This window comes from Chenopodium quinoa, unplaced genomic scaffold, assembly GCF_001683475.1.
Source record: "Chenopodium quinoa cultivar QQ74 unplaced genomic scaffold, ASM168347v1, whole genome shotgun sequence".
Taxonomy (NCBI): domain Eukaryota; kingdom Viridiplantae; phylum Streptophyta; class Magnoliopsida; order Caryophyllales; family Amaranthaceae; genus Chenopodium; species Chenopodium quinoa.
Window position 1 is genome coordinate 2,114,308 of NW_018744066.1, and position 55,518 is coordinate 2,169,825.

The 55,518-nt window shown below is 36.6% G+C and overlaps 3 protein-coding genes across 3 annotated transcripts; 2 read left to right on the forward strand and 1 right to left on the reverse strand.

Annotated features, from left to right (window-relative positions):
* The first annotated feature begins 6,046 nt into the window (after positions 1-6,046).
* On the forward strand, positions 6,047-7,461 carry LOC110691112 (putative RING-H2 finger protein ATL12). The gene has a single exon (XM_021868043.1). The coding sequence runs from the start codon at positions 6,084-6,086 to the stop codon at positions 7,437-7,439; it is 1,356 nt and encodes a 451-aa protein (XP_021723735.1). The 5' UTR covers positions 6,047-6,083; the 3' UTR covers positions 7,440-7,461.
* A 15,383-nt stretch (positions 7,462-22,844) lies between these two features.
* Positions 22,845-32,431, reverse strand: LOC110690976 (protein phosphatase 2C and cyclic nucleotide-binding/kinase domain-containing protein-like). The gene is made up of 15 exons (XM_021867899.1): positions 31,799-32,431; positions 30,222-31,507; positions 28,592-28,723; positions 28,271-28,498; positions 28,037-28,162; positions 27,347-27,492; positions 26,448-26,679; positions 26,048-26,364; positions 25,855-25,942; positions 25,673-25,739; positions 24,844-25,121; positions 24,636-24,701; positions 24,399-24,520; positions 23,732-23,888; positions 22,845-23,639 (listed from the first exon to the last, which is right to left on the reverse strand). The coding sequence occupies exons 2-15, from the start codon at positions 31,248-31,250 to the stop codon at positions 23,394-23,396; spliced, it is 3,234 nt and encodes a 1,077-aa protein (XP_021723591.1). The 5' UTR covers positions 31,251-31,507; positions 31,799-32,431; the 3' UTR covers positions 22,845-23,393.
* Positions 32,432-41,050: 8,619 nt separating this feature from the next.
* On the forward strand, positions 41,051-49,497 carry LOC110690977 (probable lactoylglutathione lyase, chloroplastic). The gene is made up of 9 exons (XM_021867900.1): positions 41,051-41,503; positions 42,308-42,509; positions 42,591-42,715; positions 42,846-42,910; positions 45,437-45,649; positions 45,730-45,777; positions 47,016-47,123; positions 48,114-48,254; positions 49,139-49,497. Exons 1-9 carry the CDS (start codon positions 41,374-41,376, stop codon positions 49,178-49,180), a joined length of 1,074 nt encoding a protein of 357 aa, XP_021723592.1. The 5' UTR covers positions 41,051-41,373; the 3' UTR covers positions 49,181-49,497.
* Positions 49,498-55,518: the final 6,021 nt, after the last annotated feature.

The following is a 55,518-nucleotide window of genomic DNA, read 5'->3' on the forward strand; positions in this document are numbered from 1 at the left end:
AAAAGAGTAGAGGATCAAAAGTCCAAGTGGGTAGAGGAACTTCCGGGAACCCTCTGGTCACTCCGGACAACCGAGAAGGAGGCAACGGGGCATTCACCTTTTCAGCTGGTGTATGGATCCGAAGCAGTGCTTCCAGTGGAAGTGGGCTCAGAAAGCCTACGAGTGAATCTCTTCTCAGCCGAGGAAAATGAGCAGCTCATGAAAGAGTCCCTCGACTTCCTTGACGAGATTAGAGATCTAGCCCGAGAAAGGATGGCTGCACACAAGCTCAGAATGAGCAAGTCCTACAACCGAAGAGTCTATCAACGACCTCTCAGAGTTGGGGATTTAGTTTTGAGGAATGCTGCAGCTGTTCAAAAAAGTCGCATTCATGGCAAACTCTCAGCATCTTGGGAGGGACCTTATGAAATTTATCAAGAGCTTCAGCCCGGTACCTTCAGACTCAAACAAATGGATGGCACCGAGCTGAAAAAACCATTGGAATGCCGATGTGCTCAAAAAAATACTATGTGTAAATCCTTCGGATAGTACAATCTATGTAAGTACACTGATTTTGTTTACAAAAAGGCCATCGAGCCAGTATTCATTCAGATTGCGTGTATTCTTTAAGTCTTTATGCTTTCTACGGTTTTTTCAAAAATTCAAGGTTTCATTCGGCGCTGTCCGGGGTATTGCATAATGATGCCTTGTACCTCGGCAAGCCGTAAAACCTGCCAAAAAAGGATACAAGCCCGAAGTATTGCATAGTGATGCCTTGTACTTCGGAGAAGCTGTTCCTTTGGGCAAAAAGGCCATAGACTTATCCGAAACATAGCCTAAAAAATAGGAACTGATAAAGCCCCGAAGTATTGCATAGTGATGCCTTGTACTTCGGATGAATCAGTTCCGGGTGGTAGTTGCAACTCTGAAGTATTGCATGATGATGCCTCGTACTTCAGATAAACTGCTGCCCCGGCATGGTGTTTCGGATAGTTGTTCCCTTGGATGAATTGAAGAAAGTGTCACAAGAGTACCATCTCTAGAGTGAAAACTCTCAGGTGGGAAATCAGTACTTTAAAAACAGATGTAGAAAATAAAGCAAAGTGTTCAAAGATCCTCGGCTTAGCCGAGAAAAATTATCAGCCATTCCAGAATTCAGAAGACCTCATCTTCAGATTTCTGGGGGGGCAGAGGGAAATAGAGAAATGGCACAACTGATCTAATACCCTTCAGCTCAGGGAAATAGAGAAATGGCACAACTGATCTAATACCCTTCAGCTCAGCCGAAGTTTGATACTTATGTCAGTTTTTTCACAAGTTGAAAACATCCGAGTACAAACGGCAAAAAGAAGTCTCAGCAGAAATGATTCTCGCTAGCCGAAGTTCTGCACTTAGCAAATATTTGAAAGATCATTCAAAGAAAGCAGTAAAGTGCGAAGACTGGTAAAGCGAAGAGAAAAAAATACACGAGAAAGCTGAGAAAGTGAACTTCTTTGAAATAAAAATGTTGAATTACAAAAATAGTCGGCAGCCGCCCACAAGCGGAAAGTAACAGCTGCCGAAATACGTACAGGCAAAATAAAAATATAATAAGCTGTTGTACGATAAGGCAAGCTGAAGCAAAAAAAAAACAAAAGGCAAAAACTCAGAAAGCGGCAAGTCTAAAGTTAAGCACATGATGAACCGCAAGATTCTGAAGACGACTGCCCGAGTTCCTATGCTTCAGCCGGAGGATCAGACTGATCAGCGTTGAGTCCCATGGTGGCCTCAGCCCAGCAGCAGAAGAGGCGGGCTTTGCACTTTGCCGAGCCTCCCTTTCCCTCTGCTCAGCTTCCAACTCCAGTCTTTCAGCTTCCTCTTCGGCTTCCTCAGCCTTAAGAATTTCAGCTTCAGCTGGAGTTGCATACTTCATGTGAGGGTCTTCGGGATTCTGGACCCACTCAGCACATTTAGACCAGTCCAGCTTCGGCTCAGCATGAAGGCAGAGTCTTCGGCATACTCGGAATCCGTTTCTGAAACCCATCTCATATTCCTCTTGGGTGTAAACACGGACTTTGAGTAAAGCCTCAGCATCAGCCAGCTTCTTCTGGGTCTCCTCCAAGTCCTCCTTGGATTTCTTCAGCTGTTCAGCGACTTTGGAGGAGGACCCCTTCAGCTCATTCAGCTCTTGCTGAATTTGGAAAGCCTTTGTCTGAGCTTGGGCCACTTCAACTTTCTGGATCAGCAGTTGATCCTCAGCCTCTTGGAATTTAGCTCTTTGAGCTTCAGCAGCAGCAGCAGCCTCTGAGAGTTGGACGTCTTTGGCCAAGAGCAACTCTTCAGCAGCCATTCGGCTGGCTTCAAGAGCCTCTAGACGCTGCTGCACTTCAGCTTGTGCAGCAGTTCCTTCTTGAATTCGGCTCTCAATAGCAGCCTTGAATTTGGAGACGTCCACTCCCATATGCTCCTGGAGGAATTTTTCCCCTTCCATCAGTGGGGGAAAAACCTCCATCTCCATAGCATCGCAGAAGGTTTTCAGAGCTTCGGCAGCTTTTTTACCGTACTCCTCAACCTCCTGCTGCTTCTCTTCAGCTGCTGCTTGCTTCAGCTTAGCAAGCTTAACTTCCTCTTCAGCCACCTTCCTTTCGTGCACAGCAGCGTCTACCCTATCTTGTAGGGTATCAATCAGCTCTACAGTGAGAGTCTGATTGTGCACGAACTGAAAACAGGGGCACAAGTTAAAAAAGTAAAAAATAATAGCTGAAAGGTTGAGTTCAGAAAGAAATCAAGGCAAGGAGAATTACCTGCATCATCAGCAGTTGGTTGGACCTGGCAGGGTCAGGAACTGATCTGCTGGATTCGCCCATCCCAGCAGTGGCCTTCAGCGACCAAATCCTTGCCCTATCTACTTCGGACAGGCCAGCAAAATCGCCGAAGTAGGCTGCAGCACCTTCTCGGTTCTGACCCCATATGAGGTCCCAGATGTGGTCTGGGACTGGAATTCGGGGGGCCGAGAAACCCATTTCTCCAGACTGCAGCGTCTGGAAGGAAGGGAAGGATGACGATGGAGCCTCTTTAGCTTTGGGTGGCTCAACGTCCTCCTCCTTCTCAGAAGAGTCAATTATTGTGACCTCTTCTTCTTCAGGTGTGAGGACGAAGGCCCCAACCTCTCTGGCAATGTCCGCCGTGAAACCCTCAGCACTGGGCATCACGGCGTCTCCATCCTTGTCCTCGGCGGCACTCTCTCGAGCTTCTTCCAGAACCTCTCCCTTAGGTTTGGGAGTTCTCTGATCCACCTCCATCTCGGGGGGTGGCGGAGAGGCCCTTGGGGGTGATTGAGGCGGTGGCCGGGGAACCCTCGGCGATCCATTGCCTTCCTCGGGTTCCCTTATTTCAACGCCGATGGTCATCGGCCTCCGCTGAAAGTCATGCGGGCCGATGATGGCCATTCTTCGGCGCCTCTTCTGAAGCGGCTGCTCGTCCATATCTGAGTCTGAAGACTCTTGTATTTGATCTTCGGGACGAACAGGAGCTTTGCCTTCTCTGTGTCTGTTACTCTCTTCAGACTGTAACAGACAGGGGGGAAGAAGAGTGTGAGTAAAAAAAAAAAAAAAAAAAGAAGAAAGACAAAGTTAAGTCTAAAGGCTCACCGAGGTCTTCAGCAAAGCCACGTCTTCTTCAGCTGCCCTAGCCGCAGCTTCTTCAGCAACTCTGGAGGACCCTTCTCCACCTTCACAAGCTTCAATAACCCGTGCAACCTCTTCGGCTGTACGGGCAGCTTCAGCTTCTTCTTCCAGCAGCTGAAACAAGGGATCCCTCTTCTTCCACCAAGGCTTCTGCCTCTGATACAGAGCAACAGCCTCAATTTGGAAGTGGGAAGAGTCTAGGTGAACCTCTCGGCGCCTTGGTTCAGTGATAGGGGGAGCCCGATCAGTTACGACTCGTTCTCGGTTGACGCCAAGGCGAGCGTAATCAATGCCGACGTTGGTCTCGTCCCGTTCTGAAAAAGAAAAGGGGAGAAGTCAATTCAGTTAGCTCGGCACATCACAAGAAAGCAAAATGAAAGAAGAAAAGAGATAATTAAAAGGCCTCGGCCCCAGCCGAAGAAGATTACCATCCCTAAACTTTCGGCTGAGGCCGACAGCTGCCAGCATATTCTCTTGGAAAACATAGTGCGTATCGGGGAGCCAAGTCTCCGGGATATGCTGCATTCGGCCGCTGCCTCCCCGGTTCGGCAGCTTGCCGAAGATGTTCTGCTGATTAAGGTTCGGGTCTGGCCCGCTATCTTCGGGAGGACCTAAACTTCCCATATCAGGATCCGGCTCGGCAAGATACCGGGGAGCGCTGAAAACGTAAGGGTGGCTCGGCTCCGTGGGTGCCCTAACCCAAATCCATTGACCTCTCCAGTCCTTGTCTGAAGAGTCGTTCGGCCACATGGTTAGGAACGGGGGCCGAGACTCAATCCGATACCACCCAGAGCCATGGCATCCGTGCCCACTTTGAATGTTTGGCACTAGCCGATGGAGCCTTTTGAAGCAATGCAGGTTCGGCACGTACCTGAAGAATTTGCAGACCCATAAGTACGTCATTACCCTTCGGATGCTGGTGGGGGTCAGCTGGCACAGGGAAATGTTGTAATGTATCAGCAAGTCTCGGACGAAAACGTCCAAAGGGAACCTCAGCCCATACTGAAGCTGTCTCGTGTACACCCCCACATACCCCGGGGGTGGACGATGGATTCTATCGGATGCTGAGGGCATTCGGCACCAATATCCATCAGCTTCAAAAATGCCGTAGTGCAACTCAATTTGCTCGGCAAATCGATATTGATCGGCGTTCTCTACCCACCATGAGTAGGGGCGGTTCTTTATCATGGCCGAAGCGACTTCGGCATTCTCCCACTCTGAAAACCCAGGGAGGATATCCCAAAGGACAGCGGGAATTTCATCGTCCCGTCCAGAAGCACTCGGCTCATCCGTTCTCTGAGGAGGAGCCGAAGAAATGGGAGTCGCCCTAACCCCTTCAGCAGGGTCAGACTCTGTCCTTCGTCCATTCCAGGTCCCAATCCTGTCCCTGGGATCGGGGATTAGCCTTGCTCTTCTTGGAGCACGGGCTCCACCTCTAACTCCCCTCACCATTGACGAATTTCGAAGGAAAAAGTCGAAAAAGGGGAAAGAGTGCAAAGTCGAAGAAAGATGAAATAAAATCAAAGGAATTTACCTTGATCTGAAGCAAAAGCCGCCGATTTACGAATTGGTAGTGACAAGTCTCAGCTTCTAAGCTTAATGCTCGGGGAATTTGCGAAGTTTTGATGCGGGCTCTTGAGCGTTCTTGAGAATTCTGGGTTTGTGTTGATGAATGAGTGGGGAGAGAAGACGCGCCTCTATTTATATCTCCAGAAATGGGAATTCAAGGAGTCTGCGTTTCAATTTCTCTCAAGCACCCCACTAAGTAACCGTTAAACACACGACCTTGCAGTTAAATCGCCCACTACCCATCCAACTTCCGCAATTATCCACATTAACTGTTGTTATCTCATTAATCATGGGTTAATTACGGTTTAAATTCACATTTTTGGATTAACAAATCATTCACTTCCCTCCTTTTCTGATTAAATCAAACCCGACCCGTCATCCTTCCAAATCGGGTCTGGGGGGCAAGTTGTTTGGGTCCAATTTAGTCCAATTGGGCCTGATCACTGAATGATCCAATTAAAAGCCCAAGGTTAAGGTTCAACTCTCCAAATGTGCTAAAGTCAAAAATCAACATCCTCAAAGCCATGTCAAGGTCAGTCAACGGCCCAATCAGCTTGGCCCAGCCCAACTGACTTCCGGGCCCAATCCGCCTCCTTCATTAGCCAAGGTATAAAAGCCAACAATTTGGTCAATTCTTGGTAAGACAATAAAGCCTCAAGCAACTAAACTCTTGCACAGCTTTCTCTCTCTAATATACTGACTTAAGCATCGGAGGGGCCTTCCTCGGCGTCCCCCCCGAGGCTAGTTTACGTGTATTTGTTGTGCAGGAAACCCTCGGCTCCTGCGTCGTTCGGACCGAGACCAAGTTCCCTCAAGATAAAAGGATCTTCCGAGATTCGATTGTTTTCATCCGAAACATAAACTATAACCATGATTTTCCCTCTTATGATCGCGTTAATTAGCACGCGATTAGTTAATGCTCAAGACAATGATCAACACACCTCTACCTCTTCAAATTTCCAACCAAGCCTATTTGTGGTAATAGGAGTACTTTCCTTCATGTTTGCCTTAACACTAATCTTACTGATTTACGCGAAATTCTTCCATAGTCCACCCTCCGCAATCCATAGTATAAGTCACAACGGAAACACTCAACAAGGCGGTATGTTTGGTACCAATACAAGGTTCTCAGGGATTGATAGAGCAGTGGTGAATTCCCTTCCTTTCTTTAGGTTCGCGTCTCTTAAAGGATCGAAACAAGGCCTACAATGCGCTGTCTGCCTAGCAGAATTCGAAGAGGTTGAGATCTTGAGACTATTACCTAAATGTAAACATGGGTTTCACATAGAGTGCGTAGACTTATGGCTTGAACATCACTCAACATGCCCTTTATGTAGGCAAAGAGTAACAGTTGATGATCTTACGACGTTTACACACTCGTCTAGGATGATGAGCATGAGGTTCATTATTGCAGGGCAGAACAAGCCTGCAGAGGTTGATGAAGGGGAGGCTTCATCAAGTTTCGAGCTTTTTTTAGAGCGCGAAACTGATGGGCAAAGCTCGGGTTCAATGTTTAGTATAGGAGGAAGTTTTAGGAGAATTCATAGTGCAAGAAAAGAAGAAGAAGAAGAAATGAGTTTAAAATTAGAACAAGAAAGTAATAAAGAAAATATTTGTCTAGGAAAAGTTTTGCATAGACTAAATCATCAGATTGTTGTATCAGATGTTGTGTTCAAGAATCGTTGGAGTGATGTTAGCTCTTCAGATTTGATGTTCTTAAACTCAGAAATGCTCGGCGTAATGACAAGCAATAGGTTTTCTGAATCCAACTTGTTGAGCTATCATAGTGGTGAACATGATCAAGAAATGGACAAGAAATGGAAATCTGATCATAAACTTAGTCAACTTCAAAGGTCTAATTCGAATCCTGGATCGAAAAACGACATGGGTTTCGAGCATTTAAGTGACACGAACATGAATTTGAATCCTCCTCGACGAAGTAGTCTGATCCCAGCTGATAAGAGGGCAATGTCAGAGATAACTGCATTTTCGAGGTTTAAAGATTTGATGAGCATGAAGAATAAGCTAAGACAATGCTTAGCAAATTCAGAGATTAACAATAATTATAATAGTGATAATGATGATGATTATGTTAGGGAAGATGTAATTAATAGGAGAAAAAAATGGTTTCCAATTGCTAAAAGAACAGTTCAATGGTTTGCAAATAGAGAAAAAAACAGGTCTCAGCTACAGCACTTTCAGGATAGTCAGACATTGGATGTATAGTTTTTTTTTTTTTTTTTTTGGATTTTTTTTTAAATCCAAATTATAAATAGAGATAGTTTTTTTTTTTTTTTTTTTTTTTTTTTATTATTATTATTATTAAAAGAAATACGTACACTTTTTGACCTTTTGTCATATCAGAATACTCTTCTCTTTACATTAAGTTTCCTTTAGTTCCTTTATTTATAATAATATCTATTAGACTACTACATATTTATTAAGTAAAAGCCATACAACATATACAAATTAGATTAAGTTAGTTGATGTTAGATTAAATAATGCATAATATGTATTTCAAAAAAAAAATAAAAAAAAAATAATGCATAATATGAGTACTTACAAAGTTCTAAATTAAACGGTTTTTCTAACAACTAATGGGGCAAATGCTTGAAAACTTGAGTATTGTATTTTTAAGGAAATAAGGTGACAATTAAGTAAGGAATCTTTTCAAGACTTAAATAGTGTAAAACTCAAAAATAAAATACAATCCCTTTTTGAGTTCATTATTCCTCTTTTTTGACAACAAAACTATGAGAAAAGAATCTCATTAAAAAAATCGACTTTATATTTTATAACTTTTCCGATATCTTATTTTTGACGGGAGCTTTATCGGAAATAAATTCTGGTAGATGAATAATAAATAACCTCCATTATTTCCATTCATGGAAACCTTATATATACATTATACAAGCACACCATACAAATATTAATATGTATTTAATATTACTAATATGATAATTAAGGGGGACAAGAAGCTGCAGCAGCCAGAGCCACCCTGGTTTCAAGAGTCAAGTAACTAAACAATCAAGTCATACATGACATTGTTGTCTTTTAGACGGCCAAAAAATTGATTAATTAAAAGATTCTCTTTATTAACAACAGAACTATTTTTAATTAAGATAATGACATCTACAACAAGGTGCTTAATTAAACTGAGATTATATTACAAAGTTCGTGAATAGGACAAGCTATTAGTTAATGCACTTGACCTATTTAAAACCAACCCTACCAATACTCACATTTCTTTTTGGCATCTATAGGGATCCTCTAAGGACAGTGATATAGATAAGATTTGATCTCAGATCAAACAATCGTCAATCTAGCAAGTAGCCGGTACCACTTGTTCACTTTTAATCTTTGATGACTCAAGAACCAATTAAACAACGAACTAGTAACTACGGAGTATGTATCTTTAATATAACTACTATTTGCAATAGTTAGATTTATATACCGTGCATAAATTGTGCAAAGTTTAATTGTATCAATTGTTCTACATCTGAGATATGACGTAATTGGTACATGGCCCAACCTACCAATATGAATATATGACCAAGTATATGAAAGCAAGTTGTATTTCCATAAAATATTTATCTAGAAAAAGAAGATAAGAAGAATCATAAAATTAGCACCTAATTTAATGCATGGTTCGTCAATTATTCATTAACCCCAACTTCTCCATCGATTTGTGTTGTTTAAACATCAACCAACTTTTCCATCTAAGGAATTGAATAATCAGCTGAGTTTAGATTTTGGCCTATTTGATTAGCAACTTGTTTAAAACAGCCACAAGTTTATAGTTATAGAGAACAAACCAACAAGTGGAAATTGAGGTGGTTTGAATGTCTTTAATATAAGAATTGAAAGTAAAGGATTTGAGGTTCTTTGGTGTATGATAGTTATTGTCTTTTTCCTCTTAATTGGTGTTCATACTCCTCATAATTAAGGAAAGACTTTTTGATAGGAAAAAAAAAATGAAAACCTTTCAAATAGTTGGACTTCTTGCAATCTTTACATGAGTCAAATAAGAATATTTGACAGCTTTATTTGGACGCATTTAGAGAAATACAAGCGGTTATGAAAAATATATCAATTTTAGGTTTTAGATGCCACCCTAAAACTTTAACCAACTAAGCTAGTTAGCATCAACTTGGTAACCAAGCCGATTAATGCCCTAATTACTTCATGGACTATAATCATGAGCTTTTAAACGGAATTCATAATCAAAAGTTCTATTAATGTTTCTTTTTTTTATAATTAATTAACCAAATCTTCTTCTATTAATTTTGTAAAATTTAAAAACATGGAATAAGATTCTTTTATTTGAGGGTGTCATCCTGTCATGTAGCAATGTGGAATGAAACTTTATTTTTTTATAGTGTTAAATTATTTGAAACAAGAAGTTAGAGCACACCAGAAGGTACAATATAAATCCTCTTTGGGAATGAACATCCAATGGAGGCCCCTTAACCAGTGGCTTGACAAATGCCCAGTTATAAACGGCCCAACAAACCTGGGCTCTGATACCATGTTAAATTATTTGAAACAATGTGAAATGGGCCTGGGCAACCCGAACAAGGAGGAGGAGAGTTTAGTCCACAAACAAGGCTTTGGAGCTTCCATACTAAAACCAATTGGCAATAATAGGAGTAACTCCTCTACTTTATAAAGTGGAACTACTTCTCCTCTTTCTCTAATGTGGGACACTCACAAGTGAGTTACAATGAGTTTCAACAGATAGATTTGTATAAACGAATTAATGTTATGATATGATGTTTGGTGTAGATAGTTGGATCATCCATGAGGTCAACGGTTGAATATTCCATTACTCATGCTCATGCATGAAGTGATGAAATTAAAGCATACAAAATTTGAGACAACTAACGTTACTCATTTGTCTTGTTATTAGATCTTATGTCATGTGCTTTGTCTCAACCACAATTTGGGTGATCCCTTTAAACCTACATACACTTGTTTCTCTTAATTTTCTTAAATAAGAGGGCTATAGAATAATACGTATGTATATATAAAACAAATTATAATTATTTTAATGTCATGTTGTTAAACAATAAACATTGTTATCCAAGATTATATAGCTCATAGTGTCACAATCCACATTGTTAATGTCAATTGGAATTACTTTTTACGAGCACTTGCTCAATCGGCTTTGGATTTTAAAATAGGGCTTATGCCAAGATAAAATTTTGATTATATTATATATTGATCGCCAATATTAAGATAACAACAATATTTACGTAATAGTAGTTTGAGTTGAAATATAGACGTTCAATTAATAAATATATACACTCTAAAGTCCCTCGTTAGGGTTTTAAAGTGCGAATTTTTGTTCCCAAATTTTATAGAATTTCCCTGCAATCTCAATCCAATTATTCTGTAGCGAGGAGTGCTCTATTTATCATCAATGGAGGACGATTTATTGGAGGTATGGAAAAAACTTCAATTGACGGAGGATGAAGGGGTTGTGTTGGGTGGAGATTATGTTGAAACGGTGGCAGATGATACAAAATCGCAATTAAATCTTACGCTAGTTGGGAAATTGTGGACTGTAAAACCATATAATCTTGAGGCGATGAAACGTACCTTGACGAATGTATGGAAACTAAAGGAGAAGTTTGCAGTTAGGGTTGTGGAAACGAATTTATTCGTTTTTCAATTCTTTTGTGGGGAAGATAAAGAAAGAGTGCTAGAAGGAAGGCCTTGGTTCTTTGATGAGAAGTTGCTTCTTTTACAGGAAGTGAAGGGAGATGAACAACCATCAGAAATAACTTTCAAACAAACACCAATGTGGGTGAGGCTGCTAGATGTGCCCCTCAATAAAAGGTCTGTTGCAGTAATGTATGACGTAGGGGAGTTTCTTGGAGGTTTTGTGGAGATGGATGAATCCGATCCTTTGGGATGGGGGGAGAGCATGAGAATTAAGGTGCTGGTAGATATCAAAAAACCTTTGCGAAGAGGATTATTTCTCGCTATGGGAAACAATCAATCTCGGTGGATTGACATAAATATGAAAGGCTAGCAGATTTTTGTTTTTTCTGTGGACGACTCGATCATACAGAGAAGGAGTGTCAGCAGAAGGAGCAAGCTAAGGATGATGAGAAAAAGATGGTTTACCAGTATGGTCCCTGGCTCCGGGCTTCCCCAAAGAATAAGCTCAGGTTCGATCCGAGTGAAAGAGAGTTTGAGAAAGCGTGGGTGGAGAGCTTGAGGGCCTCGACTTTAAGGAAAAAGACCCCTACTTATAATGATCCTGATGTGATTAAGTTAGGATCGGTGCGTGCCGCGCGAAAGCTGAGTTTTGCCTCTCCAATCAAGCAAGACAATGTGACAAGGGTTGGTGGGAGTCAAAGTAGGGAGGCAGCTTTGAAGGTAGTTAAGAAGGGGATGGGGGGTGAGTTGGTGTTGCGTACTGCTGGAAAAATCTAGAGAAGAAAAATATGCTTCAGATGAAGTTAGCTTTTAAGGCTGTTGAAGGACATGAAAAATATTTAGGCCTTCCAACTTATATTGGGGGGTCTAAAAAAATTGTTTTCCAAAGTATTCAGGATCGGGTCTGGAAGAAACTTAAAGGTTGGAAAGAAATTTTTTTATCTCAAGTCGGACGGGAAATTCTCATAAAGGCTGTCGCCCAGTGTAGACACCTAAAAATGTCTCCTCAAAACCAAACTCGATGATGAAAAACCTTTCACCGCCATTATTGGTCGGGTTGAGTATTTAATTTTTGGAGTGCTTAAATCCATATTTCCATTTCATAAACCAACCCAACTTCTAGCCCATTTCCCTAAACTATAACTTATTTTCCACTTTTCGTGCCTTTAAACTCAAAATAATTCATTTCGTCTCCTTTAAAATCATTCATTTCGTGTCCTTTTTATAAAACGTTTAATCCAGTTTATTTTGGTCCATTATCTGGGTTCAATGATTGAATAGTTGGATGGGGATTTAAAAAATCTTTCCAACGATATATTATAAGCCCAAATCCGAGTTATAACGAATAAGTTATGGCCAAAATATTAAACTGAGCCCAAACCGAACCTAAACCCACCTTACCTACGACCCAATGATCATGTGGAGGGTCCAAATTATTTAATCCCATTCATAAACCAATTAGGATTGATTGGAAGCTTCTACAAGTTTCTAAAATATCTTAATTATCCGTTTTGAAAAGATAAAATTAAAGAGTTTGAAATTGAATAAAACTCCTTTTTTTAAAATCCTATTTCTATCCGAATTGAAAGACGTTCAAAGATAGACAGATATTATTTTCGTGAATCATATTTTTCATCCAAATTTTATACGGTTGGATAGCCATTGAAATTATCTTTCCAATGATATATTATAATATCAATTTCGAGCTATAACGAAAAAGATATGAATTAAATAAAAAAACTCTATTCAAAACTGACACCGTCCCACTATTTTGGCCATATATTTACTTCTACATAATATTTTAATCTGATTCTAATTGGTTTAGAAAGTATACTTCAAGATCTTTCCAACGATATCTTATTCATCTTATTCCGATTTCTAGATCAAAAGATATGATAAAAACAAAAACCGCAAAAACTGTTGTCTATCGAGTTTTATTCCGATTTAATTCGGATCTTATCTTAATTCTTCGACCCTTCTTTTTTCTCTATAAATAGAGGTCATATCACCCCTTTTCCAATGATCAACAAGCTTGATCATCAAATAATTCTCTTCTCCCTCTTTAGCCTAAACACTAGCCTCCCTATTCTTCCATAATAGTACTTCCCCTAACACCCAAAGTTCTATACTTAAACCAAGGCGTGAAAGGTATAATTGACTGATGGTTTGGACCAAATCAACTCTACTTTAATTTAATTTCTATTTGATTTATATTTTTATTGAAGTTACTAACAGTTTATTCATGATGTAGCAATTTAAAGGAATGCGCAGAATGTGAGTAATTAATTAATTTAATTACTCTTATTTTATTTTTAATATTTCTAGTATCATGATTAGGGTTGTTATTATTATTATTTGATTTGGCTAACATTATTATTGTTTAATTGCTTCCAATATTAATGTTTATTCTATTATATTTCTTTATTGATCACCATATTGCATGTTTAAAGGGAATATGTAATTAAAAATCACGCCTAATAAGATAATTTGGACAACCGGTTTAGGTTCCTTTTAATCTTGTTATTTAATTCAAGTGATCACGATATTTTAGAATTATGTGTTGCATTAATATTAAACCAATTTAGCTTAATAACAGTTTGGAGCAAATTGAATATTTAGTTTGTATGCCTTTGAGATCGCAGGAATCACTTTTCACTATAAGAATCGAGTAGAGGCCAATACGGGCGAATGTGTCTCCATGACTCACTTCGTACCATCATCCCCGATCCTCCTTTCGTGGTTCCGAACCATATGGAGTTAGTAATCTCATGGATTATGAATGGGGTGTAACCTTCACGGGTCAATCGTTGTTTCCTATCGTTGTCCCTTAATCGTGGTTGCCTTTTATGATCCATGAACGGTTTACAAGTTCCTTAAAAACTTGTTGGCGGCTCCCTACTTTCCTTGTCCCTAATCGTATATGTCAATTCCCACTCCCTAAAAGTGCCAAGCATATTCACACATGCTTTAACGTAGGCGCACTTCGAGCAACGCCTACACCAGGCTATTCCTACTTATGCAATGCAATGTTTTTCAATTCCGATTAGCATTCTTAAAGAGGTGGAAAGAATGTGTAGGAACTTTTTCTGGGGTCAGAAAGGGGAAGAGAGGAAGATTTATTGGGTAGCGTGGAACAAGATGTACCGTGCAAAAATTAATGGTGGCATGGGCTTCCGGAATATGCAGATTTTCAACAAAGCAATGTTAGCAAAACAAGCTTGGCGAATTCTGACTAATGAGACTTCTCTTATGTCTCGTGTGCTGAAGGGAAAGTATTTCCTTCATTCGTCTTTTCTGGAAGCAAGTGTTGCCTCAGCCTCTAGTTTCACGTGGAGATCAATAATGAGTCTAAGGGATGTGATTGTAAAAGGGGCTAGGAAGAGTGTTGGCTCGGGGAGCAGCATTCGGATTTGGAACGATCCATGGATACCTAAACTCCCTGATTTTCATACTATGACGCAGAGGGGAGATGATGAAAGCATTCCAAATTATGTCAATGAACTGTGGATCGACAAAAAGTGGAATATGGATGTGCTTAATGAGCTCTTTAATCAGAGGGAAGCATTGAATATTAGTAGTATCCCAATTCCAATTTTTGATGAAAGGGATGGATGGATTTGGCACTACTCGAAAGATGGAAATTATAGTGTTAAAAGTGCTTATAACCTGTTGATTGAGGAGATTGAGCTGGGCAGGGCCTCTACATCAATAAGTAGGAATGAGTTTAAGTGGAAAAATATATGGCATTCTCATATTCCTCCTAAGGTGAAATTCTTTGCGTGGCGTAGTGTCAAAAATAGCCTTCCTAAGAAATGTGGACTTGCGGCAAGGGGGTTAGATGTGGACAAGCTTTGTCCAATGTGTGGGGAAGAGGAGGAATCAGTCGAACATATGTTGCTCTAATGCCCGAGCGTTGAACCGATCTGGAAATTTTCAGCTCTGAGGATGGATACTAAGGCAGGTGGGGAAGGTCGTTTCAATGAGTGGTGTGCTGCAATGAGAATGAAAATTACAGAGACTAGATGGTGGGATATGTTCTGGTGTATAGCTTGGGGGGTCTGGCTAAGGCGTAATGGGTGGGTCTTCGAAGGAAAGCGAAAACCAGAGATCGATGTGATTCATAAGGCTGCTAGCCTTGTTGGGGAATACGCTGATAAGCTTGAAAAGGCTATGGTGAAGCAGCCAGCCACGCTGTTGGAGTCGGTGTGGAAGGCCCCTAGTAATGGAGTGTATAAACTTAACACGGATGCTGCCTTTTTTGGACAGCAGAAGCTTGGGTATGGGGGTGTTCTGCGTGACTCTATTGGCGATGTCGTGATGGCCTGTTGTGAGTGCTTCCAGGGGGATTTTGTGGTTGATGTGGGCGAAGCTATGGCAATGAGACAATGCTTGGTGTTGGCTATTGAGGCTGGCTTTCGAGATTTTGTGCTAGAAACCGACAACCTCAAGCTCTTCCAACATATGAAGAAAGGATTTACTCCCCCAAATGAGTTTGGCAAGGTGGTCAAGGATATCTTGAAGCTAGTGAATGAGTGTCGAAGGGCATCCTTCTCTTTTGTGAGGAGAACGGGTAATGAAGTAGCACATTGTTTAGCTAAGTTAAGTTGCAATTATAGTGAGTTTCGGGTGTGGCTCGAAGAGTACCCTTGTGAATTACAAGGGGTCATTTGTAACGATATTGCAAACTTGACGCCTTAATAATATTGCGATTCCGGTTTGTGTAAAAAAAAAAGAGTTGAAATATAGACGTTAAAGGTTCTAACTAAAGGAATTCAATTCCGTGATATTTTCCCATTCATCATACTGAATATATACAAATACAAGGCTTAACGTAAGCCATTAATTAAGGCTATAAATTAGTTAAATAGGGAAAGCTATCTACTTAGCACTATTCTAGGCTAACAGAATATATACATTTGCCTAAGATAATATATTTACATAATTATCTTAACACTAACCTTGTGAGTAATCATCATACCCATTCTCCTTTTTCCATTCTATTTCTTTTTTCATTCTGTATAATCGTAATAAAATTAAAGAGTTATTCATATATATTCCTAGTTAGTATTAATCTTCAAATTATTTAGGGTTAAAACTAGAGGTGTCTAAAGTTGACCCGACTCAAAATACCGACTCAAATCCGAATACTAACCGACCCATCTAAACCCGAAAAAATGGTGACCCGAACCCGACCTGACCTGACCTTAAACTAACCCTAGATCCGAGTTGACCCAAGTATGTGAGACCCTAACCCAGACATGAATAGACCTAAAGATGACCCGACCCGAATATAACCCGTAAATTATTGACCTGAACCGAACCCGACTTGAACCGCAATCTACCCAAACCCGTCAAAACCCGACTTGTTACTAACCTGACCTAAATTCAATCCGACTCGCTCCTACCCCGACCCGAATTTAACCCAACTTGTTACAAACCCGACCCGAATCAACCCGACTTGTTATTGACCTGACCCAAATTTAACCCGACTTGTTATTGACCAGACCCGAATTTTACCAGACCTATTACTAACCCGACCCAAAAATTGAACCCGATTTGTTACTGACCTGACTCGAAATCAACACGACTTGTTATTAACCCGACCTAAGCTAAATTCAACCCAAATTGATCTTGACCCGTTTTCAAATCACCTTAAATATAATTTAGACCACCTTATTATTGTTGATCAAAGCATTTTGTCTAGGGAGACCAAGTCGGTCCAGGCCAGCAAAAGAAAGGAGAATCATCCTCAAATTTAAGAGTTAAATATAGTATATATTTGTTGTATGGTCAAAGGAGATAATTATCTTCCTAAATTATAAACTATAGTTCCTGAGTATATTGTCATATATATTATAGTCAAAAGAAATAATTAGCTTAATAAAAATGATAATTACCTATTAAATGTTAGTTGAACCCAAATATGACCTAACTTAGAAATAACCCGACCTGATTGTAACCAGCAAATTATTCCTAACTTGACTCCGAGAATGACCCGAATTGGAAATGACCCAACCCGATTATAACCCGCAAATTATTGACTTGAACAAAACCCGACTTGAACCCGAGAATGACCCGACTTGAAAATGACCCAACCTGATAATAACCCGCAAATTATTGACTTGAACCGAACCCAACTCAAACCCGAGAATGACCTGATCCGACCTGATTCTAACTAGCAAATTATTGACGTAAACCGAACCCGACTCGAACCCAAGAATTACCCTAACCCGTGAAAACCCGACCTATTGTTCACCCGACCCGAATGTAATTCGACCTTTTATTAACCTGACCCAAACCCGATAAGAAGTATGACCCGACGTGACCCGACTAAAGCAAGACCCAACCCAAACCCCACCCGCATAGGTTATGGAATTAATCCGAATTGACCAGACCCAAGTTTACCTGAATTGAAATCTCTACCCGAAACCTCAAAAATTACTCAAAAAGGCGTGGATATTATTTTTGAATTTTTTGACTTTTTTTCACCCGAAAATAAAAATTGGAGAAATGTTTACCATGATCCTTAATATCCTCCGGGAGTCCAATTAGTTGGGTGGAACCATCCAATTTGCCTTTAAACGGCCAATTTACCGTTTCACAACTTGCACCGATTTCATTAACTCAAGCCTATCACGAACATTTATGACAACATATATTGATTATATATGATTCCAAACGCCATTATATGTCCCCGAGATATATCCCTTAAATTTTCGATGCTTTTCGACACCGAGCCTCGAAACCTCCAAAATTTCTCAAAAAGCATGGATCTTAGCCTTCAATTTTGGAATTTTTGACTTTTTTCTCTCAAAAATAAAAATTGCCGAAATGTTTACCATGGTCCCTAATAACCTCCGGGAGTCCAATTGGCTGGGTGAAACCATCTAATTTACCTTTAAATGGTCAATTTACCGATTTACAACTTGCATCGATTTCATTAACTTAAGCCTACCGCTAACATCTATGACAACATATAATGATCATATATGGTTCCAAACGGCATTATATGACACCCAAATTTATTCCCTAAATTCTTAAGACTTTGCGACATCGTGCACCGAAACCTTCAACATTACTCAAAAAACGTGGACATGCATTCAATTTTGGAAATTTTAGACTTTTTTTCGCCAGAAAATAAAAATTGTCGAAATGTTTACTATGTTCCCTAATACCCTCCGATAGTCCAATTGGGTAGGTGGAACCATCCAATTTGCTTTTAAAAGGCCAATTTATCAGTTTACAACTTACACCGATTTCATTAACTCAAGCCTACCACGAACATTTATGACAACAAATTGTGATCATATATGGTTCCAAACGACATTATATGACCCCGAGATGTAGTGTCTAGAATCTCAAGGCTTTTCGATACCGGGCCCCGAAACCTCCAAAATTTCTCAAAAAGTGTGGATATTAGCCTTTAATTTTAGAATTTTTAGACTTTTTTTCACCCGAAAATAATAATTTCCGAAATGTTTACCATGGTCCCTAATATCCTTCGGGAGTCCAATTAGATAGGTGGAACCATCCAATTAAAATTTAAATGGCCTATTTACCGGTTTATAACTTGCACCAATTTCATTAACTCAAGCTTACCACGAACATTTATGACAACAAATAATGATCATATATAGTTCCAATCGGCATTATATGACCCCGAGATGTATCCCCTAGAATTCCAAGACTTTTCGACATCAGGCCCGAATCCTCTAAAATTTCTCAAAAGGCGTGGATATTAGCCTTTAATTTTAAATTTTTGACCTTTTTTCGCCCGAAAATTAAAATGGCCGAAATGTTTACCATGGTCCCTAATACCGTCCGGGAGTCCCATTGGGTGAGTGAAACCATCCAATTTGCCTTTAAACGACCAATTTACCAGTTTACAACTTGCACCCATCTCATTAACTCAAGGCTACCACGAATATTTATGACATCAAATTAAATAATGGTCATATATGGTTCCAAACATCATTATATGACCCCGAGGTGTATCACCTAAAATTTCAAGACTTATTGACACTGGGCCCCGAAACCTCCAAAGTTTTTCAGAAAGCGCGGATATTAGTCTTCAATTTTGGAATTTTTTTACTTTCTTGCCGTGAATAAAAATTTTCAAAATGTTTATCATGGTCCCTAATATCCTTCGGGAGTCCTATTGGGTTGGTGGAACCATCCAATTTGCCTTTAAACAGCCAATTTAATTACCGGTTTACAACTTGCATGGATTTCATTAACTCAAGCCTACTACAAACATTTACGACAACATATAATGATCATATATGGTCCCAAACGGCATTATATGACCCAGAGATGTATCCCTTAAAATATTAATACTTTTCTACAACGGGCTTCGAAACCTCCAAAATTTCTCAAAAAGCTTGGATATTAGCCTTCAATTTTGAAATTTCTTGATTTTTTTCGCTCGTAAATAAAAATTGCCGAAATGTTTACCATGGGTCCATGGTCCCTAATACCCTCCGGGAGTCTAATAGGGTGGTTAGAACCATCCAATTTGCCTTTAAACGACCAATTTACCGGTTTACAACTTGCACCGATTTCATTAATATAATTCAAGCCTACCACGAACATTTATGACAAAAAATAATGATCATATCTGGTTTCAAACGACATTATATGACCCCGATATGTAACCCATTGAATTTCAAGACTTTTCGACTCTGGCCCCGAAACCTCCAAAATTTCTCAAAAAGTGTGGATATTAGCCTTCAATTTTGGAATTTTTTGACTTTTTTTCGCCCGGAAATAAAAATTGCCGAAATGTCTACCATGGTCCCTAATACCCTCCATGAGTCTAATTGGGTGGGTGGAACCATCCAATTTGCCTTTAAACGACCAATTTACCGGTTTACAACTTGCACCGATTTCATTAATATAATTCAAGCCTACCACAAACATTTATAACAACAAATAATGATCATATATGGTTTCAAACGACATTATATGACCCCGAGATGTATCCCATAGAATTTCAAGACTTTTCGACTCTGGCCCCGAAACCTCCAAAATTTCTTAAAAAACGTGGATATTAGCCTTTAATTTTGGAATTTTTTGACTTCATTTCGCCCGAAAATAAAAATTGCCGAAATTTACCATGGTCCCTAATACTCTCCGGGAATCCAATTGGGTGTGTAGAACCATTCAATTTGCTTTTAAACTGCCAATTTACCGATTTATAACTTGCACCGATTTACCGGTTTACAACGGGCTATTTAATTAACTTGCACCGAACCCGACTTGAAACGTAATTTACCCAAATCCGTTTTAACCGTCAAAACCCGAATTTAACCTAACTTGATACTAACCTGACCTTAATTCAACCCGACTCATTCCTAACCCAACCCGAATTTAACCCAACCTGTAACAAACCAGACTTGTTATTGACTTGACCCAAATTCAACCCGACTTGTTATTGATCCGACCGAATTTTACCAGACCTATTACTAACCGACCCAAATATTCGACTGATCTGTTACTAACCCGACTCGAAATCAACACGACTTGTTATTGATGCGACCTAAATTCAACCCAAATTGTTCCTAACCCGATTTCAAACACGTTAAATGCAATTTAGACCACCTTATGATTGTTGATCAAAGCATTTTGTCTAAGGAGACCAAGTCGGTCCAGGCCAGCAAAAGAAAGGAGCATCATCCTCAAATTTAAGAGTTAAATATAGTATATATTTGTTGTATGGTCAAAAGAAATTAATTATCTTCCTAAATTATAAACTATAGTTCCCTTGTATATTTCCATATATATTGTAGTCAAAGGAAATAATTAGCTTGATAAAAATGATAATTATCTATTAGTTAGTTGAACCCGAATATGACCTGACTTGGAAATGACCCGGCCTGATTGTAACCGTCAAATTATTGATTTGAACATAACCCGACTTGAATCCGAGAATGATCCGACTTGGAAATGACCAACCTGATTATAGTCCGCAAATTATTGACTTGAACCGAACCCGATTTGAAAATGACCCGACCTGATTATAATCTGCAAATTATTGACTTGAACCGAACCCAACTCAAACCCGAGAATGACCTGACCAGACCTGATTCTAACCCGCAAATTATTGACTTGAACCGAACCCATCTCGAACCCGATAATTACCCTAACCCGTTTTAACCCGTGAAAACCCGAATTAAACCCGACCTACAAATCACCCGACCCGAATGTAACCCGACCTATCATTAACTCGACCTAAACCTGACCCAAACCCGAATTGAAGTATGACTCGACGTGACCCGACTCAAGCATGATCCAACCCAAACCCGACCTACATAGGTCTTGGAATTAATCTGAATTGACCTGACCCACTCTTACCGACCCAAACCCAATCCGTTTACCCGAATTAACAGCTCTAGTTACAACTAGTTACAAGTCTTACAACCTTTTAACTATCTTAGATCCAATGTCTCTTTAGTCCATTATATATTTTGTTTTTTTGTTTTTTTTTTGAAGAACATTATATATTTTGGTTAGGCATAACACAACATGAGCAATTATTTTTCCACAAACATGTAGGCCTATCATGAGATCAAAGCCTCCATACTTAAAATTCTAGCCAAAAGAAACATTAAGTTAAAAAAAAAATAATAAAATAAATAAATAAATAAATAAATAAAAAGAAGAAAGAATCAAACTCCTCAAAATTTAGAATACCTTAATTAGTTATAGTAATTGAAGTGTTAATGGAATCAATTTCAGGGGCCTCATTTTGTGACTTTACCTCTTTTGGAAAACGACTCTTCCTACCTTTTTTTTTCCCTAAATAATAGAGAGTATCAATTTCCCAATTTGTCTTCTCTCATAGTTTGATACTCCCAAAAAAGCATAGGGTGGCCATGAGGTCTTGCAAAATGAGAACAACAATAAATTTTTAAAACATAAATCCTAAAAAACAGCATCAATGTGTTCCTCAACATATGCTGTATACAGTATTTCATTACGAAGTCATGAAAATAAATATTACTTGTATTTTATTTATCCATTCATACTACTTACAACCATAAAACTTGAGAGTGAGTAATATTTCAAGTGGTTAAAGTTCCCCTTCTGATTTCAGGTGATTCTGAGTATGTTAATTTTGACCATTTTTTTATTGAACAGTAACACACAAAAATCAAATGTACAGTGAAATACTTGTATTTTCCTCGTATTAGATTAGTATTGTCGATTTATTTTCAAATATTAATTATTTTTTTTGTAGTATATATTCTCATTAATATAGAATTACATGTATATATAGTCACATTTATGCGTTGACACTTGACAAGTGTTTCCGGCCGTAACAAGTATTTTAAAACGAAGTGAATAGAACAAAAGTATTTTAACAGGAAGTGAACAGAACAAAAAAATGGGAACATGGACCATGCAATTGGACCACAAAAAAAGGATCATCTCCTGCTGAATTTTCGTCACATATATCAACTGCTTCAATAGTTGTTCAGTCATCATTTTTCTTAGTTTTTGCAAACTATCTGCAACTGCTTCTCACACTTGTCTTACGGCACATCACCATGAATTATGTTGTATAAACAATTCATTCTATACATTTTTTAATTACAAGACAACAAGGTAGATTTCATAATGCTTATTAGAGTATATTAGACTGCTAATTTTGAATATATCTATGTTTATGGCTATTATTTTAGGCTTTGGTAAGCATAAAGGTAAGCGCCATAAATTATATTTTATCAAAATATTCAAAGACGGTGGCCTGTGCATCAATCTCGTCCCCTAGACTGAATAAAGATCATATTTTTTCTGTTTTACGAGCTTATTCTCATGGATTTTTACGAGTTTTCAAATACCTCAAGGACTTGTTCTTTCCATCTTAGCTCTAGAACCAATAAGATCAAGTAAGTTCAGATAAAGATTATCAAATACAATCACGACTACAAAAACAATGCAGATATAGGGCTAAAGAGAGTGTTTGCTCCAAGAACACAAAGATGAGAAATTTTAACATGGTACTTCAGTCTAAATCAAGCAGCAGGAAAGGCACAACTTGGTAGAAACATATACATAATTACACATCCCTTCAATTTCAATGGACTGTCAAAACAAAAATAAATCTGAGTAAATCTAACCATTTTTTTTTTTTTGGAAGGGATCCGAGTAAATTTACCCCCTTTTTTTAAGGGATCGAGTAAATCTACCTACATCCACCATTGAATTACTGTGGGAGGCTAAATTCACCTCTAAAGGAATTCGTGAGAAAGTGAAAACTCATTCCTTTACAAACTATACTTATTTACAGGCATCTAGCTCTGCTTTAAGGTACTAAGGTAAATCCAAAAAAAGAGGATGATTTCGGCACTATCATTCCTCTTGTACTGAACAAAAAAGGAAGGGGGAAAGAAATGATAAGATTTTGGACCTTAGTCAGTGGAATCAGTGCAGCTTCCCCCTAGCAATTTTACTATACGATCATCCAAACAACAATATAGAGTGAAGTTCACACCTTGAGTAGAGCATTGGTTACCAATCTTCAAGCCACTCCGGTGTGTTGAGTTCTTCAAAATTCCGGCGGGGAGAAGATGGTGGCGGGGAAGTATCACAAACGTAGCTCTCTAAATGGTGACTTATACGAGAAACAATTTCATGAGGGACGGGGACAGTACGATTTACTAGCCCTTCCCAATCAACTCCTTCAAACCATTGATGATTTTTGACAGAATCGGATCCATTGTTTCCAAGTCTCTTAGTTTCATCAACTTCAAGTAGCTGAAAGATCAAAAGAGTAGTTCAGATAAACAGAAACAAAATTGAACCAATGTAGCTCGAGGGATCAATTAAGAGAGTATAATATGAAGGACCTTGGTTATAAGATCGATGGCTTCAGAACTGCAAGACTGAGAGAAATTAAAATGCCCTTTTGCAATCCTCGCAACTGTATCAAGCTCATTCTCTCTCCATGATCCAAAAGGCATTTCCCCTTGCAGCATAAAATAGATCAAAACTCCCAAACCCCACCTGCAGAAAAACTGTATTAAAAGCGTATTATAGAGATAGGAAACAAAAGTTCTTCAATCAGCATAATATTGAAAGAAAATAGCGTATACAGGTTCCAATAAAATACAATACATGTTCAATAAATACATGTTACAATCAAGGCGTAATGTTATGGCCATAAATTGAGTAGAATGAGTATACAAAATTATACTCCGTAATTTATTATCGAAAGATTCATAATTGGTCAGGAAAATACATATCCCTGCAATTATCTAGAGAAATTTTACGGCCAAGCCTCTACAAAAGAAGAGGAGAAACATATAGCTTCAGTTAAATTATAGATGAGGATTGAGAAAGTGGAGAAATTCTTATACACTTCAAAATAAGGGAAAAGGAAAATGCTTCTGTATCTTCTTCATCTTAGGAAGTGAATTAGTATTAAAATGTTATACTACAAAACTTTCAAAGTCCGGATCTGCAGAACCAAATGTTTAAAAAATAAAGAAAAAGTGTTCATCATATCAGTAATACCAGTCAGCAGGGAAACCATGGCCTTTTCCCAGTACTATCTCCGGAGATAGAGAATCTGCCATTCCACAGATTGTGTTTGTCCTTTCGCCAGATAGCTGCTTCCCAAATCTGAAATCTACTAACTACAAACACAAATACTTTATCATAATATACTCTAAGCTATCTTGAGAAGCAAACAAACACTATTGCTGAAACTAAAGTACTAAACCATAAAATTTGGATTTTTATGCAATTGACCTGTAGGCGTCCAGCTTGATCGCACATCAGTACTTCAGGAGAAACTCCTCTGAATAGGATACCCTTCTGTAAAAGCATGTGAATACAAAGAAAATTCAACAACTGAATCCTAAAGTTCCTCAAGAGAAACAAGACAAGAGTAACTTCATGAATTACGAACACACACACACACACACACACACACACACACACGAATTAGCTAATGGACCTTGTGGAGCTCTTCCAATGCTATTGCAACAGAGGCAGCACAGAACCGTGCGGATGATTCATCAAGTGGTTTATTTAAAATTGAAGCCAAAGGACAAGCCAAGCATGTATCCAGTAGTATTCCAACATGTGTTTCATCAGCACAGGTGCCTATAACATGTGGTACACATACTGAATCACTTAAACTTTTCATCAGGTTCTTCTCCTTTAGAACCTGATCTTCCTTTCCAAGCCTTTTAACCTTCTGCTTCAAAAACCTTTTCAAGCTAAGGAAATTTTCTGCAAACAAAACCAACATAGGGTTACGTAAGAATGTACATAGTATTAATCATTCTAAAGTTCTTAACGCCGCCAAAAACTTCAATAATCTATTTTTAGTACAATACCATAAATTGCTCATGTAGAAACTACGTAGCAAGGAAATGACAACAAATAGACAGATATCACAAAGAACACCACTGGGATGGCAGAGTCCAATAAATGAGCAAAAACTTATGGTAAAAATGACTATGTAGATACAACAGCAGTGATCCAAGTTATAAAAAGTTATTTACTATTGCAGATAACTGTAGCAATAATAGTATATACAAGTATAAGTTATAAAGATGGCCATGATGTGAATTCCAGAGTGAGGGAACAGCCTAAAGATAAAGGCCAGTAAACAAAATAAAAGTTCCCCCCAAAGCATTTAGAATACTCACAAACAAGATGTTATGGAAACAAAAAACAGACTTTTACGTGATATTCAAGCAAGATAATCACCACAAACAACCAGAGAAAGGAAAATTGTAAAAGACAAGGCTCAGAAGTCAATCAAAAGCTTCTCCCACCTGAATCTTTCAGAAGTACAAGTCCAATCTCACTGCAGTCAGTTGAATACAAGCACCTTCTCCATTCCTACAAGGCAAAAGATCCATGTTTAGAGATGAAACACCCATGTTTAGAACAGAAATTATTGATTTTTTTGAGATATTAAGCACCCAAGCCTGGAACAGAATCTAATGATCCTCACCAAATCAGAGAGCTGAACTCTATTTGGGACCAATGGTCGAGCATTTCTTTCATATTCCTCGCCTAAGACCACAGGAATCTCCTTTGACCTGAATCATATCAAACAACCTTGATTAAAAATTGTTGGCTGCACAGTTATCATTAACACAGGAAATCCTATAATATGTACCAAGTACAAAAAGTAGCAAACATACTTTTGATCACCCAGTGAAATTTTTGTCAGTGGACCAGCAACTAAATCGAACTGGTCTTTTGTTAAAACAGAACAGACGACATCGCCAACAGCACATACTGCTAATTGACTAATTTGCTCACCAAAAAGTGCCCACTCCCCAAAATAACTTCCCTCGGATTTCTCTACCAACATTCTCCTGTTACCGTGTTTCAAATCACTTTGGATTGAACAATCACACTTCAGGCTGCAGACATTCGGACTTGTCAAAACGTCAACATCAAATTCTATCCTTACTCTTCCCTTCTGGATTATGTACAATGCAGATACACAATCATGCTGCAAGGATGTGTGAGAACAAGAACGTAAGACAACTTACTAACCTAACAAAATGAAATGAAATTTACCAACAGAAGTTATACCTGTTCAACTATTGACTGCCCATCAGAAAAAGATTCTTCTGACAGAGAACTTGCAATCTGACTAAGTTGTAGGATTGTTAATCTTGAAAGAAGATCCACTGATCGTAGAAGTTTCAAAGATGACAGATTCGAAAACTCTGACATGAGAATTCCTCTAAAATCTTCTCTTTTCAGAGTCCACAGAGTTCCACTAGTCACACAACGCACAGAGGCCTGTAGTGGTTTATTATTCCTGAAGAACAGAAGCAACAATAAGTGGTTTTGCCAAACTGTTTAATGTCAGCATGTCACCAAATTAATCAAACAAATGACAGAAAATAGAACCATCGTCCAGATATTTCTTTCAACAGTGAATAGCAACACAAAGAAGACAACCTCAAGCTAATCTTAGTTTCTCCTGTAACTATAACAAGGAATAATACCACTTTACCATGCTTCTTTACTATTTATGCATTATGCATATCAGCATGATTTGCAGAGAAATGTGAGGAAATTGGCGAAGAGTTTCCCTATAAAATTTTCATTTCACTTTCTATCTTGGCGACATTTGGATGGTAGCATCTTAATTTCCTATCAGGCTATCACTGTCCTCTAATTCCTTTATAATCAGCTGGCTAACAAAGAATTCTTGCAAGTTCCTACTTACTAAACCAAACAGAATCACTAGCTTTTTCCTTTCTCTTCTATTTCCTTTTCTTCCTTTGCAATCATCTAAGAATGTTGTAAGCCATCCAGGCGAGGAAACCAACAAACAGCTAATGATCCACATACCCTACATCTAACTTATCCTACAAGAACACTGCACCACTCACTGATGAACATCACTAATTTTATCCAACAAGTTAGCGAGTTACATTGGCATGGCACGATGTATTCATGGGAAAGGAAGAAATTCTCACATTAATGCCAGCTCCCCAAAGCATGATAACTTTTCAGCTGTATAGCGCTGCAAAACTCTTGGTACCTCACCGTGTTTCTCCTCTTGTGTTGCGAAAACTTCAAACTCTCCACTTCCAACAACAAAAAAGCAATCACCTTCACCACCCTGCAAAATATAAATATGCCTCAAACATGCATCATATGTTTAGGTCACAGTCCCTCCATAATTCAAAAATGCCAAATTCAGACAGTTAAAATATTTGCATGTCTCCTACTATTCACCCATCTCTGTTAAATTTGTTATCTTTAAAATGCTGTAGCATTTACAGCTAGAACCTTCAGAAGTATTTTGGGCATCCAAAAAGATATATTTAAGGGTTGAAGAGAGTAAAAAAAATTTCCCAACGGTAAGATTCACATCTATGCCTCTCTCAAGTTTGGTTTTACATACCCTAACCCACCCCCCTTCTCCCTCCCAACACAAGGAATTGATCCAGGGTCAAGGCCATAATCAGTTGAGTTTCTCACTAACTGAGCTATCCATAGTTCCAGACTCCTTAAGGAATAGAATACGTAGAGATCTAACACAAACCAATTACTACTATATTCCACTAGCAGATTGTATTAAAATTAATCTATATGCAACGGCTTTTTAACCAATCATATAGATCCAAAATCTCTCCGATTATCTGTAAGAAAATGTGGCTTACCTGCTGGACAACGATTTCCCCAGCCTGAACCTCAACTCTTTGCATGCAATCCAACAAGACCTGGCACTGAGAATCAGTAAGCTTTCTGAAGAGGAAATGATCATGTAATGCCCGCTCAATATGTGCCTATAACATTGACACAAAAATATGACCAGATTATAACTCCAAAAAGAAGAGTAATCCAGAAAGCACAAGAAAAGCTTCATTTATCAGCACGATTATTTACAAAAATACCTCTTCTTCCCAAGTCTTCCTGTGGGATGGAGACGAAGGCACCCAAACATTTCCATTCTCCAAGGAACTTTCAATGGCACGAAGACGAGCTCGAGATACATCATGCCTTACGCGTTGATTCCTAGAATTCCAGCTAACAGTTGCAGGGGACTCGGATCCAGTTAACTCCAACACTTGAGGAGCAGAGGAATTCATAGTGAAACCAGGACTTGCAGAACCCCCAAAAACCTAGAGACATTGTAACAAACAGCAAAATAAGCAAGGACCTTCCATAAGTTAATCGCACAGAAAATAAATCCATCAACATGAAAGTAATCTTACATCATTAAGCCCATTAACATGAACTACTATTATAGTTATATCATCAGTACGAGTTTCAAATTGCAACCAAAGGCGGTATGATTCAGCAACAATTGCGGCACAAGCATCACGAGGGTCTTTATGTAGTGCTACCTGTACAGCAAAAGGTCAAATCCAACGACGGATAAATAGACATTAGAATATAGTCCTGAAAGTAACTAACAAAATAATAATTGTCAATTTGTTAGTTAAGACAAGGATCAAAGTAGAAATAAATAGTCCATATCTGAAAATCTGCCACCAGTCCAGCAACCAGTGCAACATATTAAGGAAGTCAAGGAAGTAAAATCAGAAGCCAGCAAAAAAACTAGGGATAGTTGTTCAGAAGCATAAAACGTTGTGGTCATGGACAAAATGAAAAGTATACTCAAGAACTCGAGGAGTGAAAGCAAACTTTACAATAAGTCAATAACCAGAAAACTGCCCATCTAAGAATAAGCAGAACAGTTGGCAGGCCGGAAAGGTAGACACAGAAATTACAACTCTCATGGTGAAAAGTGGTATAAAAGTCATCACTTCAAAGTTCTTATATCAGACCTAACCTACAACACATTGCGTTATGCAATAGCGAAGCAGAAAAGATGTCTCCAGAGCAAAGATCAAAAATGAACATGATATTGAAATTTCAAAGAAAAGATACATAGATGACATCAAACGACAATGCCGTAATACATATGCGGAGAGAGGTTATTGTAAAAGCCACTATATCCATAAAATGAGATAGGTTGGATACATCATTTGACTTGTGACTTGTGAGGCTTGTTCTCTCAATTACTCTATGCAAAGTTCAACTAAAGAAACTCTCAAATAATATTCAACCCTCCTTATTTTTTTCTCGCTGGTCTTTCCTGATTCTATTCCCCACTCTATCTACTCTAACTAACTAACCAACTTCCTTATTCTTCAAGCTATTGCCAACATAATAATAACGCAATTCCTACTTTACTCCCTCCTTGATAGACCAGTTCAATCCAGTTTTTTTAAAAAGGGCCAAAGTTTCCAAGCCGTTTACACTTAATGATTTCTTATAAGAAAATAAGAAAAGGATCATCAAATATAACTCCAAGTTCCGGCAGATTACACATGAAAATAGTGAGCTGGTGCCATATACTTCCTCAATTATTTTTTAACTGCAACATTTGGAGTTTCGTGCTTAACAATAGAAAACATTAAACATAAATATCTTTAATTATCTTTTAATATATATAAAAAAAAAATAAAAATTAGGCTGATAATAGTATGTATTGAGCTGGGTCTAACAAGAGCATGAAAATATTTTGCTTATGTATAATAGTAGTGTAAAAGTCCATATGGTGCAAGTATTAAAGAACAAAGGAAGTACTCGTAGTTTTCATAATTCATAATTAAAATGCCAACACTACAAATTAAAATTTATATCAAAACCTGCCAAGTAGAAAGCAATTTACAAAAGATCTCATTTGAGTATTTGACATTAGCTAAAAGAGAATTCTTTTTTAAAATAAAACTGCCAAGTTAACCATCATAAAATGGTACTGTGTAAAATTCTTCCATGACACAAAACATAACCATAATAACAAATGGAAAAAAAAAAAAAAAAAAAATCACTCACCATATCAACCACAGTTTGACTTGAAAGAAATTCGAAGACACCATCACTAGCAAGGACAAAAAAGGGATAATCTGGTGAAAGCTCCATGACAACTATCTCCGGATTGGCAACCACTCCAATTGTTTCAGCAATTGAATCACCAAGACTTCTAGTGAAAGCAGTACCAGGATACATTCCATTCTGCACCCATAATCTAGGAGGATCACCATCATCATCCTCTTCAGTGCCCCAAGACTGTACATCTGGATTCTTCAACCCTTCAATCTGATCAAGGGTAAGAACTCTTGCTCCACTAAGCTTAACTCGCTCAAGCTCATCATTACGGAATGGAGTTTGATCAATCGAAAGGTCAACAGCCACTAAATCCTTTCCTCTCCTCTGAGCTACAACAGCTCTTGAATCACCTGCATTGGCCACATATATAGTCCTACCCCTAACCAATACTGTAATAGCAGTGGTACCACTCATGCTATCATCTATACTATCAGCATGCAACTGTGAATTAGTTGTTAAGAAAGCAGCATGACATGCTTCAACAGGATCAACGTGGAATCGGCTACTCCTCAACAAATTTTCACACAACTTGCGCTTTACAAACTGCGAGCATTCAGCCCCAAATTCTCCATGCCCATCAAACACACCAAAAAAATGATCATTCGGATCTGTACCAAACGGTGTATGTATGCAGAAGCTATCCTGGTTAGCCTTATCAAGAGCATCAGGATAATAACCCCTCTGAGATAAAAATGAGTACCTCAACTCATAATTTTCAGACGGAACCTTGACCGTCTTTCCTCCATCAGGCGGTAAAAACTGAGCAGATACTCTAGAAAGCCTCTTAATACCAGCTTCAGTATCCCTACTAAAGCTCAATTGGTTCAATTCCTGAATTTGATCATCCTCCCCTTCAGAATGAGCAGGAGAATACACACCAATCTCTGAACCCCTCACATTTTTTACCTGCTTAATTCGCGCTTCCCTAGGAATACACACCTGGCCTATACAAGATCTTGAATAAACACACCCCATCACTCAAAAACTAAAATTGAAGAAACCCCAAATACTGAAATTTCCAACACATTCATCAACTTCAACATCAGAGAACTTTGGTAAACCCCAAAAATTCTCCACTAACCCACAATTTCTTACTAAACCCTCCTCCTCAAGTTGGCAATATGATCCGTCAAATTGCCAAATCAACGTCTGTACACTACACGGCAGTCGATTTTCGTGTTGGGTCGGTTTTTGACAGCTCAACTTGCAAACAATATGTGATCTTATCCAAACTGTCCAAAGCAAAATCAAACATCAACCCCATAACTAAAACTTGCTTGAAAGATTAATCAGTAACTACCCAAAATTCAAAACAACTAGAATCAATGTTACTCAACATTACCAAATTTAATTAATTAAACAAAAATACTCAATTTTGTATCATATCCGATCAACAAGCGTGACATCTTATTTATAAAAAATTGAGAACAAAATAAAAAAGACCCACATTCAGAAAGTACAGCAGAAAAAAGCAGAAAAACAGTTAAACAAAGTTGCAATTAAAAATAAATAATTGGACTTACCATAATAATTCCTTCTTCTTTTAATGAAATAGATTACTTGATCTGACACCCAGAATAAAGAATGTAATCAGATTATTATTATTGCAATATATACTTTAAAAAGGAAACAAATTTAACAAAAGGGTAGTCAAAAAAATGAAAAAAAAAAAACAGAGAATTTTGCAGGAATTTGGTCACATTAAAAGTTGTGAAATTTATAAAACTGAAAAATGGGGGAAATTGGGATTTTATTTAATTATCAGAATCATAACAAAAAATGAAAAAAAAGAGAGAAGGACGTGTCGAAGTAGGGATCATAGCATGTAATGTGAGAGATTGGGAAGAGAGAGAAAGTGAAGAAGAAGAAAATGAGTGAAAGAGAGGAGAGAGAAAATGGGAAAATTATGGTACGGAAAAAAGTTGTAACATTGCATGTGTGAGAATGGTCAGGAGATTTGAGTGGACTTTGGACTAGACGAAACCTATCTTATTAATCTAATCTTTTGCTCCAATTTTTTTTTTTTTTTGTTTGCATATTCTAGGGATTTTCCTTTATTTAATGTTTATCTAGTTCTAAATTCTGCCATATTAGGGCTCGGGCCATTTCATATTTACTGAAATGAGCTGAGCTGAACTAAACTGGATTGATTGCAGATGAACTGAGGTTAAATGAATATTTATGAGAGAAGAAAATTAGGAGCTGAACTAAACAAGAAAATTAGGAGCTGAACTGAATTGAAATTAAGTTGATGTGGACAAGTCTTTCGTTTTCCGATACTCGTATTATTTCATTTTGACATTCGACACTATTCATTTGTTGTTTATTTAAAATTTGTTTATGAGAGAAAAATGGTCAAAACATAACAATAAAAAAGGAACGAAAAGATTAAGCAAATTCAAAATATTAAGCTATTAAAGTTGCGCCTTGACAAATATATCAAGTCTAAAAAAACAAAGGAAGTACTATGTGGAAGTACTTTGTTGAAAAAGTTTAAAAATATTTAACCTAATCTTATACTATGGAGTTGATTAATCTTGCTTTCATGTTATGTACTCTGTTCTTATACTTTATTGAACCTAATAAGCTTTGATTACTCTTTGTCGTTAGCTCTTAAATATTTTTTTTTAGTGTAAAAAGATAACCGTAAACATATTCGTAAATTTGAGAATTAAATTTTAATTTTAAGAGAATCGTAAGATGTAAGTAGTGAGTTAATCGCCTCATCTAACTCGAGCCTATTCAAATAATTCAATCTTTAAACTTAGGACATGTTCTCATTGATTGAACTGAAATGAAGTTGAGCTGAAATGAATATTTTATGAGGGAAGGAAATTAGGAGCTGAATTGAATTGAATTGAACTGAACTTAGGGCTTGTTCTCTTACGTTGAAATTCAGTTCAGTTCAGTTCAGTTCAGCTCAGCTCAGTTCAGTTCAGCTCAGTTCACTTCACTTCAGTTCAGTTCAGCTCCTAATTTCTTTCTCTTATAAAATATTCATTTCAGTTCAGTTCAACTCCTAATTTCTTTCTCTTATAAAATATTCATTTCATTTCAGTTCAGTTCAGCTCAGCTCAGTTTAGCTCATAATTTCCTTCTCTTATAAAATATCCAGTTCAGTTCAGCTCCTAATTTCCTTCTCTTATAAAATATTCAGTTCAGTTCAGTTCAGCTCAATTCAGTTCAGTTCAGTTCTGAGTTCAGTCAATGAGAACAAGCCCTTAGTAGGCTTAATTAAACTGAACTGAAAATAATCTGATGAGAACATGGCATTTTCTTCCTCCAATACAACTAGAAGTATTGAAATGAGTGATCATAGTTAGATCATCAAATACTTGATGCATTTTAAAACAATAATATGCTTAATTATTATTAAGGTTAATTTTTCACAATAATTTACTCCAAATCCCCAACTAATAAATTAGTGTATGTTATCAACCAATTATAGTTAAATTAGTCACATTAGAATGCTAAAATCGCACAAAATATAGCTCTTTTTTTACTTTCCCTTTTCTTCACTATCTTTGCGTCAAGAATCATTATAAACTAAAATTCACCAAACCACTAATTACACTAAAGTCATCTTAATTATACAAAGTACTATAAATTGAACATTTTTTTTTGGTGTTTGGAGAGCCACAAGGTCGGGTGATGAGTTTCGATCCCAGTATCACCTGGAATCGGAGAAGGAGCTCTAACCACTTGAGCTATCCCTCACACTCTATAAATTGAACATTTAAGTATTGTAGAAAGAAATAAACTAATATAATATTGAAAATTACTACTTTACATTTTGGATCTCCACTTTATAGCAAGCTAATTGAAATGCATTGTAATCAGCCGGCCTTCAACCTTTTAATCCTTATTAATAGTATGAACTAATGACTCATTAAAATGACATGTATGTATATATTGTCAGGGCGAAACCTCAGCCCAAAATTTCTCAAAAGTGTGGATATTGGCCTTTAATTTTGGAATTTTTTTACTTTTTTTCACCCGGAAATAAAAATTGCCGAAATGTTTACCATGGTCCCTAATACCCTCCGGAAATCCAATTGGGTGAGAGAAACCATCCAACTTGCAATGATTTCATTAACTCAAGCCTACCGCGAACATTTATGACAACATATAATGATCATATATGGTTCCAAACGACATTATATGACCCTGAGATGTATCCTCTAAAATCTCAATTCTTTTGGACACAAAACCTGGAAAATTCAGAATTTCTCAAAATGCGTGGATATTAGCCTTTTTGGAATTTTTTTACTTTTTTTTTTCTCCCGAAAATAAAAATTGTCAAAATGTTTACCATGGTCCCTACTACCCTCCGGAAGTCCAATTTTAAACAACCAATTTACCGCTTTACAAATTACACCGATTTCATTAACTCAAGCCTATCATGAACATTTATGACAACAAATAATGATCATATATAGTTCCAAACGGCATTATATGACTCCGAGATATATCCCCTAGAATTTCAAGACTTTTCGACACACGGCACCGAAACCTCAAAATTTCTCAAAAAGTGTGGATAGTAGCCTCAATTTTGGAATTTTTTGCCTTTTTTCACCCGAAAATAAAAATTGCCGAAATGTTACCATGGTCCCTAAAACCCCTCTGAGAGTTCAATTGGGTGGATGGAACCATCCAATTTGCCTTTAAACGGCCAATTTACCGATTTACAACTTGCACCGATTTCATTAATTCAAGCCTACCACAAAAAATTATGACTACATATAATGATTATATATGGTTTCAAACGACATTATATGACCCCGAGATGTATCCCCTAAAATCTCAAAACTTTTCGACACCGGGCCTTGAAACCTCCAAAATTTAACGGTTTACAACTTGCACCGATTTCATAAACTCAAACCTACCACGAACATTTATGTCAACATATAATATTCACATATGCTTCCGAACAACATTATATGATCCCGAGATATATCCCCTAAAATGGAAAGGATTTTCGACACCGGGCCACGAAACCTCCAAAATTTCTCAAAAAACGCTAATATTAGCTTTTAATTTTGGAATTTTTTTTCGTTTGGAAATAAAAATTGCCGAAATGTTTACCATGGTCCCTAATACCCCCCGTGAGTCCAATTGGGTGAGTGGAACCATCAAATTTGCCTTTAAACGACCAATTTACCGGTTTACAAATTGCACGGATTTTATAAACTCAAGCTTACCACGAACATTTATGACAACATATAATGATTATATATGGTTCCAAATGGCATTTTATGACCCCGAGATTTATCCCCTAAAATTTAAAGTCTTTTCGACACCGGGTCTCGAAACCTCTAAAATTTCTCAAAAGCGTGGATATTAGCCTTCAATTTTGGAATTTATTGACCTTTTTTTTGTAAATAAAAATTGCCGACATGTTTACCATGGTTCCTAATAGCCTCCGGGAGTTCATTTGGCTGGGTGTAACCATCCAATTTGCCTTTAAATGGACAATTTACCGGTTTACAACTTGCACCGATTTCATTAACTCAAGCCTACCACAAACATTTATGACAACATATAATGATCATTTATGGTTTAAAACAGTATTATATGACCCCGAGATGTATCCACTAAAATCTCAAAGCTTTTCGACACCGGGCTCCGAAACCTCAAAAATTTCTCAAAAAGTGTGGATATTAGCCTTCAATTTTGGAATTTTTTGACTGTTTTTCGCCCGAAAATAAAAATTGTCGAAATGTTTACCATGGTCCCTAATACCCTCCTTTAGGCCTTGTTTAGTTCACCTTATTTTTACTTATTTCAGAAAAAATAAGTTCAGATCAAATAAAAAAAATAAGTTCAGATCAGATCAGATCAGGAAAAATAAGTTCAGATCAGGTCAAATCAGAAAAAATAAATTCAGATCAGATCAGATTAGAAAAAATAAGTTCAGATCAGATCAGATAATTTCAAATTAAATACAAATTATTATTATTATTATTATTATTATTATTATTATTATTATTATTATTATTATTATTATTATTATTATTATTGTTCAAACAATAAACGATAATAATTAAATTTTCATTATAAGCTCCAAATCATAAACGTTTACAAATATAATTTCCATCATAAGAAGTTCCAAATTTCCTTCGCTATATTAAGTTGTACTTCGTTCATTAGGCCTTACGATTCTCGTTAAACAAATCATAATCTGCTCTTGGTTCGATTTCTATACCACTATCAATGGGTATATCCAACTCATGTAATCGAATAAAATTGTGAAGTGTGAATGCAGCAACCATAATCGCCAATTGATGTTTAGTGTCCATATTTGGCATCATTGTGAGTATTTTCCATTGAGATTTGAATTGTCCAAAACATCTCAAATCATTCCAATGATTTGTTACTAGTTTGATATTGAATTGCTTTCCACATTTTACTATCAAAGTACTCACTATTCAATTCTATCCCAATTAAGCTTCAAATATCCAAATTCTTTCATCTCCAAGCATATGTCCAACAATATCTCCGTACATTCTTCACACCATGCTACCCAACCATCCATTACACTATGATAAAGAGCACTTTTGAATCAATATTTCATGCATAAATTATAGACATTATTGTTAAATTGGCACCAGGATTATAATCAAAAGGATTCTTTTGAAATAAATGAACTGAAGATAAAATATTAATTGTGCTTACATTTTCATCGATATTACTTGCATTAGGTCAAATGTAAAATTCATGATATCAAATAGATGTATATTTTCCTACATTATCTAAAAAACAATGGACAAATGATAAAATTAATGACATAGAGTGTTGAAGTATTTACCTATGATGGAGATAAAAGACAAACAACCTATTGAACAAATGAATAGAAAAATATTTTAGGAGATTGGTTTAGAGTGTGAAAATTATGACACTAAGATGTTGTTTTATATAGGAAAATAGAGCTGTTACCCATAATTGTTCGGAATATTGAAATATGAAATGATAATTTTCAATTCAATTTAGTCAACCATTTTACATTACCAAAAAATTTGTAAAATTCCCTATAAAGCTATGACAAATTTAATTTGCAATTTAGGTTTTTTAGGATCCTATTTTAATACTTTCTTATAAACAAATTCATTTATGATGTTGGATATTATAAATAACAAAATTATCAAATATTACAAGTATATTACCTTATACTATCTGATAATATTAATACTTTAGGTTTCTTTTAAAATATTTGTAAGGGATCTAAAATATTTTGTAATAATTATAATTATAATAATAATAATAATAATAATAATAATAATAAATAATAAAACATTAATATGTTTTAAAAAAAATTTAATATTGATTAAAATAAAAGTAGAATATTGAAATAATTAAAATAAGTTCAGATCAGAAAAAAAAAGTTTAGATCAGATCAGATCAGAAAAGATAAATTCAGATCAGATCAGAAAAAATAAGTTCAGTTTAGATCAAATAAAAAAAAATAAGTTCAGATCAGAAAATATAAATTCAAATAAGATAAGATAAGATAAGATCATACCAGATCAGCTAAAATCATGTAAACTAAACAGGGCCTTAGTCCAATTGGGTGGGTGAAACCATCCAAATTGCCTTTAAACGGTCAATTTATCGGTTTACAACATGCACCGATTTCATTAACTCAAGAATACCATGAACATTTATGACAACAAATAATTATTATATATTTTTCTAAATGACATTATATGACCACAAGATGTATTCCCTAAAATATCAAGTCTTTTCATCACCGGGTCCTGAAACCTCCAAAATTTCTAAAAAAACGTGGATATTAGCCTTCAATTTTGGAATTTTTTGACCTTTTTCGCCCGAAATAAAAATTGACGAAATATTTACCATAGTCCTTAATACCCTTTGGGAGTCCAATTGTTTGGGTGGAACCATCCAATTTGCCTTTAAACGACCAATTTACCGATTTACAACTTGCACTGATTTCATTAACTCAAGCCTACCACGAACATTTATGACAACATATAATGGTCATTTATGGTTTCAAACGACATTATATGAACCCGAGATGTATCCCCTAAAATTTCATTTCTTTTCAACACCGGGCCCCGAAACCTTCGAAATTTCTCAAAAAGTGTGGACATTAGCCTTCTATTTTGGATTTTTTTTACTTTTTTCTCCAGGAAATAAAAATTGCCAAAATGTTTACCATGGTCACTAATACTCTCCGGAAGTCCAATTGGGTGGGTGGAACCATCCAATTTGCCTTTAAACGACCAATTTTTTACAACTTGCACCTATTTCATTAACTCGAGTCTACTATGAACATTTATGACAAAATAATGATCACATATGGGTTCAATCGACAATATATGACCCCGAGATGTATTTCCTAGTATTTCGAGACTTTTAGACACCGGTCTCTGAAGACTCCAAAATTTCTCAAAAAGGTGGATATTAGTGTTCTATTTTTGAATTTTTTGACTTTTTTTTTCGCCGGAAATAAAAATTGCCGAAATGTTTGTCATGTTCTCTAGTATCCTTTGGGAGTCAAATTGGGTGGGTGGAACTATCTAATTTGCCTTTAAAAGGCCAATTTACCGGTTTACAACTTGCATCGATTTCATTAACTAAAGCCTACCACGAACATTTATGACAACATTTAATGATTATGTATGATTCCAAACAACATTATATGACCCCGTGATATATCCCTTAAATTTTTAAGGCTTTTCGACACCGGGCCTAGAAATCTCAAAAATTCTCAAAAACCGTGGATCTTAGCCTTCAATTTTGGAATTTTTTCACTTTTTTTTCGCCTGGAATAAAAATTGCCGAAATGTTACCATGGTCCCTAATATCCTCCAAAGTCCAATTGGGTGGGTGGATTCATCCAATTCGTCTTTAAACGACCAATTTACCAATTTACAACTTGCACTGTATTCATTAACTCAAGCCTACCACGAACATTTATTACAACATATAATGATCATATATGGTTCCATAAGCTTATAGTTTAGTAATTAAAATGGGGAGAAAAAAGAGAAAGAAATCATTCAATTAAACCAAAACCAAGAATTTCGAACCTGTTGTCAAAAAAAGAATTTTGAACCTAAATTATTTATTTTGTTAAAAGATTTTCAAACCTTCAATTGAAGCAAATATCAGATTAATTGAAGTTTTAACCAAATAACAGATTAATAAGCCAAAGAACTCTACCTCTAAGAACCACCTTAAATTTGCATCAACCTTATTACAAAAGCATACAACAATTTCCCAATTTTGTTAATTGGGGATTTCAAGTAACAATAACTCATCTATGTTTATATTTTATTCCAATTTCATTGAAAATTAAATTAAAACTTAAATTTTTTTTAAAATAAATATGATCAAGAAAGAAAAAGATAATAGTCACTCACTAAATCTGCAAGCAAACGTGACGAAGGTGGAGCTATGTTATTTATAGGTAATATGCATTGAGCGAGGTTAGTGAATTGTGAATAAATACCAAAAACTCATTATCATCATTATTATGGGCGGATTTTGTAACCGAAAAGATGATTAAAGAAATTAAATTGTGGGAATTGAAGAGGAGAGATGAAGATAAAGAGTGTGTGGGGATCGATTATTGTAGGTTTGCTGATGAAGGTGAAGAGGCCATGGATGGTGGATTTACTATTAAAAGATATAGTAATATACATATAAATATTTAATAATTAATTAACATACAATTACTACGTACTTAGAGTTATAAACTGTTAATTTTAAATTATAAATTTTTAATTAAATTATTACTTTATACAATTACTACGTACTTAGAGTTATAAATTTTTAATTAAATTATTACTTTCCCTTTGAATTAATAAGATAATAATGCACACATGGCAGTGATGGCACATAGATTAAAATTGTTAACATGTGGCACATTGGATTGGAATAGTGAACACTTGGCACATTCAATTGGAAAAGATAATATAGGATGGAGACATTTGTACATCTTGGTTTGAGTTTTTAAATACTAAGTATAGATATAGATATAGATATAGATATAGATAGTTGCAAAATCACATGGACTACAATGAACATTGAGAGATGGACTAGGGTTCAATAATTGATAATACCGACTTAAGTATAGACTATATTTTATGATGGGCCACACAAAAAATTCCAATTGAAATACAAGCCTCACAACAAAAGGCCCACAAACCAAATGGCACTATAGCCCGTAAATACACATGTGACAACGCATTGCAAGTGTTTTTGATGAAAACCAAGTATGTTTGGTAAAGTTGGTGAGAAACTCACCTTATGAAGTCACAAATTTGAGAGGCCACTAACAACATTTGCATGAGAGTAGAGTGAATCCCTTATCTCCCTCGTCTACTCTTAAACAATGACGTACATGGTTTAGTAAGGTCCTTCATTTTATCTTTAAAATAAATATTCTGATGAAGAGGTATCATTGTATAATGACACTTCATAAGTAAATAAATATTTATGTTAGGCCACATACGTAAAGCGGTAACGTTACCAGTTGCATTTTGAAACGCTGCTATTATAAAAATTCTAGACAAACTATAAAAAATGCTACCTAGATCACTAATCACTACTCGAACCACTATCTTGCCAACACTTTTTTTATACAAAGAGTTAATACTTGTAATAAGCATGTTTAACCGGCAAAACATTAAGCATTGGCTCGAATGCTATAACCAAACATGGTCATACCGTCATAATATAATTTACTTTTACTCTGTATATAAGGTAGTTTCGAACAAATTAACCCGAATACAAGGTCCCAAAACTTTGGTTGGCACAAGCCATCCATCCGAATCAAAGAACCTCAGCTCACTACACTCCACAGCTTCCTTATTCCTTATTCTAAAGCCTTTGCTTACTACCAATTACAAATTTACAATTTTGCAACTCATTGCTATTTGATGAGCATCAACACCTCTTCATTCCTATTTTTCTAGATTTTCTCCCTCAGATTTTTGCGCTTCACCCACCGATTTTACCCCAGAAAAACATTCAATAAAATCATCAGAAATTACATAAAAAAGAGGTCTTTTTTTATTTTATTTTCTGGGTCTTTTGTAAAATTCAATATAAATTGAGCAAGATTTGATAAATGGTAAGAATTCTACCAATGGCATCCACTTTGAGGCCATCTCTTACCTGTTTCAGGTTTTCTTCAAATGCTCGTTTTGGGGTTTCTCTCTCTTCTCAAAGGCCGCTTTCTTCTCTTCACCTGGGTAGTGGTATGTAATTTTTCCCCAATTTATCAAAATTTTGATTATTTATTTTGGTTTGTAATTGAAATTTCAGGTTTTAGCTGAATTGGGTATTATTGTTTATGGTTCAAATTTAATAATTGGGTTCTGGGTTGTTCTATATATGTATTTAGTGTATAAGGGAGCCAAAGGCAATGATGTTGACGCGATTCGATCCCGTGTTTTGGGTATTATAGAATTTTTGGAGTGATTGAATTATGTGGCTGTATTATCTTGTGGCATTTTATCAGTAACTTGTAATTGGCCTTATTTTTTAGTAGTTAAAGGTTAAAAGTTAAAACTTTGTATTATGTTTATTTGATGTTATGTTATGTTACACTTGACATTGATAGATGGACTGAAGGATTTACCCCTTTACAATTTTGAGTATTTATGTAAAATGAGGTGATTCCAATTGATCGTTTGTTTATTAGAGACTATATCGAAGCGTTTTCAAATGGAGTAGATATTTATTATTACCTAGTGAAGAGCTGTTTTGGGTAAGAATTGATATGAAAGAAGATAATTATTTGTGAGGAATGCAAAGAGTTTGTTTTTTATTTTTAGTATCACTGATGTTAGTGGAGCTAAGCTGTAAGTCGAAACTCGTAATTATGTAAACCTTATAAAAGAGTGATGTGTGAATGTGGTGTGTTCAAGATTCAGATATTGAGATGGGAATGCCTATGATTCTTGTTGAAGCCATATACATTGATGTTTGTGCTCAATAGTGAATAGTTGTTACTATAGGAGTATAGGATTTTGAATTGATATTTCTTCATTTTTTTTCAGCTGTTCCGCAGTCATATTCCTTTGGTCTAAGAGCTTCAAAATTGTTGAGAGAGGGCAATGGCTTGTCTGTCAATGCAGCTGGAAATGCTGCACAAGCCAGCACTAGTGCTGTTGAAGAGAATGTTCTGGAGTGGGTCAAGAAAGACAACCGAAGGATGCTCCATGTTGTTTACCGTGTTGGAGATCTTGACAGGACGATAAAGTACTTCCATGTTCCTTCATAATGTAGTTTTATACTCATTTAACAGTTACATTCTTCATGATTTTAATTTGATGGTTTCAGATTCTACACGGAGTGCCTTGGAATGAAACTGTTAAGAAAACGTGACATACCAGAGGAGAAATACACTAATGCCTTTCTTGGTTACGGGCCAGAGGATTCACATTTTGTCATAGAACTAACTTATAGTAAGCCACATTATTCCTTATGAAATTGTTATCTGTTTCAATATGCAAGTTTCTAATCGCCCCCACTCCCATTTCTTTTTCATGTTTTTTATAATATTTATTCATGTTTATGTTCATATGGTGCTGTCAGATTATGGAGTTGACAAATATGATATTGGAACTGGTTTCGGTCACTTTGGCATCGCAGTTGAGGATGTAAGATTCTATATCTACCTTTAAATGTTTTTCTATATGAAATAGACGCTACACAATCCAGAGATAATTTTTATTTATTTAATTATGTTATGTATTTTGATTATATGAACTCAGTGATCTTCGATGCTCCTTTTGTCTTTGTCTTGACATATGTCAAGTAATTTGAAGTTTGCTACTGAAAAATAATGCTGCACTCCCTTAAGATAAATTGAGTCGTTCCATCAGATGGCAACGATGCTGCAGTCCTTTAATCAGTTAATTGGATGACAAATTGAGTCCAGTTTTTTCTTTCTTTCATTTGATTAGTGAATAGTCCCATCAGATGGCAATATACACTCATTTCAAAGTTTTAAATTTGATTGGAGAGATTATACAAGAAGGGATTTTTGGTTTTAAATGTATATAAGTGTGCATGTTTAATGTGGGACTTTTAGTGTGTGTGCTTAATTGTCGTGTAGAACACTTCTACTCAGGCTATCACCATTTCCTATATTCTTTAGATCTAATCTTTAATACAGGTTTGGCGCATATTTGTGGGTGTGGAAGCTCCTTAGTATAGGTTAAAAATTGGCGTAAGTGCACACTATGAACCTGACCACACTTTTAGCCTATTAGCTTCCTGGCAGCATGAGGAAAATATCTCCTGCATGTGCAGTTCGATACCAGTGCACACCATTATATCCTTTTTCTGCTGCTTCTTTTCTCTTGTTTCTTTGTAGTCTGTACAGTTCTTCATCCCTTTTCTAGACGTCACCAGTGCCCTGTGCTTTCACTTTTCTCTTGTTTTTTCCTTTTCATTCTCCTTATGTCAATTGTTTCCATTTTCTTTCCCCAGTTTCCTTCTCCTTCTTAAATTTTTGTTCTTAATTTTTCTCTTCTTTTCATCTCCTTATTGTCGCGCTGCATACTATATGTCCTGTAAAGAAATTTTCGTATCCTTGTAATTTACTTGGTGCCTTTTTAACTTCTAATCCTATCCAAAATACTTCAAAGCTTACCTATTCATATTTATATACTTCGTATAACTAATATTCTAATAACATATAGTTGTATAGTTATAGACCAATTCCAAAATAGCCATGTAACTGCACTAAACTCATTATTGGGACTTTGGGGACCTATTAATAGGCCTCTTATAGCCTTCAATTTTGAACAATTTTTGACTTTTTTGGACGTGGAAAGGAAACAAGTCGAGATGTTTCCCATAGACCCCAAGATGCATTGGGAGTTCATTTGGGTGGTTGGAACCGTCCACTTTGCCTTTAAATTATCCTTTTACCACTTACGCCCCTATGATTGACTCAAGGCCACCATGGAACTTTATATAACTGATTGGTCATCTAAGGTTCCAAACGATATTATATGACCTTGATATGCATCCCCCCAAATCCCGAGTTGTTTTCGACACCTAAGAGACCGAGGCCTCCAAAATTGATATCGCCTTCGTTTTGGACAAATTTGGACTTTTCCAAATCTAGAATGGAAAGTGATCGAGGATCTTCCCATGGACCCCACGATACCCCGCAACTCCGCGAGGCCACTTAGGTAGTTAGAATTGTCTACTTTGCCTTTAAACCGTCAACTTAGCCATTTATTTACACGCCTCTCTTAATTAACTCAGTGCCACTACGGGTCTTTATGTGATCGACTCATAATTAGTTAAAAAAACCAGACAAGAAAGAGGTATAGGTGTTTTACATGGACCGCACAAGCCACAACAACCCGGAGGCCATTTGTGTGGTTGGAACTGTTCACTTTGTCGCCTTTAAACAATCAATTTAGTCATTTTCGTACGAACCCCATTAAATAACTCAAAGCCACCATGGGCATTTATTTATATGACGGTCATATATGCTTCAAAACTATATTATATGACCCCAGGACACGTCTCCTTTGATTACGTGAGTTTTTTACTGAAACTGCCAAAATTGGTCCAATTTCACGTAACTCACTCTCCAATCTGTTTCTTTAAATTAGGTGATTTTTAGAATTTATAAACCATTATAGTTTTACATGTGGCATTTTGAGGGGCAAATGGTTTCTAAAGCGGGCCATGAGATGATGTCATATACATCATGTTCATAAGGCACACTTTTTGCAAAGCCTTACAGATCATTATGACTCAAGCGCTCAAGTGACAATATGCTCTAATTTATGTTGTTTAATATGGATAGGTGGTTTTACAGGAAGACCAAACTATCAATACATCAACAAGCTTCTTAATTACTTATAAATAGATATAGTATGATTTATATCCTTTGTGTTTATCTTCCTTCACATTGCCATGGAACTCTGGTTGAAGATATAATTGTATGGATAATTTATGTGAGTTACCTTACTCCACCTCTTTGATCAGAAGGGTTAAAACACTGTGCATATTTATTATTGGCTTGTGTAACGAGGATGTTATCCTACATAGCAACTTGATTCTTAGGAGAAAATTTTCCTTGTGCATCTCTGGTTGTGTGCTCTCTTTTTGTTTGAATGTGTTTCTGGGTTTATGTTCATTTGTCTGTCCTTGTACAGGTGGCCAAGACTGTGGAACTTGTAAAGGCTAAAGGTGGAATAGTAACTCGGGAAGCTGGACCCGTTAAGGGTGGAAATACTGTCATTGCATTTATCGAAGATCCTGATGGTTACAAGTTTGAACTTATCGAAAGGGGGTCTACACCTGAGCCTTTGTGCCAGGTAATGCTGCGAGTTGGTGATCTTGATCGATCTATTGAGTTTTATAAAAAGGTAAGAGGTGTTAATATTGACCCTTGACTGGTTGGTACTGGTATTTTATTTAAAAGAACTAAAAAGCATTTTGTATTTAGGCATATGGCATGGAGCTTTTGCGGACTCGGGATAATCCACAGTACAAGGTAACATATTGCATTTACTTCGTCAAATGTCAATTGCAGCCAAAAATTATACCTTAATAAGAATTGGTTCAATCAGCTATGTGTGTACAGTGACTTATTTGGTTGTTATGGCTTAAAGTTGAAAGTAGTTTGATTTTGTGTCAGTGTGAAATATTGGCCAAATCTCTTTTGTGGAAATGAGTCCCATTTCCTTGATGTGATGGATAACGTAACTATTTGTCTGATCTTCTATCACTTCTTAATTCCACTAATCTTATGCTTTCTCATTGTGTTTCTATTTGCAACATCTTGATTTTGAACTATGAATTTACTAGGTACTACCTGTGGGGATTCATGTTTAGGAAAAAAATTGTCATGTGAGATCATTAGATTTGTCTCAATATATGCTTTCAAAATATCAACTTTTTAAATTTTTTACTTTCAAAAAATGTAAAATATTATGCATTAGTATATGTGAAAGTCAAAGTGTTTCAACTAAGAAAAAAGAGGAAGTATACATCTTCGTGCTTTCTGATTTCAATATATGCTGATCCGATTGGATTTGATTCTGCCCAAACTTTATTCTTCAAAATTCTTTCTGAAGGTAATTTGGTACATGAGCATGTAACTTTACATGTTAATATATTCTTTCAGGATTTTAGACGGACAATTAATCAAGCTTCTATGTAGTTAAATACTTTTAATTTACATTTTGTATGTTAGGAAGTAATTAAGTAATTTTGGTCTTGCCTCTTGCTGGTTTTTTTTTATCAGAGTTTTCTTTTTTGTTGTACTTTTCTTTTCGTTGTTGTACGCACAGAATACTGTTTTAAAATTACTTGAATTGCAATGGTGTAGTGGAATATAACAACTCACCTATGCACATTTTGAAAGCCATGATGTGTGATGTTGCAACTGGGATGTTCTTTTCTCAACTTCACCATCTTTAAAATGATGTTCGGAGCCACTATCTCCATGATTAAAGCTATCAAACTAGGAACAAAATGCAGGATTGAAAAATGAATATAAGATTGTAAAAAATTAAAATAAGGATGAATTTACACCATTATATCAAAGTCTGAACACTTCAGGGTATAAGCTATTGCAGACACTTTACAGGCTATACCTAGTACTATTTTGTGGCACTTATTTTGGTTTCACTAATCTGTTTAATATTCTCTCCCTAATCTCGCTACTGCAACTTATGCACTATGTTAAACCTTTGGGCCTGCTATTAAATTCTCTGCTGTCTATTTCAGTATACAATAGCAATGTTGGGTTATGGTCCTGAAGACAAAAATGCTGTTATGGAGTTGACTTACAACTACGGAGTTACTGAATATGACAAAGGAAATGCTTATGGTCAGGTATGAATAGTTTGTTCTTCATTCACTAACTTTTGCTTTGTTGCTTTGGAATCATGATGTATAAATATTTAAACATGGTAATTGTTAAAATAATATTATATTGACTTGTTTTTATCACCTTTTTGGCTTTATTGCATTGTTTTGTTCGGAGTGCTAGCTACTTGCAATGTTAATTAGTGATCCATTAAGTTGATCATGAGAAGTTCATCTTGGACTTTAGGTATATAATTTTTGATAAGGTGTTCAGAAGTAAAAGCTAGAGCTTGACCTCTGATATATGTTTTTATGAATGAAGATAATTCTTCTAGGAGCTTAGAAACCAAGAAAAAAGAATGAAAACAAATTTCTTGAAAAAGAATTAACATGCTTTAAGTTTAGATCCCTAGCAATGTATCCAGAGTAGAACAAGGTATGCAAAGCACTCTCTATTCATAGATTTATTCTTCAATCTTCCTAACTCTTTGTTTATTCTTAAAAATCTCCCATCTTGCTGACCATATGCTTAGAGGATAGCTGAACAAGCTGATCACCAGAGGCATTTTCTTCTCATATTATTCCCAAACCTCACTTAAGATACTTGCATATGCCCTTGGGTAAATAACGTTTATTGGTTTCCAAAGAGGTATGAAAAGAGGGACTCATGCTTTGTATAATGTGCACTTTTTCCCTGGGGGAGAAGGCTCAGGAGGTGTATTGTGTTTTGTGTGTTAGGGGCAACTCATCTCACTCCTTACCTGAATGGCTGAACCATATACGAAGTATATTAGTTTAATTTGTGGTGTTCTGGATTTGAAAAATCCGATATTTATGTAGGTCTGACTCGAGCACCTTTGAAATCTAAGAGTCTGTCATTAGTAAACTTCCAGATATTCTGCACTTAACTCTTTTTCTTGCCTTCTGGCATTAAAACTTACGACTTTATGAGTATATATTTTTCTTTTAATGACCAACTAAGTCTTTTGGGGTTAAACTGTAACCATGGTGCTGCAGATTGCAATCGGAACGGATGATGTTTATAAAACTGCTGAAGCAATCAAACTCTGTGGAGGAAAGATTACACGGGAGCCTGGACCATTGCCTGGCATTAACACCAAGATAGCAGCATGCCTTGATCTTGATGGTTGGAAAACGGTACGTCATTTAAACTTTGGGATTTTTAACATCATGAACATATTAGCACTATATTGACCTAGATTAACTGATGCCTACATTTTAAAGAAATATTTTTTTTAAATTTTTTCTAAATTTTATTTTATTTATTTATTTATTTATTTATTTCTCTAGAGCTTAATCTTTATTTAGTACAGATGGCTTACAGTCTAGCTTAGAGTACAGATGATTTAGTTTGAATTTGGAATCACAACTGTATTTCTAAATTTGGTTTCTTTATTTAATCTTGTAATTTAGGATGGTTGACTACTTAAATGTGCAACCCTGATACAAACTTGTCGCCCCCAACATCTATGCGACTATGCCTACTTAAATAAACCCCCAAAACAATAAGTATATTCCTGCCATTGAGCTAATTTTCTTCATACATTTGGGTGATAAATTTGCTGCTGTGTTACAAGATATTGACCCTTCTAATCTCTCTGCGTAAGACCTTGTAATCGTGTTAATAATGGAGTGTATTTGTAATCTTCTAAAATTGATTATGTGTATATAGAGGAGCTGTTTTAGAGTTATTAACAAAGGGACTCCTGTAGCTTCCTCTTTGACTCGTTTTAGGTTCTTCCAATTAAAACTCTTGAATCTTCCAATCAATCAATACTACTAGAGGTTGACCCTTCCAATCTAACTGAATGGTGTACTATCATCAACGTTTAAATGATGGGGCATTCTTGTAAGCTACTAAAGCTTGATTGTAAAGCAATTAGAGGAGCTGTTTTTGAACATAGTTATGCGCTAATTCAGCTTTGTGTTTTAGAATCCACGACCTTATTAAGTTCTTCTTCAGCTTGCGTCTGTAGCCCTCTACTCAGTGCAAAGTATCTTACAGTATATTCTCTGTGCAGGTGTTTGTTGATAATATTGATTTCCTGAAGGAGTTGGAATGATGCTCACGGGTGTCTCCAGATTTCCAAACTTGTGTTTACGTTAGTGTAAATTATTTATTTAGCATTTGCTTATTTAGTTTAAAATCTATAGCTCTTCCACCCAAAAACAATTCTTTCGTCAAGTCATCTTTGCATAAAAGAGTATGTCCAAAGCTCTTTTAATCCTTTATTTTGGGTTGTAGATAAAATTATAGTGATCGTAAATCTTGCTCAATAGCTTTGTAAATGACCCTTAACTGGTCATTTCCCCAATGTTTTTGGGAATAAGGACTTGCAACAATCCAAGAATTTAAGAGCCATTATTTTACTCCACTTAACTCGTGTTGTAGAGTGCGCCCGAGTAGATAGTTTATGATATCCCTGTCATTTTTTCTTAATTTTTATTTAGACAATTTTGTTTTTTACCACCTCACAAAAACACGAAAATCTCTTTTACCACCTCCCAAAAAAAAGTATTACTTTACCACCTCATAAAAAACACGAAAATAGGTTTTACCACCACTTAACTGATTCCGTTTAGGAATCCGTTAAGTGGGCCCATAAAGCCACGTGTCGTGTTATGATTGGCCAAAAAAAGAAAAAAATAATAAAAAGAAAAAAAATTTAAAAAACCTAAAACTACCTAGCCACCACCCAACCCACGACTGCCCCCCGAACCTACCACCGGCAGCGCGGCTCCACCCCCTCCCTCTCCCAACCCACCTGAACGCCCCCTTCCCTCTCCCGCAACCGCAATCGACCCAAAAACCACCGACCCACAACCTTCAATGACCACGAATCCCCCCAAAACAGCCACGATTCCGGTCACAAATGGCCGAAATCGGCCAGTTAAGGCCACTCAGCCCCAAAACCAGCCGATTTTGGCCATTTGTGGCCGAAATCGTGACCGTATTAGGGAAGGAGGGTTTTGGGTTTGGTGGTTTTTGGGGGTGTTTCGGTTGCGGGAAAGGGACGGGGAGGGTTCAGGTGGGTTGGGAATGGTGGTGCGACACGGGTGGTGATTTCGGGAGTGCTGTGGTGAGTTGGGGGGAAGGCGGCGGCGGTGGCGCGGGGGTGGCGCTGTGGTGGTGGCTGGAGTAGTTTTAGGTTTTTTTTGTTTTTTTTTTAATTTCTCTTTTTTTTTAACAAATAAAATGCTGACACGTGTTACTGTGGGCCACACTTAACGGAATTTTTGGATGGAAACCGTTAAGTGGTGGTAAAACCTATATTCGTGTTTTTTATGAGGTGGTAAAGTAATACTATTTTTTTGGGAGGTGGTAAAACAGATTTTCGTGTTTTTGTGAGGTGGTAAAAAACAAAATTTTCTTTTATTTATTAATATTATAAAAATTATTGGTTAAAATTTTGTATTGGCATACATGTCTAAGAGAAGAAATGAATTTAAGGGAATAAGTTTTTTATCAATATTCCTTATATTACATGACCTCACTTATTGATAATAGGTACTCCATAACCCTAAATTAATCAATTACACAATAAAGTCAATAATCCAAAGCCAATTAGGGTTAGCATTTATCATATATCAATATTCCAACTCCAATGTTTTCAGCTTAAATAATTTTTACCCAGGGCTGTATCCCATCTTTGATCATTGTACTCCAGTTATCAGCACGAATTCTGAGGGAGTCAAAAGAGTCCTCTTTTTGTTTGCAAACAATCTTATGAGCCTGAATATAGCAATGCTTGTGGACGTGTGGTGGGGTTTGGCCGTTTGGGTAGAGCTGTCAATTCAGGTAAACGGGTCGGGTTTGGGTCGAGTAAGAGTGGGTCGAGCCAACTGGATCGGGTCAATTCGGATTAATTTCATAACCTATGCGGGTCGGGTTTGGGTTGGGTCATGCTTGAGTCGGGTCACTTCGGGTCATACTTCTTATCGGGTTTGGGTTGGGTTTAGATCGGGTTAATAATCGATCGGGTTACATTCGGGTTGGGTGAACAATAGGTCGAGTTTAATTCAAGTTTTCACGGGTTAGGGTAATTCTCGGGTTCGGTTCAAGTCAATAATTTGCGGGTTAGAATCAGGTCGGGTCATTCTCGAGTTTGAGTCGGGTTCGATTCAAGTCAATAATTTGCGGATTATAATCAGGCTGGGTCATTTTCAAGTCGGGTTCGGTTCAAGTCAATAATTTGCGGGTTATAATCAGGTTGGGTCATTTCCAAGTCGGGTCATTCTCGGATTCAAGTCGGGTTATGTTCAAGTTATTAATTTGCAGGTTACAATCAGGTCATATTCGGGTTCAACTAACTATAAATAGATAATTATCATTTTTATCAAGCTAATTATTTCCTTTGACTATAAAATATACTTCCTCCGTTCTTTTTTACTTGACCGCTTTGACTTTTATACTATTTACCACTTCTCCTTTGGCAGTCCTTTGTGAATGATATGTAAGGAAAAATATATTCATATAATATTTTTTTTAATTCGTCTCAACAAGTACTATCATAATATACAACTTTTATAATTTTTACTTATGAAGAATTAAAGTTATTGATCGCTAAAGTTTTGCATGGGCAAGGTTGATAAAAGAAACAGGTCAAGTAAAAAAAATAGAGGAAGTATGACAATATACTAGGGAAATGTAGTCTATAATTTAGTAAGATAATTATCTCCTTTGACCATACAACAAATATATACTATATTTAACTTTTAAATTTGAGAATTATGCTCCTTTTTTTTTTGCTGGCCTAGACCGGCTTGGTCTCCCTCCACAAAATGCTTTGATCAACAATAATAAGGTGGTCTAAATTGCATTTAAGGTGATTTGAAATCGGGTCAGGAACAATTTGGGTTGAATTTAGGTCGGGTAAATAAAAAGTCGTGTTAATTTCGAGACAGGTTAGTAACAGATCGGGTTGAATTTTTGGGTCGGTTAAGTAATAGGTCTGGTAAAATTCGGGCCGGGTCAATTACAAGTCGGGTTGAAATCGGGTCAGGTCAATAACAAGTCGGGTTGATTTCGAGTCGGATTTGTAACAGGTTGGTTTAAATTCGGGTCGGGTTAGGAACAAGTCGGGCTGAATTCAGGTCAGGTAAGTAACAAGTCGGGTAAAATTCGGGTTTTGACGGTTTAAAACGGGTTAGGGTCAATTTTGGTTCAAGTCGGGTTCGGTGCAAGTTAATTAAATTGGCTGTTGTAAATCAGTAAATCAGTGCAAGTTGTAAACCGGTAATTGGCCGTTTAATAGCAAATTGGATGGTTCCACACACCCAATTAGACTCTCGTAGGGTATTAAGGACCATGGTAAACATTTCGACAATTTTTATTTCCTAGTAAAAAAAAGTCGAAAAAATTCCAAATTGAAGGCTAATATCCACACTTTTTGAGAAATTTTGGAGTATTCAGGGCCCGGTGTCTAAAAGTCTTAAAATTCTAGGGAATACATCTCGTGGTCATATAATGTCGTTTGGACCCATATATAATCATTATTAGTTGTCATAAATGTTCGTAATAGGCTTGAGTTAATGAAATCGGTGCAAGTCGTAAACCGGTAAATTGGTCGTTTAAAGAAAAATTGGATGGTTCCACCCACCCAATTGGACTACCGAGGGGCATTTGGGGCCATGGTAAACATTTCGGAAATTTTTAATTCTGTGCGAAAAAAAGTCAAAAAATCCAAAATTGAAATCCACGCTTTTTGAGAAATTTAGGATGTTCGAGACCTGGTGTCGAAAAGTTTTATGATTTTATGGGATACATATCGGGGTCATATAATGTCGTTTGGACCATATATGACCATTATATGTTGTCAAAAGTATTCGTAGTAGGCTTGAGTTAATTAATTCGTTGCAAGTTGTAAACCGGTAAATTGACCGTTTAAAGGCAAATAGAATGGTTCCACCCACCCAATTGGACTTCCGGATAGTATTAGGTACCATGGTAAACATTTCAGCAATTTTTATTTCCGAGCGAAAAAAAGTAAAAAAATTCCAAAATTGAAGGCTTAATATCCACGTTTTTTGAGAAATTTTGGAGGTTTCGGGACCCGGTGTCGAAAACCATTTAGATTATAGGGGATACATCTCGGGGTCATATAATGCCGTTTGGAACCATACATGACAATTATACGTTGTCATAAATGTTCGTAGTAGCTTAGGCTTGAGTTAATTAAATCGTTGCAAGTTGTAAACCGGTAAATTGGCCGTTAAAAGGTAAATAGGATGGTTCCACCCACCCAATTGGATTCCCGGATGGTATTAGGGAACATGGTAAACATTTCGGCAATTTTTATTTTCGGGCGAAAAAAAGTCAAAAAATTCCAAAATTGAAGGCTAATATCCACGCTTTTTGAGAAATTTTGGAGGTTTCGGGGCCTGGTGTCGAAAAGCATTTAGATTATAGGGGATACATCTTGGGGTAACATAATCTATTTGGAACCATGTATGACCATTATATGTTGTCATAAATGTTCGTAGTAGGCTTGAGTTAATTAAATCGTTGCAAGTTTTAAACCGGTAAATTGGCCATTTAAAGGCAAATAGGATGGTTCCACCCACCCAATTGGACTCCAGGATGGTATTAGGAACCATGTTAAACATTTCAGCAATTTTTATTTCCAGGCGAAAAAAAAGTCAAAAAAATCCAAAATTGAAGGCTAATATCCACGCTTTTTGAGAAATTTTGGAGGTTTCGAGGCCCGGTGTCGAAAAGCCTTTAGATTATAGGGGATATATCTCGTGGTCATATGATGTCGTTTGGAACCATATATGATCACTATATATTATCATAAATGTTTGTGGTAGTTAGAATTGAGTTTTATGAATCGGTGGAAGTTGTAAATCAGTAAATTGGTCGTTTAAAGGCAAAATTGGATGGTTCCTCCCACCCAATTGGACTCCCGGAGGGTATTTGAGACCATAGTAAACATTTCATCAATTTTTATTTCCGTGCCAGAAAAAGTCAAAAAAATTCATAAATTGAAGGCTATATCTACGCTTTTTGAGAATTTTTGGAATGTTCGGGGTCCGGTGTCGAAAAGTCTTGAAATTTTTGGAAATACATCTCAAGGTCATATAATGTCATTTGGAACCATATATGATTATTATTTGTTGTTATAAATGTTCGTGCTAGGCTTAAAGTGAAATCGGTGCAAGTTGTAACTTGTGAAATTGGTCATTTAAAGGCAAATTGGATGGTTTCATTCACCCAATTGGACTCCCGGAGGATATTAGGAACCATGGTAAAAACTTCGACAATTTTTATATCAGAGCGAAAAAAAGTAAAAAAATTCCAAAATTGAAGGCTAATATCCACGCTTTTTGAGAAATTTCGAATGTTTCGAGGCCCGGTGTCGAAAAGTATTGAGATTTTAGGGGATACATCTTGGGGTCATATAATGTCGTTTGGAACCATATATGATCATTATATGTTGTCATAAATGTTCGTGGTAGGCTTAAATTAATGAAATCGGTGCAAGTTGTAAACCGGTAAATTGGTCGTATAAAGGCAAATTGGTTGGTTCCACTCAACTTATTGGACTCCGAAGGATATTAGGGACCATGGTAAACATTTCGGCAATTTTTATATTCGGATGAAAAAAAGTCGAAAAATTCCAAAATTGAAGACTAATATCAGCGCTTTTTGAGAAATTTTGGAGGTTTTGGGTAGAGTTGTCAATTCGGGTAAAAGAGTCGGGTTTGGGTCGGTAAGAGTAGGTCGGATCAATTCGGGTTGGGTCAATTTGGATTAATTCCATAACCTATGTGGGTCGGGTTTGGGTTGGGTCTTGCTTTATCGGGTCACGTCGGGTCATACTTTTTGTCGGGTTTGGGTCGGGTTAATAACAGGTCAGGTTACATTCGGGACGGGTGAACAATAAGTCGGGTTTAATTCGGGTTTTCACGGATTAAAACGGGTTAGGGTAATTCTTGGGTTAGAGTCGGGCTCGGTTCAAGGCAATAATTTGCGGGTTAGAATCAGGTCGGGTCATTCTCGGGTTTGAGTCGGGTTCGGTTCAAGTCAATAATTTGCGGGATGTAATCATGTCGGGTCATTCTCGGGTTCAAGTCGGGTTTCAGTTTAAGTCAATAATTTGCGGGTTATAATCAGGTTGGGTCATTTTTAAATCAGGTCATTCTCGGATTCAAGTCGTGTTATGTTTAAGTCAATAATTTGCAGGTTACAATTAGGTCGGGTCATTTCCAAGTCAGGTCATGTTCGGGTTTAACTAATTATAAATAGATAATTATCATTTTTATCAAGCTAATTATTTCTTTTGACTATAATATATAAGACAATATACTAGGAAACCGTAGTCTATAATTTAGGAAGATAATTATCTCCTTCGTTTTTAAATACTTGCTCCACTTTCTATTTGCGGCCGTTTTTTAATAC

What these genes read in the sequence shown, in the direction of transcription:
- LOC110691112 (XM_021868043.1), top strand. Translation starts at nt 6,084, where the DNA reads ATGATTTTCCCTCTTATGATCGCGTTAATTAGCACGCGATTAGTTAAT.
- LOC110690976 (XM_021867899.1), bottom strand. Translation starts at nt 31,250, where the DNA reads ATGGGGTGTGTTTATTCAAGATCTTGTATAGGCCAGGTGTGTATTCCT. An exon ending in ATGTTAATGGGCTTAATGAT is followed by an intron (nt 28,499 to 28,591) that starts GTAAGATTACTT and finishes CAATGTCTCTAG; the next exon opens with GTTTTTGGGGGTTCTGCAAG. An exon ending in TTTGGGGAGCTGGCATTAAT is followed by an intron (nt 26,680 to 27,346) that starts GTGAGAATTTCT and finishes TCTGTTCTTCAG; the next exon opens with GAATAATAAACCACTACAGG.
- LOC110690977 (XM_021867900.1), top strand. Translation starts at nt 41,374, where the DNA reads ATGGTAAGAATTCTACCAATGGCATCCACTTTGAGGCCATCTCTTACC. An exon ending in TGTCATAGAACTAACTTATA is followed by an intron (nt 42,716 to 42,845) that starts GTAAGCCACATT and finishes TGGTGCTGTCAG; the next exon opens with ATTATGGAGTTGACAAATAT. An exon ending in TTGGCATCGCAGTTGAGGAT is followed by an intron (nt 42,911 to 45,436) that starts GTAAGATTCTAT and finishes GTCCTTGTACAG; the next exon opens with GTGGCCAAGACTGTGGAACT.